The 72,089-nt window shown below is 33.6% G+C and overlaps 1 protein-coding gene and 1 long non-coding RNA gene across 3 annotated transcripts in view; one reads left to right on the forward strand and one right to left on the reverse strand.

The window, feature by feature from the left end:
* Window positions 1-7,197: 7,197 nt before the first annotated feature.
* On the reverse strand, window positions 7,198-53,291 carry LOC143048608 (receptor-type tyrosine-protein phosphatase epsilon-like). The gene is made up of 16 exons (XM_076222755.1): window positions 53,034-53,291; window positions 51,392-51,479; window positions 50,225-50,292; window positions 49,457-49,493; window positions 47,531-47,628; window positions 24,605-24,742; window positions 23,084-23,229; window positions 22,627-22,762; window positions 19,095-19,244; window positions 18,567-18,666; window positions 18,224-18,297; window positions 17,693-17,818; window positions 16,380-16,490; window positions 15,175-15,323; window positions 14,255-14,390; window positions 7,198-7,347 (listed from the first exon to the last, which is right to left on the reverse strand). Exons 1-16 carry the CDS (start codon window positions 53,289-53,291, stop codon window positions 7,276-7,278), a joined length of 1,887 nt encoding a protein of 628 aa, XP_076078870.1. The 3' UTR covers window positions 7,198-7,275.
* A 16,891-nt stretch (window positions 53,292-70,182) lies between these two features.
* Window positions 70,183-72,089, forward strand: part of LOC143084888 (uncharacterized) — a 10,367-nt gene continuing 8,460 nt past the window's right edge. The window contains exon 1 of one of the 2 annotated variants that reach the window (XR_012981200.1): window positions 70,183-70,506. This is a non-coding gene — a long non-coding RNA (uncharacterized LOC143084888). The remainder of the gene's footprint in view (window positions 70,507-72,089) is intronic. The other variant, XR_012981199.1, reaches the window with a different exon arrangement.

A 72,089-nucleotide genomic window follows, 5' to 3' on the forward strand; every position in this document is an offset into this window, starting at 1 on the left:
CGTGTTTACTTTTTATCAGTGCATCCATCTGGAAACATTTTATTATGCTCTGTTTCAATCCCGGGATTTCAACACTAGAAAGTATATCATTGTCCATGCATTTGCACTTATAAAATTGAGAATGGAAATGGGGAATGTGCCAAAGAGACAACAACCCGACCATAGAAAAAAAACAACAGCAGAAGGTCACCAACATGTCTTCAATGTAACGAGAAATTCCCACACCCGGAGGCGTCCTTCAGCTGGCCCCTAAACAAATATATACTAGTGCAATGATAATGAACGCCATACTAATTTCCAAATTGTACACTAGAAACTAAAATTAAAATAATACAAGACTAACAAAGGCCAGAGGCTCCTGACTTGGGACAGGCGCAAAAATGCGGCGGGGTTAAACATGTTTGTGACATCTCAACCCTCCCCCTATACCTCTAGCCAATGTAGAAAAGTAAACGCATAACAATGCGCACATTAAAATTCAGTCCAAGAGAAGTCCGAGTCTGATGTCAGAAGATGTAACCAAAGAAAATAAACAAAATGACAATAATACATTAATAACAACAGACTACTAACAGTTAACTGACATGCCAGCTCCAGACTTCAATTTAACTGACTGAAAGATTATGATTTCATCATATGAACATCAGGCACAATCCTTCCCGTTAGGGGTTTAGTATCATACCATCATAACATATATGAGAAGAACACAACTCGTGTCATGCCAACAACTGGTTTTTGAATAAATGTGTTTAGTTCCGATGCAAATACCCTATAAGTGAATCAATATTAACGCCAAAATATGCAATCTTTAATGACCTGACAACAGTATCGTAACTATATCCCTTCTTAATAAGTCTATTCAAAGGTTTTGTTAGTTTTTGAGGTGAATACTGACACCTTTGTGCTTTATAAAGAATATTTCCATAAACAATTGGATGTGAAATACCTGAACGTATAAGAAGTCTGCATGTTGAGCTATATTTACGAATGATGTCCTTATACCGATGATAAAATTTAGTAAATGTTTTGACTAGTTTGTGATATCGAAAACCCTGGTGTAATAATTTTTCAGTAATACATAAATTTCTCTCGTTAAGTAATCTAAAACATTGTTACATACACGAGCGAATCGTACAAGTTGAGAAATATAAACACCGTAAGATGGTGACAAGGGAACGTCACCATCTAAAAATGGATAATTAACGATAGGAAATGAAAAATCATCTCTTGTATCATACATTTTAGTACTCAGCTTTCTGTTAGTGATATAGATATCAAGATCAAGGAAAGGACAGTGGTCATTGTTAGTATTAGCTTTATTTCAAGTAAGTTCAGCAGGATAAATTTCTTTAATATACATACTTAAGTCGTCATTATTGAGAGCCAAAATATCATTCAAATATCTAAAAGTATTATTAAATTTGTTTATCAGATGTTGTTTCGATGGGTCTTTGCTTATTTTTGTCATAAATTGTAACTCATAGCAATACAAAAACAGGTCCGCAATAAGTGGTGCACAGTTAGTCCCCATTGGAATTCCGATAATCTGACGATATACGGAATTCCGATAATCTGACGATATACGGAATTCCCAAAGCAAACAAAAATGTTATCTAGTATTCAAGGGCATATATAGTATGAAAGCATGTCCAATTGACATAGTTTTTTTTTTTTGTTTATTGCTACTAAAAAATTACCTAAAACATATATATTCACATTCTGACTTTTTAAATGCCCATTTAATTAGGTGTATGATTTTTTTCTTAATGAGAATGTGAGGCAATGTGGTATACAGGGTACAAAAATCAAAACTATATATCTCTTATTTTAAATGTTTCGTTAATTATATTAATAGTTTCTTTCTTTAAATGTTTCGTTAATTATGTTACTAGTTTAAATCCATTCTTTAAAGATTATAAATAATTATATAAAGTTAAGACCTTAAAATACAGAAACTCTTAACTAATAAACGATTTAAATTAAGATGAAAAAGTAAATTGAACCAATTGCCTTTCTTTCGTTTTGAGTGTTCACTGGTTTCAATATCATCTTTTTAAAAAATCGAGTAACAACTTTATATTGACCAAGCACTTCTCATTGTCATTTTGATTATTGGTGCAACATTATATCACGTGCAATTTACTCATATATATCATAATAGTATGCCTTTAGCAAAAGTTGTGCCAAGGTTTCCTAATCCACTTAGATATAACGTCTTCGTACTAATAAACTCATCATAGATACCGAGATAAACATTTTGTAGGTCAGACGCGCGTTCGGTCACCAATTGACCCAACAATGATCCTCGAAATGTTTTTAGAAAAAGGTCAGTTTAATACGAAGTTGAAAAGTGTAAATGCAGAGAAAAATCATTATAACTTTGTAAATCTGAGAAATTGGACATGGTTACGTTTTAGTTACCGAATGGACTCTTAGATAAGCACTTAGTGTGTTTGCGATATTGCGTGTGCTTTATTCCGACCTGAATGGTCACTTAAGTACACTACGCGCGACGGTTTTCTTATTTGTACTGTTTAAAATTTTCACTTCAAATTCATTTTGTACCTTTTATTGCTAAAGGGAGAGAAGAACAGATACCACAGGGACATTTAAAATCATCAGTAGAAATTAAGTAACAACGCCATTGCAAAATAAAATAAAAGACAAAGATCACAAGAGGATTGGTGTTATACAAGACACAACACAGAAAACTACAGATTGAACAACACAAACCCAACCATAAATCAGTGTTAACCTCAGGTACAATGTGCTAAATTTGGATGCCGTTCAGTGACGATAAACCAATTGTAAAGACTACAAATGATGATGATGTACAAAGACAGTGATTTGCCTGCCAGTTAAAATAATGTATTTGAAACATGAAACGGACATATACTTCATTACTGTACGTTTAAACATTATTCCATTTAAATTAAAATCGTATAACCAGAAAGGTTCAATTATGATTTTAAAATTATCTTTTCTGCACAGGAATTAAGCATAATAGTAACCTGAGGATAAATGAAAACATTTTCAATACAGCAGTGATTTTAACAAATTATCTCCATCGAATAATTTTGATAATAATCATTATCTTGCCTATCTCACTCGGTGTTATATATTGAAACTTTGTTGATTATTGACCATTTGAATATGATTTTTACAATGAAAAAAATATGAACAGATAACCTAAATATGCCTGTAAAAGTGCAATAATATTCACTTTTTTTCTTAAATGTTTTAAAGTTTAAATCTCTAGTACAGCTGCTGAGAAGTTAACAACTTAAAAAAATAATAATCATGACTAATTGCGGATGATATGTTACAATATCAATCAGGAGATAACCCGAGCAACAATTCATACTTATAATCACAAAGAGGAAGAGAAGTATAGATCGGTTTCCTATGAGAACTTGTCAGACTGTTTTCCTTCCTTGTGGGAGTAACATACATACACTATGATTGCGATTAAACTGTCTTGTATTCGTTTGGCTAATATTTATCAAATTATTAAGTTATATTTTATTTTACCATCTGCATGCTATACGCTATCAAAAAACTTAAACAAATATTAAATTCTTTACAATTGACGTAGGAGGTATTGCTCCGATCATAATCATTTGCTGTTGGATGTGTCATGTATGTACTTTCGTTTTCAATTGTAATATCGACATATTGTTGCTGATAATTTCTACGAAAAAAGATGATAAATAAATTATGATTAAAAATGTACGAGTATTTTCACACGTTTGGTCATGTAAAGGTTATTTAATGACAACCATTTGAAGTTTTCAAAATAACAGCCGAGGGTGGGGGAGTTTTAAATCGGTAATTAGCTTTATTTCCGATTAAAAAAACAAATAGTATGTATTTTCAACTCGATGATCTGCAATTTTTAGACCAATCATACATACCCCTTAATTTGCATTTATTGGGCACGTATCTTATAATCAGATAAAGGAAGAAAGAAACCTTGAAGTTCGTTAAATCACACGAAATGAATTTCTAATAATTATATTATTCAGGAAGTTATTGAAGTAATCTGGGAACAATATATCTTTGTATATATTCAAAAAAAGGGAGAAGGTTTTGTACCATTAATACGTTTAATCCTGTTGCAAATGTTTGCACCTGTATTAAGTCAGGAATCTGATGTACAGTAGTTGTCGTTTGTTACAAAATGTATATATAAATGTAATTTATACGTGTTTCTTGTTTCTCGTTTTTTATATTGATTATACCGTTGGTTTTACCCTTTGAATGGTTTGACACTAGTAATTTTGGGACCCTTAATAGCTTATTGATCTGTGTGAGCCAAGGCTTCGTGTTGAAGGCCGTATATTGACCTATAATGGTTTACTTTTATAAATTGTTATTCTGAAGGAGAGTTGTCTCATTGGCACTCACACCACATCTTCCTATATCTATAGGTTTCTGAACTAATGTATAATAGAACAACAAAGAATATGGAGTATACATCCATGAAACAAATATCAGTTCATGCACAACAACTACAATAAAAAACACACAAATAGCAAATAAAAAACGCTTTTATTTCATATATACCGAGATAAATAATCTCTACACATTTAACAAAAATCAGTAATTACTGATTGCAAACCTTGGCTGCTTCATAACTCTGCATGGTGTTTTTTCGAAGAACTTTACCGATTGTGATTTTGATAGACAGTTCAAATGGAACACTAATTTGGATATAAAAGCGATGTTTTTGTTTTAATTTCTTCATTCGTTTCGATTTGTAAATAAGATGTTGTCAGCTAGATATGGATAACTCATGAATCGTGCGTGTTCGGTTATTTGCATGAAAGGCATCTCAACGTTAAAAGTAAACAAAGATACATCAATCGATTGACTAATTCTATCCACCAAATGATCATTCTTATACAGAATAGCACATAGTTTTAATCTATGGTATAAATGAATTCAAACAAACCTATAAAAATGCAATTGAACGATTTCGCTTTCTATTTTTATTTTGGTTTTATCTTTATATGACTATCGGCGGTTTTCGGATGTCAATTCGATAGGTATTTAGATGGCGTCAAGACTCATAAATACTCACGAAACGGAGTTACAAATTATCGAGATTATGCCCTGTAAATTGTTGATTTTAGACTATAATTTTGGTACATGTTTTACATAGTTTTAAATCCATAATGAAAATTTGAGTCAAATCGTAAACATGAATTTGACAGCTAGTGTGCCTTTAAAGTCATATGAAACTTCAATACACAAGTGCAAAGGGAAAACCAATGTATCAGTTGTATCAGTGAGGGACATCAAACGTAATCATCTCTCCATCATTGAATAAATTATAACTTATTGTACATATTAAAAATGTGCTTACCTCAATTTCCATTATTTTTGTTACAAAAGTGACAATCGGTAAGCGTCGGCTTAAAAAAAAGACAATTAATAATCTGCTATTTTTTTTTACATCAACACTGATCGAATGAAATATTTTTTTGACGATTATACGATACGGATGTGTAAAAAATGATAATTTTTTACTCAGAAGACAAAGTTTATGATATACGTATGCATTGGTTAAAGAATTTGTTCAACAATACTTTTCAACGGTCTCTCGTTTCATACGACTTTAAAGTGTATGTCTTTATAAAACCAACTTGTCAAACCAAAAATCATCAGCTATAAACATGATATGTATGTTGTATAAAATATATTCACACATCAAATTGTGTGTATACAGTTCTTTCACCAAGTTCATGAAATACATGTATACACAAAACATATATGAATAATATAAATAATTATAAAAAAAGAAGATGTGGTATGATTGCCAATGAAACAACTCTCCTCAAGAGACCAAAATGACACGGAAATTAACAACTATAGGTCACCATACGGCCTTCAATAGGAATCAAGCTTATAAGTTAGATCTATTGTTTTAGCATGTTAAGTAAAAACAAGAATGGGTCTACATTAATGTTTTAAGATAATGATTATTACTTGCAGAAATTTTCAATATTTTCTTGTATTTATGTTCATGGCACGGTGTTAAGTTGTTGAACATTCTTTCCATGGAAATGTTTTTTTTACATTCTGAGAAAATCTGAATTTTACAATTTGTAATTGCCAGTAAAGTGTTGGTTGCCGTTTTTTTTTCAAAAGTCAGATAAAATAATGTTTACAAAAAAAAGGACAGTAATCATTTTATCACATATTCCGAAAGAGTACCGTAGGAAATGCATGTAATGACAATTATTAAAAAATTTTTTTTTTTACAACAAACGGTATTTACATTATTAGTCATAGAAAGCTTGTGGTACTTTGCGAGGTGAATACATTTTTTCCGCAGTTGAATATGCTGACTTATTCAAGTCTTATTGATTTAAAAAAAAAACAACTTACAGTTCTATCTGTATATTGAATAACAGAAATTATACAATTTTATCTGAAGAAAGACTAGTCCAAATACAAAATGTAATTATGACGTCTGGCAAGGCTATTTTTTTCTGGAACACCTTTCTACGATGTAGGCCAGATGTCATAATTATTTGGACTAAAGAAAGACAAGAAATCATTTTTTTGACTATTTTTGTAGGATAAATGTGGAGAAATGAGAATTTGTCGGTTACCGCCTCAAAGAAATTTGTGCATTTTATCTCTAATGAAGTACTAGCGGTAAGCGTTGTCTAGTGCAATATACGAGCAGTGAATATACATGTATACCACATCAACAAAATACTGAACTATTGCAGTATAAGAAAAATGTATAGCATAACGTTAAAGATATAACTATGGATACTAAAAATAAATAAAACTCATATAATACAAAATCTGTTAACGAATATAACCGCACCATTGAGTCAATATGTCATTTAAGGTAATATGGGAATATATTTTCTTTCATTGTCGTCTCCGTTGTTCATAGCTTTGTTGAATGAGAAGTTATATAATTGTTTTCATTTCCAAATAACTTATTGTATGTACTCAAAAATGGACATTTTAAGGTATACTATTGTCTACGCCCGTCTGTAATGGGCACGTCATTGGACAGAGTTGATGTTCATTGTCTTATGTCTTTATGAAATATTCCCTTTTTTTATTATTTCGACAATGCATGTTTTTTGGAATAAAAAGCTCTGCTACTTCCTGATTAGTCCTAATAATTTGAAAATGTATCATATCTAACGACAGGCTACACATGTAACCTATCTAATATTCATATTATATTTACAACAATTATTTCAATAAAATTGTCACAGAAAAAGTTAAACGGCATATGCATCATTAAGTATTTGCATACATTGATTCTCCTTCCAGTTGTTCTTTGATACACTGGTAGCAATATTCGTACTGCTCCTGTAAACAAAAGAATCAAAAAATGAGTTGCAAATAACCAAATCGTTGCACCGACAGAAAAGATAACAGTATAGAAACTTTACAGACGAATTTATTATTTTACGTATATAAGGTTTGAAAAATATATATCTTCGTTTCTAAATCAATCTTATTTGTTTATACTAATATAGGTATAATTTTATAAGGATTTTTTTTTGTTTAGTATGCATCTAATCTGCAATGCACATTGTTGTCCACTTTGGTTGTGGATGTATTGTAATTAATGCTATTGACGTTACGCACGGAACTAGTGACACTCAAGAAAAAATAAAGTGTCATAAGCAACAATTGGTCACTGTATTGTCGTTGCTACTAGAAAACATATAAATTTTACATCAAAATAAAGCTGAATGTCTTGAATGACATTTTAATACAAGTGTATGTGAATAAACCGAACACGATTTTATAAATAACGTCATTTTGCTCGTGTCCCGTGTTACAAATAGATGCCGATATTTGGGCAAACGTCATAGCATTGTGACGTCAAAAAATTTGAACACAACCAGTACTAGAAGCGAAGCAATGGGCCCCTCAATGAGATATTAGAAAGTGTCACACAAGCAGGGAAATATTTTAGCCGAACTTACGGACTTGAATTTTATAAACAGAATACTGGTAAGTTAATCAGTATTAGTTTCATTATTTTGTACAAAGACTCGCCTTTTAAATCATTTATTTTTTTTCTTTGTTATTACACATCGGTTTACACAGGTCGGAATTTTTCTCATGTCCAAGAATTTGTCACAAGTACAGTTTTCACACATTTTTCGGCACTAATCCGTCGAATGAGATTAAATTAATTTGTTTTATTGAATATTTTTTTAATTCTATTTACTGCTTTCAAAAGTACAAACCTTTCTTCGAATTTTGAGCCTTGAAACATGACAATGCCCCCAGGTTTGCACAAATTACACACAAAACCGCATGTCCAATAAAATGTCACATACATGGAACTCCTTTTTTTTTTTTAAGTTACACGTAACATTACAGACGTTTTTTTTTTGTTGATAATTGTCAAAATGATTAATGTATGCATTTTATGGCCTTTCGAGGGCCCCTGATTTGAATAAATAAATTAGTCTATTAAGAAGCGAGAAACAATTCGCTCCTAATAATTTGAAGATTACATTATCTGTGAAAATCAATCGGATATTATTAAACTATTTACGGTTATCTGCAAGTGTTTGTATTTGTATTTATTTTTTGTCATCGTAAATCTGTCCTAATCGTATCTAAAAGAAATAATATAATAAAACTTTCATAATTATTTCAGTGAAAAAAAGGATGTCATCTAAGGAAGGACTTGAACGGTTCAAACCAGAAAAGCTTCAAAAGCGACGAGAACAAAGGCTTGAATCTTATTACAGAAATAGAAATCTAAAGGAAACTGAGTATGTTTTATCAGATGAGGCAGTACGCCAAAGACAACATAGAGAGAAACAAGAGAAAGAACAAATGAGACGGGTCAAAGAAACGGAGAGAAAACTGAAATATAGAAAGAGAAAACGTGATGAAAAATATCAATGATCAAAGGCAAAACGAGGATTTAAATATGCGAAATACTTTCGAGAATAGAACAGAAAAACATCGGGCATTGAAGAAACTCAAACTGGCCCTACCAAAGATCCCAGACAGGCGAGTGACAACCATGGTCGCATATTTGCAAAGTTCGAACTCGCAGACTGTGAGAAAACTGCAATCTTCTGAAGTGATTTCTTCTCCGGAGGAAATGGAAGAACACAAAACATCAAAAGCCTTGACGGAAGATTTAAAAACAGTTATTGACAACTGTAAGAGGAAAAGATCGGATGACTCTTTGAAAACGATATGAATGTTATTATTTCATCAGTAAGTGGTGAAAAAAATCAGTGACAATCAATGCAGAAAGAAACTGGGAAGGAAATTGGGATTACCGGTAAGAAGAGTTAGCCGTGGTCATGCAATTAGAACAAGAATACTTAAATCTGAAAAATCAAGCTGGACTTACACAAATAGAAAAACTAGATCAGATGCAATAACACCTGACACGAAGAAACGTATTGATGAGTTCTGGTGTAAGCCTGGTATTTCTCGTCCGACTGGTAACAAGAGAGATATCAAAAGGGTCCGCATTGGTCCGAAAACGTATTCAAGCCACATGACACACATACTAGAAAAAAACTCAGACCAATGTGTATTTGGACTTTATCGGAGAAAACCCCTCTATTAAAATAGCTCAAAGAATGTTCGAAAGGTGCAAACCCTACTTTATGCGACCCGTCCGACCTAAGGATAGACAAACATGTTTCTGCAAGTACCATGTAGAATTTAAAACTGTCTTTAAATCGTGTATGGAATTCCGAAAGAAACTTTTGATAGAAAATGAACCGAATGAATGCTATTCTACTCCTGTGTACGATTCAATATCTGATGTCGTTAAGGCAACATTATGCGAAAAAGTTGATGGTTCACACAATTTATAGTGCCTTAAAAGAAACTGTTCCGATTGTGGAGCTAAAATCTTGAATTTTCTGCCTTGTGAACGTGATGTATCTGACACTGCGGAATTTGTAAAGTGGTCAAAGTTTGAAAATGTAAGCGTTAATGTTAAAGGGAAAAAAACCATAAAGAAACTAATGCTCGTTAAAAAAGAAAGTCAAGTTGTTGAATTGTTTCAATATTTCAGAAAACTAATTGAAACTTTTCCAGTGCATCAGCACAGAGATACATGGCCAAATGAACAATTTCAAACTCTTGTTAGAAATCTCCAAGAAAAGCAATGTGTTTGTGTGCATGACTTTAGTGAAAATTACAGGTGTTCCGAGCTTACTGAGATTCAAAGTGCTTACTTTCAAAAAACCGACGTGTCGGTCCATGTTACTATTCTACATAGACTTGCATTGCTAGAATACGATGTAGTTGATAGTTAAGAAGACTTTCCTGAAATTATCACGGAACAATTTTTCGTTATAAGCCCAGACTTAGTTCATGATCAATACTTTGTTCACCAAGTCCGAGATTATATATCGGAATATTTACAGTCGATTTAATATTCAGTAGAAACAATGCACGAGTTTACTGACGGGTGTGCAGCCCAGTATAAGAGCAGACACTGTTTCGGAGATATAAGTCAAAGAAGCGACGACTTTTGATATCAACATTTCACAAGAAATTTCTTCGAAACTTCCCATGCAAAAGGTATTTATAATAATTTAGTTTATTATCCTCGAACTAACTACTATGATTGCCTTTAAATACAGTTGAATGTCAGTCCGTCTGTCAGTCTCTACGCTAGATATCTTGGACAAAGATATAATGATTTTTCTCACATTTTCGAGTACAATGGAATACATTTTATTTAGCTTTTGATTGAACATTTATGAGTTATTTGTGTAAAATGTAAATATTTTAAAAGCGGTCGGGTATTCACATTATCGGTAAACTGTTTTCTTTCAATCCGTCACATTATGGGTTAATGTTTGAAAACATTATTCTAGAAAGTTTTTTTTTGTTTACATGTTTTTTTATTTTATCGAATTTGAAATAAATGTATTTTGATAAAACATGTGCGTCGGACTAATCACACCTGACACAAAACAAAATGCGTTGTATCAAGCAACAGGGCTTTTATTTCTGTTCTTCATCTTGGCAGTCGCTGTAGGGTATTGAATGTATCTCTTATATTTCTCGTGACTTTCGGTATTGTTACTATTATAAAAATCATAAACCTTGAAAGCGGTAAAATGGTAAGGTCCAATGTCATGCAGTTGAGATTAAAAAACGTATGTATGCATTTCAGAACCACAAGACGCTGCTGGAGGAATTAGTAAGAGACAAGCCGACTGCGCCATTTCACGCGGATAGACTCATATAAGGACAGCAAAAGATCTCTATGAATACGCAAATTCATTTCTAACACAACCGAGGTCACATTGTAAGATGTAAGAAAAAGAATATTCCGATATGCGGAAACGATTCACCGTGACAACAGACTGTTTTTTTCAGCCAGTGCCTAGCATTCGATCTCTTCACCACATAAGAGCTAGTCGTGATTCTGCTGAAGGATTGATAAATATCAGTAAATTGTCTTGTTTCTGTGTAAACTGTTGTCATCACATGTATGACCAGTGTTCTAATTCGATAAAAACTGATGGTTATACTGAATGGGAAATGAAGCGAGAATACAGAGAACAAGAAAATGAAGAAAATGAACAAGTGTCTTTGCAATAATTAGTTTCGATTGGTCAATTAGTTGCGATATATACTGACGTCGATGAGGAGGAGTACTACATGCTGAAAGTAGATAAAAGCATTGAAACGTTACGCATTGACACAACGGATTCTTGGTAATCTTAGCTCTCTGCGGGAACACCTGTGTTTCGTGTTCTATATTACAACAAAACGAAGTTGCTTTTTCAATATCGTCTTGTGAACAGGGAAGCGGTTGTACCTGCTGCGTCAGTGGTCTATATTTGTTCGGAAGTAACCGCAAACAATGTCATTTGAATCACAGAAGAAACACATTTAAATGTTTTAGAATGTATTAATGAAATAAAATGCTAGAAATTTATTAATCAGTATTTATCTCTATAAAGAAACAGTAGTTATAGAAACCAATAATATATGAAAATATATAAATGTACATGTAGGGAATGCTTTAAAGAGGTAAAAACGAATGGGGGACAATTGGGACAAACATAAATTCATACGTTCGTTTAACAACAAGCGACATGGATAAAACGTCAGTCAAAAAGTGTATTTCGACGTTATTTTAATGTAACGTCAAGTATCACCAGTATCGTGCGTTATGTCTATTACAGTCAAACCTTTCCCTTTCACTTGGATATATATCATGCACATAACTCATGTATCTTGAAAACAAAATTTGAACAAATACTTTCTTGAGAGACCCTGATTACAAAAAAACAGATTATTTTATTAATGTAGTCTTCCATTATAATTAAGTTAAGCAATTTTTTTATTTTAACACTCTCTTATACACCAGCCGTAGGAAAATATGACCATTACTAAAATAATTGAACGCAGTTAGCATGCTGTGTTCTGTTTTATACTGCTATTTGTCTTTTGGTAATTATTTTGTCTTTGGCCATGGCACTGTCAGTTGTTTTCGACTTATGAGTTGATTATCCTTTTGACATCTTCTTTGTTTTACATTTTAATGCAGCTAGCGTAAATATCTTTATTTAGCAGAGGTATGGAGTATTTAGTTTTTATGTTTCGTTCCAGTTAAATTAAAGACCTCAAGTTTCGATCCTGGAAACAATTTCATTAAATCCTATTTCTAGTATCGGTGACTTGCTAATTGTAACTGTTATACGATTAACCACATCCTACTTTTGTCTTGTTAAGCATCATCCTACTTATATCTCTCATCTGTATAAGTGCAATTTTAATCTATCAAGGAGAAAATCTAGAGACCCTTCCCTATAAAGTACTTTTTCTAATACTAGACCTTAATTTTTTACCTATTGGCCACAAGTATCGATAGACTTATTTCCTGTAACTTTGATTTCAAGCTGTATTATTAATAATCATTTTGATTTTAGATCAATACATTCTTACACACATTACCCTCCATACAACGTTTGATTTGAACACACGGCGACAGGGACCACAATGGGAATCGTAGACGAACAATGCGATGACTATATTCTACCGCAAAATACATTGAAACTGGACGTTTTCCCGTAAAAGAGGGACGAAAGATACCAAAGGGACAGTCAAACTCATAAATCTAAAACAAACTGACAACGCAATGGCTAAAAATGAAAAAGACAAACAAACAACAGCACACACGACATAGAAAACTAAATAATAAACAACACGAACCCCACTAAAAACTAGTGGTGATCTCAGGTGCTCCGGAAGGGTACGCAGATCCTGCTCCATATGTGGCACCCGTCGTGTTGCTTATGTGTTATCAAATCCGGTAAATAGTCTAATTCGGTAGGTCACATTCATGAGATGGAAGGGGATTATAGTTAAGACGTAAGGAACATATCCGATATTATTTGTGAAACGGTTATTCCATAACGATCAACCAACTTGTGATGGTTTCCGTAAAATTTACGAAGAGATGATTTCAACTTCACCATTTGGAACTCTTGATTTAATAGCTTCCTTGTGAGCAGCAACCCTCTATAAAGAAAATCATGATAGGAAATGCAAGCACGGGAATATCGTAGCAATTGGGATATATATACACGATATGCAGGTGCTGCTGGAATGTTGCTACTTAGAAATGGAAAGTTCACAATTGGAAAGCTTAAATCATCTTTTTTGTTGTAAAGTTTTGTTTTCAACTGACCCTCATTGTCAATTTCTAGATGTAAGTCAAGATATGAGGCCGACTTAACTGTATCTGTAGTATCCTTTATCGCTAGCTCGATTGAATAGATGCGTTCCACATAGTCACCAAATTTTGAATTATGAAGTGAAAGAACATCATCTATATAGCAAAAAGTAGAGTTAAAGGATATTGCTAACTTGTTATCTTTCTTCCTAAGAAGTTCCTGCATGAAGTCAGCCTCATAATATCAAAGAAACAAGTCGGAAAGTAGAGGGGCACAGTTTGTTCCCATTGGAATGCCGACAGTCTGTTGAAAAACCCATCCTCCGAACGTAACAAATATGTTGTCAATCAAGAAATCAAGCATCTTGATAATATCAGTTTCAGAGATTTTTTTGTTCGAATCAGAGAGATCCTTTACAAAGTAGGATTTATCCCTCCCTAAGACAAGATACTTGTATCTACGTTGGCCATGTTCTACCGTGTGATTATGTTTTTAAACAACCTCATTTTTTGGGCAAACGGTTTTTGGATAAGTGCATCAAACATTGCATGATAATGTGGCGAGCATATACTTACACAGCTCTTCAAGAATTCTGGGCGTCTGGTTTGAATTTTTCTTACAACTTGGAAGACATCGACCTCTTCATCTATTTCCAATTTATCCAGAAGTAAATAAAGTGCTACAAACAACCCACTTTTGGTGCACCCGTCTCTAAAAATGTTACGGAAAATGTAAAACATAATTTAGTATTTAAACTGAATCAGTACAATATACTTTAAGAGTATAAACATGATAAACCAACGCTGGTTTTAAGAGTTATTTTTCTACCAATGTGAACAAATCTACGGTTCCGGTTATTTAGTTTGAGTATTATTCATAACTAGAGATTATCGACCTCTTTTCTACTAGCATGTCACATTTTGTGATATTTTCAATTTCATATTCATATTCCTCTTCAAAATGTGCAAGTGAATGTAATGAAAGTCATGTTATTGACTGATGAATATTAAGCCATATAGGCAATGGAATTATCGAAATCTGAAATTAATACAGAAATAAAAATATTAAATCGACAATAAACTGTAGCATGCCTTTTTATTTTCTAGCAGTGGTAAAATCTTTAATTGTAAACATACACTAAAGAATTTATACAAACGATTGCACTTTTTATAATTTACATCAATTTACAAGCACTTATCTTTTTATAAGCATGTATTGAATAAATGTTACCAATTCTTTGTTTTCTAGTTTATTAGAGATATTCGAAATGGTTCACAATTCCACATTATCATTAGTTTTTCATTTCTTCGACAATTTTATCGCTTCAAATATGACTTGCTTGTAAAAGAAATATTACAGCATCTACTCAAATGGTGTGTTTTCGTCCATACATGGAGTTCTTGTATTTGTCAAAAAAAAAATTGTGTATGTTACATGTACGTTCAATCTGATTTTTGCGAATTTGAGTATCTTTTGTAATCTTAAATTTGGGTACCTGCATACAACCGTGATAGGACATTTGAGGGATTTCCAACAACTAACTACACTTTTCAGAAGATCCACCATCAGCTTTGTGGAAGGAAGTGTGCCACCTTGCCAGTCACTTGCCGTAAATATATTTATAATTTCGTTACTTGGTTGCTTCTGGGAAAAAAGGGATACAGATTGTGATGGAAGAATTATTTATTATATATCTATTATCAAATACAGATAAATTGTATATGCAATACGGTCGACAACATCGTACGCATGTTGTATCACTTATCTGTGATGATATCAATTGCAGTCTCGATTATTTTGATATGAGCGTCACTGAGGAGTCTTTTGAAGACGAAACGCGCGTCTGGCGTACTAAATTATAATCCTTGTACCTTTGATTACTATTTACACCACTGGGTCAATTCCACTGCTGGTGGACGTTTCATCCCCCGAGGGTATCACCAGCCCAGTAGTTAACACTTCGGTGTTAACATGAATATCAATAATGTGGTCATTTTTATAAATTTCCTGTTTACAAAACATTGAATTTTTCGAATACTAAGGATTTTTTTATCCCAGGCATACAATACATAAGCTGTATTAGGCACAACTTTTTGGAATTTTGAATCCTCAATTCTCTTCAAGTTTGTACTTGTTTGGTTTTATAAATATTTTAATATGAGCGTCACTGATGAATCTTGTGTAGACGAAACGCGCGTCTGGCTTACTAAATTATAATCCTGGTACCTTTGATAACTATTTGAAAGGATTTATGACACCTTAAGCTTTTTATATGAATGAAGTTACGATATCGATATCATTCACTGTTGCGAAGATTTTTTGAAATGTCTTATTAGAATGTTTAGAAACATCATAAAGTGCTAATACAAAAAGGGGTGTTTTTTTTTTAATTCAGACAACAGCGAAATGATATCAAACTCAATATTTTTTGAACGGAAGTCCTTAATACCCTGTCATATGACAACACTCACTTACATATACATGTAATTATAAAACTGTGAAGATAGTTTGTGAAGAAATGGTGTACTTCCATGTCATTTTGAATCCATGTGTACAATGTTTTCATATCTCCATATTTTGATATCCAACAAAAATTTTGAAATAAAAGGACAGATTTGAGCTTATATTACAAAAAGTTATATACAACATTCCAAATTGAACCGTCGTTCAAGTTAAAACTACCGAATATATATCGTTTACCTTAGATTTCAAAACAATCTTCAGTTTATCCATATTATGTTCTTCTTCCTGCTGTATGCTAAAGTCATCAATAACTAGCGTTTCTGGTCTTTCTAACCACAGTTTTGCGTTCTAATATAAAGAAGAACATACAAATACAGTTCCAAGCAATGTCCAATATGAAAATGTTAGATGACATACAAACATAAAGTTCTGATGTTGAAAATTAAAACATTGACAGTGGGTTATCTTCTATCCTTGCCCAACGACACGTATCTCAAATGAAAATACGGAATGACGATACAATGACGTGGATAATAAGCACATTAGTCAATTAAGAATTAAAACAGTTTAAATCAGAGAAATACTATTTCTCGACTTCCGCGATAAAAACCGACACAAAGTCAAACACATAGATATCTTCTTTGCCCTTTTTTTGTATTGTAGTCCTGTCATACAATGTTGTCATTATAATGTTATACTTAACATTTTCATAAAAGCGGGAGGTTTGGCTAGGCACACAAACCAGGTTCAATCCACAATTTTTCCTTAAAATGTCCTGTACCAAGTTAAGAAAATGGCCATTGCTATATTATAGTTCGTTTCTGTATGTGTTGCATTTTAATGTTGTGTTTCTGTTGTGTCGTTCTTTTCCTTTTATATTTGATGTATTTCCCTTAGTTTTAGTTTGAAACCCGGATTTGTTTTTTTCTCAATTAATTTATGAATTTCGAACAGCGGTATACTACTGTTCCATTTATTCGGCACGGATAAAACAAAAAGTTGAAAGCGAAATCCTCGAAAGTCCAAGGTTGAAGTCAGGCAATCCGGACTAGTATACATCTACTGTTATATTAACTTGGGGTACGCATATGTTTGCTAATGGCAAGTAAAATTGGTTGATTCATTTTTGACGGTGGTTTTACTTTAGAATTAGAAATGACATTATAGAAAAGAAAAGTACAATATAATCATTGTAATTTATGATACAGGATTGGACATAAAATGCATACTACATCATTCTCAATTATTTAGTCGCATGGATGTACGGGGTGTCATACTTGTGATCATTGCATAAAATAATTTAGTGACAGAACCTCATAAATATATATTAAAAAGACATTTGATACCGGAAAAAATAAATTCTACACCACGAACACCTTAAGCCGAAATGTTTTAGAATTGGTTTGTTTTCACAATTATCACTTTGTTTATAAAGTCGTACTATCTCCTTAAATCTCAGACATTTATAAGCACCGTACAGCAAAGTAGATATTGAAATCATTCAAAAGAAGGTCTGACAAAACGTTCACTGAGATTTAAAACAAACTTACTGTGTTAACTTGGTCCAATAATACAACGATTCTGGAATTATGGTCGTATATCATAGTCCAGAAATCCACAACAGTGTCTTTCATTGGACATTGTGTTACAAAGAATCGGCTTTCCTCTCTATATCCCTGTAAATGAATAAAAAATATAACTATTCAAACGACCTTTTGTACGAAATTCATCATATATTTGTTTATATAACTATAGGATATGTATGCCCAATAATACAAACAAAACGAAACAAAACGTTGTATTACAAGTAAAGACAAAGCGAAGCGATACAATTACTGTTTTTCATTTTAGCAGTCATATATTTTAGGCGACATGCAGATAAGAATAAACACTCGGCATTAAAGTTGAAAAACATAACATTATATGTATTGTAAACAAATGTGGCATATACAAATGAAATTGTGAAAACGTATACACATAGTCTTTATAAGTTCAAAATTGATATCCATAGTATTTTAATTAATTGATTTTCTTTTATGTACGTTCATACTGATAAATAAAATGACAACAACAACACTTACAGGTATTATCACTGCGTTGATGTAATTAGTTCTTTTTTTTCCAAATGACATAAGGTATGGCCTAAAATTGTCGTCTGCAATAAAATGTAATTTGCTCAGAATGGAACGATCAGTTAATAGATAACCTTATAATTGCTAATGATCCAACAGTAATTAAATTTTATTTTCAGGAAGAAAAAATGAAAATGAGGCTAAAGATAAACGGTAAATCTTACCCAACTTATTTGAATGTACTATACCTATTTTATCTAAAACACAGAATAAATAATTTTCAATAAATTTCAAATATAAAATAGACATTGTTAAGGAAGATTTCTAAACACAACGAAAAATATGTACTTACGTGGAAGAATATTCTTTACCGAATTCTTTGATATGTTTTCGCTCAAGTTTGCAGCGGTATATTCAGACGCAGGATACGAAGGCCGCAGAGTTTGTAATGTCTAGTTCAAAATACAACGGCATTGCAAGAAACATTGAAATTAGTCATCAATAAAAAAAAAACAAGTTGTGTTGTCCTTTGTATGCAATGTGTTAACGTTAGCGGTTAGCTTAGCTAAAATAGATGGCTCAAATGCTATTTTTTTTTTATTTATGTGAATTTTATCAGACAAAATGTGTATTGGTTGATATTGAAGATACTTCATACTAATTAACTGGATGTGTAATCATTAGTCGTCGTTGTTTTCATGTTGTTTCCCAAATATGTTTGCATATTGATAGTAACAATGTGTTGTTTTGTGGTTTCATTTTATTGATGTTATTCAATGCCAGAGTTGACAGAATGTGTCACGTTCTACTGAACTTTTGGATTTATTATGCATCCTTGGTTGATGTGTGATGATGTTTAATGTCTGGTTAAACGTCTTACCTCAAACTGCTGTTTGAACGCTTTCTGGTTTGTTGGTAATGTTGTACTTTCCTGTACCTCCATATATCTGCAAAAACCATTCTTCGGAATATTTGTTTCTTGTACAGTAAACAGTTCTAGCAGTGCTTCAAATACTGTTTCATATTGTTCCTATAAAATGTTGAGTATGCGTGTTCAATGATTTATTAACAAATTGCCCCCTGATAATCCCTTCATCAAGGAAAAATCAATAAAAATCCTCAAAAGTATAAGCATCGACAGCCTATAATTAAATAAAACCTATATCAATTATCTTTAAGTTAATGCCAAGGTTTTTAGAACTTTAAGTCATGTCTACTTTTGTTACAAGTAGTGTATCAAAATGTGTATACCTTAACAAACAAAAAGATCAAGAAAAAAATATAACAATTTGCAACGTTTATTACAAAAAAATATCCATATACTTCAGCTGCCTACGTGTTGAACACGTGTTGAAAAAAGACATAACGTTGAATGGCTTGAAATAAATTTGAATAGTGCAGTAGGCCTTTCCCTAACACAGTACTCCACTATCTTGCGTTTTAAGTATAAAGATAAACTACATGTAGAATAAGGCATACTTTTGGGCCAACAGTAGCTTACCAAATTCAAAAGACAATTTAAATCAACACACATAATCTGAGAGAATCGCATTAACTCCAAAAGAAGCGAGACGAACGGTTGCGTTGACAGGGTAAGCGTCTCCTGTTGTGAATGCATCAACTGCCATACGAATCCGAACTTAAATTTAAGCTTAGACGACTTACGAGTATTTAGACCATACGCGTACGGTCTGGATCATATGCAAGAATATATCTCTAGTGAGTTGCGACACAAATATATATCGTACGTGTTAATAATTGCATTAAATGTATGTTTCATTATGATACGTTATTCTGATTGGCTACAAGGTAATCTGGCGTTATTCCCAATCAACTTCATTACACAATAAAATTCATCGTTCATGATAACACGAGGTAACTATACCGGCGTCACACATCAGCGTATAGCTTCGGCGTACGCAGGGCGTGGTTAAAAATAACGTACGCTGCCAAAACGCTAGTAATTTTGGATGCATTCAACCTGTCAATCATATCTGTATCGTGTGCACAACGATCTTTAAGCATGTATTGGGAGTACGAGAAGCGTACCTTAGCGTATATCGGGCGTTCGAGTAACGTAAGTTGGGTTATGCCTGGTGTGTGTTTAACGTAGATGGAATGCACGCTACGTATGAAAAAAACTCTTGAAACTGTTTGAGACGCGTCCCAGTCGTATATTGGACGTTCTATTATGGGGTGTTTGTAATACCGACGTCACACATCAGCGTAAAGCTCCGACGTACGCCGGGTGTGGTAAAAGATCATGCACGCTGTCAATATGCTAGTAATTTTGGATGCAATCAACCTGTCAATCATATCTGTATCGTGTGCACAACGAGCTTTAAGCGTGTATTGGGCGTACGAGAAGCGTACCTAACCGTATATCGGGCATTCAAGTAACGGATGTTGGCGTATGCCTGGCATGTGTCTAACGTAGATGGAATGCACGCTACGTATGAAAAAAAACTCTTTAACGTATTTTAGACGCGTCCCAGTTGTACCTTGGACGTTCTATTATGGGGTGTTTGTTACAAACACACCCGCATAGTCTTAAATAAAGTCGAACGATCTTGAAGCGTATACAACGTGCCCTAAACGTGTCTCAAACTTATCTGTAGCGTTTTCAACGCGCTTGTAGCGTATAGGTATACGCTAGACACACGCTTGAGCTGGATAAAAAATTTTATGCTGCATCAAAATTTCCTTTAGTTGTAGCGTTCACCAAGAGTATATCATTGTATTTCGACGTACTTCAAACTTATGAAACGCGCTTTTAAAGACTGCTAAGCGTTCCTCTGGCGTGCAACTATCGTATACCGACTTTGTCAATTTTCTCTGTACGTTTGGTGCTCGCCAATATGTGACGCCGGCATACCAACACACCCGCATACGTCTTAGATAAAGTCGAACGATCTTGAAGCGTATACAACATGCACTTAACGTGTAAAACTTATCTGTAGCGTTTTCAACGCGCTTGTATCGTTTGTATTACTTGCGTGTAGCGTTTGTATTACGTGCGCTTGAGACAAACGCTTGAGTTGGATAAAATGTTTATGCTGCATAAAAATTTCCTTGAGTTGTAGCGTTCACCAAGCGTATACCTTTGTATTTCGACTTACTTCAAACTTATGCAATGCGCGTTTAACGATTGCTTAGCGTTCCTCTGGCGTGCAACTAACGTACATGTATACCGACTTTGTCAATTTTCTCTGTACGTTTGGTGCACGCCGGTCTATACGCCAATGTGTGACGCTGACATAAATAAAGTGCACAGGTAAATGAAATAAAAACTTGATAAAAATCGTGTTTGCATGATCCTAGCTAAAAGCTGTAATTATAAGTATTGAAAGTTTCTTTTTATAACTTCATGGTGTTGATAAAGCGTTGACGTGCGCACATTTTTAGAATGAAGCGCGGAAACAAAATGTACCTACATTTGTAGGTCAACGATTTTACATCCAATGAAGTTACAAAAAGAAGCATTCAATTCTTAAATCAATTCGTGATAGAAACAAATAAAATCTTATGTCGTGTCGATTATTGTTGTTCTTCTGCAACACTCTGTTAGTTTAGACATATTTATTTATAGTGGATTGGGAAACAAGTTATTGCAACTTATATTAATCCCTTTCCACTTTGCAGTTGCTGCCTTGTAGCGGCATTAGCCTGCTCTTTTTTTAAATCTACAAAGGTGTCTATGACGTGCAAGACATATGGCTCTCTCTTAACATGGGTCATCAATTTATCGTCCCCTTCCGACGGACTATCATTGTTTCCTCAAGACCATACTCGCAAATGGTGACAAGGGAAAGCCGAAAACTAAGTTCCTGAAAATTTCACCCCAGAACGGGGATCGAACCAGGAACCTTTGTTTAAGTAGTCCGATGCACTAACAACTACATCACGGCTCTTTAGTATGCCTCTGTTGGAGCACACCCTTGATGATAAAGATCGTAAAGCGGGAACATGCGCGATCGTAGCGTTTCTCTTGATATGATAACGCCTTACGATGAAACAGAGGGTATGTTACTGCTGCAAAATGTGAAGTTGACAATTGGAAAGTTGTAATCAATCATCACATTTGTCTAAGTTCTATATTGATGTTGTTGCTGTCCATATGTGCGAATATCAATAGAACACTGTTCATCGTATTATTTAATTTGTCTGAAGATAAAAAAAAAATCTGTGTGTTCGTTCCTGAAAAACGTCTTCTTTCTTAACACGATTTAGACCAATATGAGCACCATTATCAAAGCTATGTTACCTTTTGGAAAATACACTCTGAGACTGATAGACAGCAACATTTGGGCGTTGCTTTCCTCTTAAAAAGAATTTTCTTTGGCTCGTACAGATTTTTTTCTTGATTTACAAATATGCACTCAAAATAGTTATCAGTACTAAAAGTTACCTACCGGTGTTTGAATCATGTTCATTCGATCTTTTCTCATCATCTGAACATATTCCATAACATTAACGAAGTTGACTTTCTTTCCATTCTCATACAATGCATCTATTGCAATAAATGTCCCTGTTCTTCCTACACCAGCGCTAAAAATGATATATAGAACGGCAAGATCAATATGACATTTTAAAAGCTTGCAAAATATGTGTTGCACTTTGTTTCTTTTACATTCAAATCAAAGAAATTATTATTTATTTCATGTTTCAAATGTAAAAATATCAAATTTTTGTAAGAAATAGAACTCGTCTTGACAAATAAGACTAAAATACAATACTACAATTAATACTATATACTAAGTCTAGAGGATTTTTGTTTTTTTAGTATTTAATGTTTCAGTATGGCATTATAATGCAAAAAGACCGGAATCGTACAAATCAAACCATGTTTGTCTTATATTTTATTCATACCTGCAGTGTACAACCATAGGTCCAAGCTGATCACAATCTTCGAGTTTGACTTTCCTGTAAAAATGTACCAATTGGATGCTGTCAGGAACACCGTGGTCTGGCCATTGAGTGAAATGAAAATGGTGAATGCTTCTTTCTGTTTGGCTCTAAATAAAGGTTAGTATTAGAAATAAATCAAAAATACAAAAATGCAGAAATGTTTACCTAACGTCTATGAAAAAAATACACCATGAACAGCAACAACATGAAAACAACTAAAATTAAAACGGGTTTGGTTTGGTTTGAGGGGGGGCTTCAATAAAGAGGATGAGAAAGAGGATGAGAAAGGAGCATAAACATGAACAGAACAACAGTCAAAGAATAATATTTGTTGCCCATCAGGTACACACTAAATAAAATATTTTTTTGAAGTATCAAGTGCTCGAGACCATGGAACCTGAACATTTGTTTTGAATTGAAACTGTCTTATTCGAAATCTTTTTTTCTTCATTGATTAAATATTTGTTATCAATTATTTACTGACTCCATTTTATACTTTGTACTTTGACGACTTTGACTTATTAGTAGATTTTATATTAATGATAATTTAAAAGGGTTACAGTTTCGCTCTAACAACTATCAATTACCCCCGAAAACGCAATATAGGTGAACATTGACATTGAAGCTCAAGAACTTCTAAAATAAATCATTTGATTTCAACAATGTAAACGTTTTACATTTTACAGATCTTCACTTGCTTATCATTTATGCTTTTAAATGATTCTACTTACTTTTAAAAGCTTTTAAAATTTTCATTGAATAACAAACGCCAAGAAAATGGTACATATCGTCATTTAATGACAATGTAAATGTACAGAGTCGACTGATAAATTCGACTATGTTGACTATGTCCCAGATTTTTTTGGCTGATGAAGCAAACTTACACATTATCTCTGTTTATTGATGTTTTAAAAAAAACACCCAGCGATTGTTACAATGTAACAAATATTATAAGATATCGACTGATGAATTTTGTTAATGGACTGATATGCAAATCTTACTATGCGGATAACTTTTCATTTTCTAGATTTAATTTAGACTTCATTAAAACGCAATACATGAATATTTGAAATAAAATAACCTATACATTTTATAAAAGTCGCAGGATGATTTTGACCATGTCAACGTATTCATGGATCTTGTGAAGCTGTTCATGCTTTTTTGAATCAATATAATATCATCTACTTTGATGATAGTCATAAACACAAAACATGGAAACACATCGTATTTAGGAGCGGTATTTTCTCGTTGTGTTGAAGACCCATTGGTTGCCTTCATTGTTTTTGCTCTTTGTTCGGGTGTTGTCTGTTTGACACATTCCCAATTTCCATTTCCAATTTTGATTTAACTGCATTTAATATGCTTTGAATTAATTCCCGTTAATCCCTATATTGATATATTATTTTTACATAAATGAATTTCTGATTATCGTTTTTTCTTTAACTTTCCCACATATTTTATTTATCTAAATTTATATATTACCGTATCTTTATTGTTGGATATAGTTATCAGTCTGTATACAAATAGAGTATTTTCTTTTTCTTTTGTCATTGTAAGTCGATAATTGTGTACTACCCTTGGGTCCTTAACTGCATCAGGCCAGTATTGTACACATTTTTCCTGAAGAAAATTCATTAAGATTTGATATACTAACATTGAATAACTACTCGGAAGAAAAAATGATTTCAAACATCGATCCTGAAACATCTTTTAGTAATTCAAACATGTATAAGTAGCCTGCCACGTCCTCTCTGTTTTTGTTACTATTTTCCGCATTGTATCGATCTGTTGAGTTACTACTTCCAAGGGGCGAATAAAACACACTCTAATATGTTTAACCCCGTCTCATTCTGTATTTGCATGTCCAAATTCAGCTTCCTATAATTCATTAATTGTCGTTTGTTGCTGTATATAATATTTGGTTTTCGTTCATTATTTTGTACATTAAACAGACTGTATTTTTTCTTCTAAATTGTGTTATATTTGTCATTCGGGGCTTGTTATAATTGCTGACTATTCAGAATGTGTTTTGTTCATTGTTGAAGACCTATAGTTGTTAATTTCTATTTCAATTATTTCATTTTGGAGAGCTATGTCATGATTGGTAATCATACCACATCTTCTTATGTTAAAAGTAACGTTCTAAATTTCTTTTTTCTCATATCTTTATCTGTTGTAAAATTTTAAATAAAAAGCAGGGCGTGTTTAATGTCTAGCAATGTCTTCAAAACAGTAATTATGATAATGTTTTTGTTCTATATCCAGTACAACTTCGAAGTGTTTTTTGCGTTATCTTTTAGGAAACAAATTAAAAAGAAAAAACTGTCAATATGTACGGTACATCGTTTGTAGACGTGGTTCAGAAGTGTTTCTCGTTTTTTTATATTGATTAGACCGTTGTTTTTTCCGTATGAATGTTTTTTTCACTTGTTAATTTTAGGGCCATTAAAGTCTGTTGTTCGGTGTGACCCACGGCTCCGTGTTGAAGACGGTACTTTGACTATAATAATAATAATGGTTTACTTTTATAAATTGTGACTTGGATGGAGAGTAGTCTCATTAGCACTCATACCACATCTTCTTATATCTACATTCATATCATCCGTCATTAAACCTATGTTCTAACTCTGTATATCACGACGCATTTTAAATTGGAACAATCACGGATTTTTATAATCCTGAGATGAGGATGGTAAATTGACATCCATTGGCAAATATTGCATGCATATATGGACGAAAATATGTAATATACATATTTATATTAGCTCTGCTCGTACTATAACTATATACCAAAGGGGATGGTTACATGTTTTATTGTGTTCCTGCCTGAACACAGTTTACTTTTTTCCCCAATTAGTCTTTGTCTTAAATCTAAAATAATGGGCGTCAAGTTGGTTACCTATTCCCTATTCCCTATTCGTTACCTATTCCCTATTCCCTATTCGTTGCCTATTCGTTACCTATTCCCTATTCCCTATTCGTTACCTATTCGTTACCTATTCCCTATTCCCTATTCGTTACCTATTCGTTACCTATTCCCTATTCCCTATTCGTTACCTATTCGTTACCTATTCCCTATTCCCTATTCGTTACCTATTCGTTACCTATTCCCTATTCCCTATTCGTTACCTATTCGTTACTTATTTGATTTTTAATATCCTTCCCCCTTTTTAATTATGGCATGGAATAGTTTAATATGGCTGCCGTTACCATGGAAACGGCACAATTGTGAAAAAAATGAGCTTTTGGTTTTTGGTGAACTGTTTGGATATGCTTCAACTCAGAATCATCATATTTTAAAACAATGTAGGTGCCCACTATATACAGGTGTTGGATGATTTTGGCGATCATTGGAACTACTATGTTGCCATGGAAACTACACCAAAATTTTCAAAATTCTCAAAATGCTCAAAACTTCATGAAACTTCACAGTAATGATGAGCAACATTGGAGTTGGAATTTCCAAAATAGGTCTTGTTACCATGGAAACAATGCAAAAAGGTCAAAAATTTCAAAAATAAGAATTTTCCGCAAACTGGATGAAACTTTACAGGAATGGTAACTGGCATAGGCAGAGTTGGATTTTGAAGTTAGAATTTTCAAAATGGCCGCCGTAACCATGGAAACAGCAAAAATATCAAAAATTCAAAATGTTCAAACTTAATGAAACTTTGCAAAAATATTACTAGACATCTGTAGATGCTCTCTTTGACTTTGGAATTGTCAAAATGGCTGTCGCTCACCTGGTAATAGGGGGAAGGGGTGCCTTCCGTTATTGCTAGCAATTACAAATCTAGTTGTTAATAGTCTTACATATGGTAATAGTTCTGAATTGGTTGAGGTAAAATGATCTTTTTATGACCTATTTATATGTGTTTGTGCTCAACCGATCCTTTTACTTCATGTTCGATACGCATTTGTTCCTTACTTGTTTTTTATACGTTCTACCTTTTAGGTAGCACTCCACAGTTAGAAAATAAAATTAAAAATGAGCCACAAAATGTTTTATCATCTCCTATTCCTGGATTTCTAATACATTAACCTAACTGTTTGTGTTGTACATGTGCATATGTATGTAATCAGTATATTCCATAGATTTGATTTTCAAAAGTTAAAAGAGTGAAAATAAATTCCTTTTATGTGTATCCATGGCAACATTCTGCATTTATTTACCATAAAATATTGCAAAAAGGGGGTGGACATGTCACATATCCCCCCAAAATTTGGATCAAACTAGAATTTCAATGCCTTTGAGTAATACCTTTTTAGAAACTGTTTTCATAAATCTTCCTAATGATCAAATAAAAAATGGGTGTCTTTCGCCTCATTTTTTCGTAAAATCCAATCACAAAGTTCGTGCGATAAAAAGTTGGAAAAAAACATTACAATAATTGCCGGACCAATGTATGGTAGGGACATGCAAATACGGACTGTCATACAGAAAACAGCCTATATTACATACATTACATACTCTTGATGTTCATATAAACCCAATACAAAGGCTATTTTAATACTCAGCTATCCAAAAATGAATTTTATTGCACACTAGCTCTCATATTTGAAAAATCCACAGGGGCCAAAATGCGAAACTACACACCTAACTGTGGAGTGCTACCTTAAGGTGAAATTTTTCCCCTCCTGCCTCAATTTTTATTATATTTTCTGTGTTCTACTAGCTGTTACGATGAAAATGGTACCTTAGTTTTTAGAATTGGTTCAGTAATAAAGATTTTATGAAGGTTAGCAGTTGATGTTGAAACGCAACAAAAAGTGATTTAAAAATAAATGCTGGATCATAGTGAAAAACTTCAAGTCTGTCTCATTTTTGGGTAAATTTCTAAAACTTTTCCCATTATCTTAATTTAAAATCATAAAATTACCTTAAAAGAGGACAAATTGTACAATTTTTAGGTATTTGAAAGCACTTATAGGTCAATTTTGCTGTAAATAGCATACCTAACCATGGTTTAGATGCTCTCAAGCAGGGTATAAATTTCTAGCAGTACTGGCATCATTAAATTTAATTAATGCCAAATTATAATATAAAATCCTGCTAAAAATGTTTATTTGACTTATTCGCATTCAAAAATATAAAGCGATACATTCTGAGGATATCATATAAAGCGCAATCTTTGGTTACAATGGCGAAGCTAATGGAGTACAAATTTAAGACCGCAACATGTCTAAGTGTCAAAATGTGTATATTTGGTTGCTAAGGACAGTAAACAATAAAATAAACATAAATTGCATTTCTAGCAGATTTTTTACCTTCAGAACTAAAACAAGAACATAAAAGACTAAAGATTTGTGGTCAATTTTATCTTAAAAAGTGCATTTCTGTGATTTCTGATGTGCCATAAGGTAGCACTCCACAGTTAGAAAATAAAATTAAAAATGAGCCACAAAATGTTTTATCATCTCCTATTCCTGGATTTCTAATACATTAACCTAACTGTTTGTGTTGTACATGTGCATATGTATGTAATCAGTATATTCCATAGATTTGATTTTCAAAAGTTAAAAGAGTGAAAATAAATTCCTTTTATGTGTATCCATGGCAACATTCTGCATTTATTTACCATAAAATATTGCAAAAAGGGGGGTGGACATGTCACATATCCCCCCAAAATTTGGATCAAACTAGAATTTCAATGCCTTTGAGTAATACCTTTTTAGAAACTGTTTTCATAAATCTTCCTAATGATCAAATAAAAAATGGGTGTCTTTCGCCTCATTTTTTCGTAAAATCCAATCACAAAGTTCGTGCGATAAAAAGTTGGAAAAAAACATTACAATAATTGCCGGACCAATGTATGGTAGGGACATGCAAATACGGACTGTCATACAGAAAACAGCCTATATTACATACATTACATACTCTTGATGTTCATATAAACCCAATACAAAGGCTATTTTAATACTCAGCTATCCAAAAATGAATTTTATTGCACACTAGCTCTCATATTTGAAAAATCCACAGGGGCCAAAATGCGAAACTACACACCTAACTGTGGAGTGCTACCTTAAGGTGAAATTTTTCCCCTCCTGCCTCAATTTTTATTATATTTTCTGTGTTCTACTAGCTGTTACGATGAAAATGGTACCTTAGTTTTTAGAATTGGTTCAGTAATAAAGATTTTATGAAGGTTAGCAGTTGATGTTGAAACGCAACAAAAAGTGATTTAAAAATAAATGCTGGATCATAGTGAAAAACTTCAAGTCTGTCTCATTTTTGGGTAAATTTCTAAAACTTTTCCCATTATCTTAATTTAAAATCATAAAATTACCTTAAAAGAGGACAAATTGTACAATTTTTAGGTATTTGAAAGCACTTATAGGTCAATTTTGCTGTAAATAGCATACCTAACCATGGTTTAGATGCTCTCAAGCAGGGTATAAATTTCTAGCAGTACTGGCATCATTAAATTTAATTAATGCCAAATTATAATATAAAATCCTGCTAAAAATGTTTATTTGACTTATTCGCATTCAAAAATATAAAGCGATACATTCTGAGGATATCATATAAAGCGCAATCTTTGGTTACAATGGCGAAGCTAATGGAGTACAAATTTAAGACCGCAACATGTCTAAGTGTCAAAATGTGTATATTTGGTTGCTAAGGACAGTAAACAATAAAATAAACATAAATTGCATTTCTAGCAGATTTTTTACCTTCAGAACTAAAACAAGAACATAAAAGACTAAAGATTTGTGGTCAATTTTATCTTAAAAAGTGCATTTCTGTGATTTCTGATGTGCCATAAGGTAGCACTCCACAGTTAGAAAATAAAATTAAAAATGAGCCACAAAATGTTTTATCATCTCCTATTCCTGGATTTCTAATACATTAACCTAACTGTTTGTGTTGTACATGTGCATATGTATGTAATCAGTATATTCCATAGATTTGATTTTCAAAAGTTAAAAGAGTGAAAATAAATTCCTTTTATGTGTATCCATGGCAACATTCTGCATTTATTTACCATAAAATATTGCAAAAAGGGGGGTGGACATGTCACATATCCCCCCAAAATTTGGATCAAACTAGAATTTCAATGCCTTTGAGTAATACCTTTTTAGAAACTGTTTTCATAAATCTTCCTAATGATCAAATAAAAAATGGGTGTCTTTCGCCTCATTTTTTCGTAAAATCCAATCACAAAGTTCGTGCGATAAAAAGTTGGAAAAAAACATTACAATAATTGCCGGACCAATGTATGGTAGGGACATGCAAATACGGACTGTCATACAGAAAACAGCCTATATTACATACATTACATACTCTTGATGTTCATATAAACCCAATACAAAGGCTATTTTAATACTCAGCTATCCAAAAATGAATTTTATTGCACACTAGCTCTCATATTTGAAAAATCCACAGGGGCCAAAATGCGAAACTACACACCTAACTGTGGAGTGCTACCTTAAGGTGAAATTTTTCCCCTCCTGCCTCAATTTTTATTATATTTTCTGTGTTCTACTAGCTGTTACGATGAAAATGGTACCTTAGTTTTTAGAATTGGTTCAGTAATAAAGATTTTATGAAGGTTAGCAGTTGATGTTGAAACGCAACAAAAAGTGATTTAAAAATAAATGCTGGATCATAGTGAAAAACTTCAAGTCTGTCTCATTTTTGGGTAAATTTCTAAAACTTTTCCCATTATCTTAATTTAAAATCATAAAATTACCTTAAAAGAGGACAAATTGTACAATTTTTAGGTATTTGAAAGCACTTATAGGTCAATTTTGCTGTAAATAGCATACCTAACCATGGTTTAGATGCTCTCAAGCAGGGTATAAATTTCTAGCAGTACTGGCATCATTAAATTTAATTAATGCCAAATTATAATATAAAATCCTGCTAAAAATGTTTATTTGACTTATTCGCATTCAAAAATATAAAGCGATACATTCTGAGGATATCATATAAAGCGCAATCTTTGGTTACAATGGCGAAGCTAATGGAGTACAAATTTAAGACCGCAACATGTCTAAGTGTCAAAATGTGTATATTTGGTTGCTAAGGACAGTAAACAATAAAATAAACATAAATTGCATTTCTAGCAGATTTTTTACCTTCAGAACTAAAACAAGAACATAAAAGACTAAAGATTTGTGGTCAATTTTATCTTAAAAAGTGCATTTCTGTGATTTCTGATGTGCCATAAGGTAGCACTCCACAGTTAGAAAATAAAATTAAAAATGAGCCACAAAATGTTTTATCATCTCCTATTCCTGGATTTCTAATACATTAACCTAACTGTTTGTGTTGTACATGTGCATATGTATGTAATCAGTATATTCCATAGATTTGATTTTCAAAAGTTAAAAGAGTGAAAATAAATTCCTTTTATGTGTATCCATGGCAACATTCTGCATTTATTTACCATAAAATATTGCAAAAAGGGGGGTGGACATGTCACATATCCCCCCAAAATTTGGATCAAACTAGAATTTCAATGCCTTTGAGTAATACCTTTTTAGAAACTGTTTTCATAAATCTTCCTAATGATCAAATAAAAAATGGGTGTCTTTCGCCTCATTTTTTCGTAAAATCCAATCACAAAGTTCGTGCGATAAAAAGTTGGAAAAAAACATTACAATAATTGCCGGACCAATGTATGGTAGGGACATGCAAATACGGACTGTCATACAGAAAACAGCCTATATTACATACATTACATACTCTTGATGTTCATATAAACCCAATACAAAGGCTATTTTAATACTCAGCTATCCAAAAATGAATTTTATTGCACACTAGCTCTCATATTTGAAAAATCCACAGGGGCCAAAATGCGAAACTACACACCTAACTGTGGAGTGCTACCTTAACTGCTTTATGTCCGTATGTTTGAAGATGGATCTTGGTTCGACGGGATGAAATCACCGTGTTAGCGCTTGCGTAAAAACGAAGATGTGGTATGATTACCAATGAGACAACACTCCACATTAGACCAAAATGACAGAAATTATCAACTATAGTTCACTGTACGGCCTTCAACAATGAGCATAGCCCAAACCGTGTAGTCACCTATAAAAGGCCCAGACATGACAACCTCATACAATTCAAACAACAAAACTGACGGCCGTATTTCATATACAAAAAAATAAACGGAAATATGTAACACAAAAACAAACGATAACTACTTAATTTCAGGCTCTTGTCTAGGGACAGGCACATACTTACATAATGTGGTAGAGTTAAACATGTAAGCAGGGTGTACATCGTTTCGGAGCATGCTATTACCTTGTTTAATTCGTTCCATCACTCGCTTATAATTCGCTTATAATACGTGTATCTTACGTTGCACCTTTTAAAACATGATTTTCAATTGTTTTGTTGTCTCTGGTGGAAGATTTGGGCTCTTAGAGGTAATATAACTCTATAAGTGCATTTGTATCCGTTCCAGCGGTCGGATAATACCCTGTTAAATATTCGTTACTAATTCGCTTTTAAAAAGTTTGTTGTACGTTGCCCCTTTTAGAAAAGGATTTCCAATTGTGTTCATATCTCTGGTGGTAATAATGTGTTCTTATAGATGAAATACCCCTATAAGCGCATATGTACTCGTTCCAGCGATCGGTTAATACCCTGTTACCTATTCGTTACCTATTCGTTACCTATTCACTTATAGTACGTTTGTTGTACGTTGCACCTTTTAGAAAAGGATTTTCAATTAAATTCATATCTCTGATGGTAACAATGTGTTCTTAGAGATGAAATGACCCCATTAGAGCGCATGTACCCGTTCCAGCGCTCGGTAAATAACCTGTTACCTATTCGTTACTTATTCGCTTTTAATGCGCGGGGTATACGGTGCACCTTGAAATAAATCGTTTTTTAATTGTGTTCAGGTCTCTGGTGGTAAGAATGTGTTCTTAGAGATGAAATTACCCTATTAGCGCGCATGTACCCGTTCCAGCGCTCGGTTAATACCCTGTTACCTATTCGTTACCTATTCGTTACCTATTCGCTTATAATACATTTTTTTTATACGTTTCACCTGTTAGAAAAGGATTTTCAATTATGTCCAGCTCTCAGACGGTAACAATGTGTTCTTAGAGATGAAATGACCCCATTAGAGCGCATGTACCCGTTCCAGCGCTCGGTAAATAACCTGTTACCTATTTGTTACCTATTCGTTACCTATTCGCTTTTAATGCGCGGGGTATACGGTGCACCTTGAAATAAATCGTTTTTTAATTGTGTTCAGGTCTCTGGTGGTAAGAATGTGTTCTTAGAGATGAAATGACCCTATTAGCGCGCATGTACCCGTTCCAGCGCTCGGTTAATACCCTGTTATCCATTCGTTACCTATTCGTTACCTATTCGCTTATAATACATTTTTTTATACGTTTCACCTGTTAGAAAAGGATTTTCAATTATGTCCATGTCTCAGGTGGTAACAATGTGTTCTTAGAGATGAAATTACCCTATTAGCGCTCATGTACCCGTTCCAGTGCTCGGTAAATAATCTTGTTACCTATTCGTTACCTATTCGCTTTTAATGCGCGGGGTATACACTGCAACTTGAAATAAATCGTGTTTTAATTGTGTTCATGTCTCAGGTGGTAACAATGTGTTCTTAGAGATGAAATGACCCCATTAGAGCGCATGTACCCGTTCCAGCGCTCGGTAAATAACCTGTTACCTATTCGTTACCTATTCGCTTTTAATGCGCGGGGTATACGGTGCACCTTGAAATAAATCGTTTTTTAATTGTGTTCAGGTCTCTGGTGGTAAGAATGTGTTCTTAGAGATGAAATTACCCTATTAGCGCGCATGTACCCGTTCCAGCGCTCGGTTAATACCCTGTTACCTATTCGTTACCTATTCGTTACCTATTCGCATATAATACATTTTTATACGTTTCAACTGTTAGAAAAGGATTTTCAATTATGTCCATGTCTCAGGTGGTAACAATGTGTTCTTAGAGATGAAATTACCCCATTAGAGCGCATGTACCCGTTCCAGCGCTCGGTAAATAACCTGTTACCTATTTGTTACCTATTCGTTACCTATTCGCTTTTAATGCGCGGGGTATACGCTGCAACTTGAAATGAATCGTGTTTTAATTGTGTTCATGTCTGGTGGTAACAATGTGTTCTTAGAGATGAAATGACCCCATTAGAGCGAATGTACCCGTTCCAGCGCTCGGTAAATAACCTGTTACCTATTCGTTACTTATTCGCTTTTAATGCGCGGGGTATACGGTGCACCTTGAAATAAATCGTTTTTTAATTGTGTTCAGGTCTCTGGTGGTAAGAATGTGTTCTTAGAGATGAAATTACCCTATCAGCGCGCATGTACCCGTTCCAGCGCTCGGTTAATACCCTGTTACCTATTCGTTACCTATTCGTTACCTATTCGCATACAATACATTTTTTATACGTTTCAACTGTTAGAAAAGGATTTTCAATTATGTCCATGTCTCAGGTGGAAACAATGTGTTCTTAGAGATGAAATTACCCTATTAGCGCTCATGTACCCGTTCCACCAGAGACATGAACACAATTAAAAAACGATTTATTTCAAGGTGCAACGTATACCTCGTGCATTCAAAGCAAATAAGGAACGAATAAGAAGCAGGGTATTAACTGAGCGCTGGAACGAGTACAAATGCGTTAATAGGGGTATTTCATCTAAAAGAACACATTATTACCACCAGAGATATGAACTGAATTAAAAATCCTTTTCTAAAAGATGCAACGTACAACAAACGTAATATAAGTGAATAGGTAACGAATAGGTAACAGGGTATTTATCGAGCGCTGGAACGGGTACATGCACGCTAATAGGGTCATTTCATCTCTAAGAACACATTGTTACCACCAGAGACATGGAGACAATTAAAAATCCTTTTCTAAAAGGTGCAACATACAACAAAAGTATTATAAGTGAATAGGTAACGAATAGGTAACGAATAGGTAACAGGATATTCACCGAGCGCTGGAACGGGTACATGCGCGCTAATAGGGTAATTTCATCTCTAAGAACACATTGTTACCACAAGAGACATGGAGACAATTAAAAATCCTTTTCTAAAAGGTGCAACATACAACAATCGTATTATAAGTGAATAGGTAACGAATAGGTAATAGGGTATTAAACGAGCGCTGGAACGGGTTCATGCGCTCTAATAGGGTCATTTCATCTCTAAGAACACATTGTTACCACCAGAGACATGAACACAATTAAAAAACGATTTATTTCAAGGTGCAACGTATACCTCGTGCATTAAAAGCAAATAAGGAACGAATAAGAAGCAGGGTATTAACTGAGCGCTGGAACGAGTACATACGCGCTAATAGGGGTATTTCATCTAAAAGAACACATTATTACCACCAGAGATATGAACTGAATTAAAAATCCTTTTCTAAAAGGTGCAACGTACAACAAACGTATTATAAGTGAATAGGTAACGAATAGGTAACATTGTATTTATCGAGCGCTGGAACGGGTACATGCGCGCTAATAGGGTCATTTCATCTCTAAGAACACATTGTTACCACCAGAGACACGGACACCATTGAAAATCCTTTTCTGAAAGGTGCAACGTACAACAAACGTATTATAAGTGAATAGGTAACGAATAGGTAACAGGGTATTTACCGAGCGCTGGAACGGTTACATGCGCGCTAATAGGGTAATTTCATCTCTAAGAACACATTGTTACCACAAAAGACATGGAGACAATTAAAAATCCTTTTCTAAAAGGTGCAACATACAACAAACGTATTATAAGTGAATAGGTAACGAATAGGTAACAGAGTATTAAACGAGCGCTGGAACAGGTTCATGCGCTCTAATAGGGTCATTTCATCTCTAAGAACACATTGTTACCACCAGAGACCTGAACACAATTAAAAAAACGATTTATTTCAAGGTGCAACGTATACCTCGTGCATTAAAAGCAAATAAGGAACGAATAAGTAGCAGGGTATTAACTGAGCGCTGGAACGAGTACATACGTGCTAATAGGGGTATTTCATCTAAAAGAACACATTATTACCACCAGAGATATGAACTGAATTAAAAATCCTTTTCTAAAAGGTGCAACGTACAACAAACGTATTATAAGTGAATAGGTAACGAATAGGTAACAGGGTATTTATCGAGCGCTGGAACGGGTACATGCGCTTATAGGGTCATTTCATCTCTAAGAACACATTGTTACCACCAGAGACACGGACACCATTGAAAATCCTTTTTTGAAAGGTGCAACGTACAACAAACGTATTATAAGTGAATAGGTAACGAATAGGTAACGAATAGGTAACAGGGTATTAACCGAGCGCTGGAACGGGTACATGCGCGCTAATAGGGTAATTTCATCTCTAAGAACACATTGTTACCACAAAAGACATGGAGACAATTAAAAATCCTTTTCTAAAAGGTGCAACATACAACAAACGTATTATAAGTGAATAGGTAACGAATAGGTAACAGGGCATTAAGCGAGCGCTGGAACGGGTTCATGCGCTCTAATAGGGTCATTTCATCTCTAAGAACACATTGTTACCACCAGAGACATGAACACAATTAAAAAAACGATTTATTTCAAGGTGCAACGTATACCTCGTGCATTAAAAGCAAATAAGGAACGAATAAGTAGCAGGGTATTAACTGAGCGCTGGAACGAGTACATACGCGCTAATAGTGGTATTTCATCTAAAACAACACATTATTACCACCAGAGATACGAACTGAATTAAAAATCCTTTTCTAAAAGGTGCAACGTACAACAAACGTATTATAAGTGAATAGGTAACGAATAGGTAACAGGGTATTTATCGAGCGCTGGAACGGGTACATACGCGCTAATAGGATCATTTCATCTCTAAGAACACATTGTTACCACCAGAGACACGGACACCATTGAAAATCCTTTTTCTGAAAGGTGCAACGTACAACAAACGTATTATAAGTGAATAGGTAACGAATAGGTAACAGGGTATAAAGCGAGCGCTGGAACGGGTACATGCGTGCTAATAGAGTCATTTCATCTCTAAGAACACATTGTTACCACCAGAGACATGGGCACAATTGAAAAACGATTTATTTCAAGGTGCAGCGTATAACCCGCGCATTAAAAGCGAATAGGGAACGAATCAGTAACAGGGTATTATCCGAGCGCTGGAACGAGTGCATACGCGCTAATAGGGGTATTTCATCTAAAAGAACACATTATTACCACCAGAGATATGAACTGAATTAAAAATCCTTTTCTAACAGGTGCAACGTATAAAAAAATGTATTATAAGCGAATAGGTAACGAATAGGTAACAGGGTATTAACCGAGCGCTGGAACAGGTACATGAGCGCTTATAGGGTAATTTCATCTCTAAGAACACATTGTTACCACCTGAGACATGGACATAATTGAAAATCCTTTTCTAACAGGTGAAACGTATAAAAAAAATGTATTATAAGCGAATAGGTAACGAATAGGTAACAGGGTATTAACCGAGCGCTGGAACGGGTACATGCGCGCTAATAGGGTCATTTCATCTCTAAGAACACATTCTTACCACCAGAGACCTGAACACAATTAAAAAACGATTTATTTCAAGGTGCACCGTATACCCCGCGCATTAAAAGCGAATAAGTAGCGAATAGGTAACAGGTTATTTACCGAGCGCTGGAACGGGTACATGCGCTCTAATGGGGTCATTTCATCTCTAAGAACACATTGTTACCACCAGACATGAACACAATTAAAACACGATTTATTTCAAGTTGCAGCGTATACCTCGCACATTAAAAGCGAATAGGTAACGAATAGGTAACAGGTTATTTACCGAGCGCTGGAACGGGTACATTCGCTCTAATGGGGTCATTTCATCTCTAAGAACACATTGTTACCACCAGACATGAACACAATTAAAACACGATTCATTTCAAGTTGCAGCGTATACCCCGCGCATTGAAAGCGAATAGGTAACGAATAGGTAACAAATAAGTAACAGATTATTTACCGAGCGCTGGAACGGGTACATGCGCTCTAATGGGGTAATTTCATCTCTATGAACACATTGTTACCACCTGAGACATGGACATAATTGAAAATCCTTTTCTAACAGTTGAAACGTATAAAAAATGTATTATATGCGAATAGGTAACGAATAGGTAACAGGGTATTAACCGAGCGCTGGAACGGGTACATGCGCGCTAATAGGGTCATTTCATCTCGAAGAACACATTCTTACCACCAGAGACCTGAACACAATTAAAAAACGATTTATTTCAAGATGCACCGTATACCCCGCGCATTAAAAGCGAATAGGTAACGAATAGGTAACAGGTTATTTACCGAGCGCTGGAACGGGTACATGAGCGCTAATAGGATAATTTCATCTCTAAGAACACATTGTTACCACCTGACACATGAACACAATTAAAACACGATTTATTTCAAGTTGCAGCATATACCCCGCGCATTAAAAGCGAATAGGTAACGAATAGGTAACGAATGGGTAACAGGGTATTAACCGAGCGCTGGAACGGGTACATGCGCGCTAATAGGGTCATTTCATCTCTAAGAACACATTCTTACCACCAGAGACCTGAACACAATTAAAAAACGATTTATTTCAAGGTGCACCGTATACCCCGCTCATTGAAAGCGAATAGGTAACGAATAGGTAACAGGTTATTTACCGAGCGCTGGAACGGGTACATGCGCTCTAATGGGGTCATTTCATCTCTAAGAACACATTGTTACCACCAGACATGAACACAATTAAAACACGATTTATTTCAAGTTGCAGCGTATACCCCGCGCATTAAAAGCGAATAGGTAACGAATAGGTAACAGGTTATTTACCGAGCGCTGGAACGGGTACATGCGCTCTAATGGGGTCATTTCATCTCTAAGAACACATTGTTACCACCAGACATGAACACAATTAAAACACGATTTATTTCAAGTTGCAGCGTATACCCCGCGCATTAAAAGCGAATAGGTAACGAATAGGTAACAGGTTATTTACCGAACGCTGGAACGGGTATATGCGCTCTAATGGGGTCATTTCATCTCTAAGAACACATTGTTACCGTCTGAGACCTGGACATAATTGAAAATCCTTTTCTAACAGGTGAAACGTATAAAAAAATGTATTATAAGCGAATAGGTAACGAATAGGTAACGAATAGGTAAAAGGGTATTAACCAAGCGCTGGAACGGGTACATGCGCTCTAATGGGGTCATTTCATCTCTAAGAACACATTGTTACCACCTGAGACATGAACACAATTAAAACACGATTTATTTCAAGTTGCAGTGTATACCCCGCGCATTAAAAGCGAATAGGTAACGAATAGGTAACAAGATTATTTACCGAGCACTGGAACGGGTACATGAGCGCTAATAGGGTAATTTCATCTCTAAGAACACATTGTTACCACCTGAGACATGGACATAATTGAAAATCCTTTTCTAACAGGTGAAACGTATAAAAAAATGTATTATAAGCGAATAGGTAACGAATAGGTAACGAATGGATAACAGGGTATTAACCGAGCACTGGAACGGGTACATGAGCGCTAATAGGGTAATTTCATCTCTAAGAACACATTGTTACCACCTGAGACATGAACACAATGAAAACACGATTTATTTCAAGTTGCAGCGTATACCCCGCGCATTAAAAGCGAATAGGTAACGAATAGGTAACGAATGGGTAACAGGGTATTAACCGAGCGCTGGAACGGGTACATGCGCGCTAATAGGGTCATTTCATCTCTAAGAACACATTCTTACCACCAGAGACCTGAACACAATTAAAAAACGATTTATTTCAAGGTGCACCGTATACCCCGCTCATTAAAAGCGAATAGGTAACGAATAGGTAACGAATGGATAACAGGGTATTAACCGAGCGCTGGAACGGGTACATGCGCGCTAATAGGGTCATATCATCTCTAAGAACACATTCTTACCACCAGAGACCTGAACACAATTAAAAAACGATTTATTTCAAGGTGCACCGTATACCCCGCATTAAAAGCGAATAGGTAACGAATAGGTAACAGGTTATTTACCGAGCGCTGGAACGGGTACATGCGCTCTAATGGGGTCATTTCATCTCTAAGAACACATTGTTACCGTCTGAGACCTGGACATAATTGAAAATCCTTTTCTAACAGGTGAAACGTATAAAAAAATGTATTATAAGCGAATAGGTAACGAATAGGTAACGAATAGGTAACAGGGTATTAACCGAGCGCTGGAACGGGTACATGCGCGCTGATAGGGTAATTTCATCTCTAAGAACACATTCTTACCACCAGAGACCTGAACACAATTAAAAAACGATTTATTTCAAGGTGCACCGTATACCCCGCGCATTAAAAGCGAATAAGTAACGAATAGGTAACAGGTTATTTACCGAGCGCTGGAACGGGTACATTCGCTCTAATGGGGTCATTTCATCTCTAAGAACACATTGTTACCACCAGACATGAACACAATTAAAACACGATTCATTTCAAGTTGCAGCGTATACCCCGCGCATTAAAAGCGAATAGGTAACGAATAGGTAACAAATAGGTAACAGGTTATTTACCGAGCGCTGGAACGGGTACATGCGCTCTAATGGGGTAATTTCATCTCTAAGAACACATTGTTACCACCTGAGACATGGACATAATTGAAAATCCTTTTCTAACAGTTGAAACGTATAAAAAATGTATTATATGCAAATAGGTAACGAATAGGTAACAGGGTATTAACCGAGCGCTGCAACGGGTACATGCGCGCTAATAGGGTCATTTCATCTCGAAGAACACATTCTTACCACCAGAGACCTGAACACAATTAAAAAACGATTTATTTCAAGGTGCACCGTATACCCCGCGCATTAAAAGCGAATAGGTAACGAATAGGTAACAGGTTATTTACCGAGCGCTGGAACGGGTACATGCGCTCTAATGGGGTCATTTCATCTCTAAGAACACATTGTTACCACCTGAGACATGAACACAATTAAAACACGATTTATTTCAAGTTGTAGCGTATACCCTGCGCATTAAAAGCGAAAAGGTAACGAATAGGTAACAAGATTATTTACCGAGCACTGGAACGGGTACATGAGCGCTAATAGGGTAATTTCATCTCTAAGAACACATTGTTACCACCTGAGACATGAACACAATTAAAACACGATTTATTTCAAGTTGCAGCGTATACCCCGCGCATTAAAAGCGAATAGGTAACGAATAGGTAACGAATGGGTAACAGGGTATTAACCGAGCGCTGGAACGGGTACATGCGCGCTAATAGGGTCATTTCATCTCTAAGAACACATTCTTACCACCAGAGACCTGAACACAATTAAAAAACGATTTATTTCAAGGTGCACCGTATACCCCGCTCATTAAAAGCGAATAGGTAACGAATAGGTAACAAGTTATTTACCGAGCGCTGGAACGGGTACATGCGCTCTAATGGGGTCATTTCATCTCTAAGAACACATTGTTACCACCAGACATGAACACAATTAAAACACGATTTATTTCAAGTTGCAGCGTATACCCCGCGCATTAAAAGCGAATAGGTAACGAATAGGTAACAGGTTATTTACCGAGCGCTGGAACGGGTACATGCGCTCTAATGGGGTCATTTCATCTCTAAGAACACATTGTTACCACCAGACATGAACACAATTAAAACACGATTTATTTCAAGTTGCAGCGTATACCCCGCGCATTAAAAGCGAATAGGTAACGAATAGGTAACAGGTTATTTACCGAACGCTAGAACGGGTACATGCGCTCTAATGGGGTCATTTCATCTCTAAGAACACATTGTTACCGTCTGAGACCTGGACATAATTGAAAATCCTTTTCTAACAGGTGAAACGTATAAAAAAATGTATTATAAGCGAATAGGTAACGAATAGGTAACGAATAGGTAACAGGGTATTAACCGAGCGCTGGAACGGGTACATGCACTCTAATGGGGTCATTTCATCTCTAAAAACACATTGTTACCACCTGAGACATGAACACAATTAAAAAACGATTTATTTCAAGTTGCAGTGTATACCCCGCGCATTAAAAGCGAATAGGTAACGAATAGGTAACAAGATTATTTACCGAGCACTGGAACGGGTACATGAGCGCTAATAGGGTAATTTCATCTCTAAGAACACATTGTTACCACCTGAGACATGGACATAATTGAAAATCCTTTTCTAACAGGTGAAACGTATAAAAAAATGTATTATAAGCGAATAGGTAACGAATAGGTAACGAATGGATAACAGGGTATTAACCGAGCGCTGGAACGGGTACATGCGCGCTAATAGGGTCATATCATCTCTAAGAACACATTCTTACCACCAGAGACCTGAACATAATTAAAAAACGATTTATTTCAAGGTGCACCGTATACCCCGCATTAAAAGCGAATAGGTAACGAATAGGTAACAGGTTATTTACCGAGCGCTGGAACGGGTACATGCGCTCTAATGGGGTCATTTCATCTCTAAGAACACATTGTTACCGTCTGAGACCTGGACATAATTGAAAATCCTTTTCTAACAGGTGAAACGTATAAAAAAATGTATTATAAGCGAATAGGTAACGAATAGGTAACGAATAGGTAACAGGGTATTAACCGAGCGCTGGAACGGGTACATGCGCGCTGATAGGGTAATTTCATCTCTAAGAACACATTCTTACCACCAGAGACCTGAACACAATTAAAAAACGATTTATTTCAAGGTGCACCGTATACCCCGCGCATTAAAAGCGAATAAGTAACGAATAGGTAACAGGTTATTTACCGAGCGCTGGAACGGGTACATTCGCTCTAATGGGGTCATTTCATCTCTAAGAACACATTGTTACCACCAGACATGAACACAATTAAAACACGATTCATTTCAAGTTGCAGCGTATACCCCGCGCATTAAAAGCGAATAGGTAACGAATAGGTAACAAATAGGTAACAGGTTATTTACCGAGCGCTGGAACGGGTACATGCGCTCTAATGGGGTAATTTCATCTCTAAGAACACATTGTTACCACCTGAGACATGGACATAATTGAAAATCCTTTTCTAACAGTTGAAACGTATAAAAAATGTATTATATGCGAATAGGTAACGAATAGGTAACAGGGTATTAACCGAGCGCTGGAACGGGTACATGCGCGCTAATAGGGTCATTTCATCTCGAAGAACACATTCTTACCACCAGAGACCTGAACACAATTAAAAAACGATTTATTTCAAGGTGCACCGTATACCCCGCGCATTAAAAGCGAATAGGTAACAGGTTATTTACCGAGCGCTGGAACGGGTACATGCGCTCTAATGGGGTCATTTCATCTCTAAGAACACATTGTTACCACCTGAGACATGAACACAATTAAAACACGATTTATTTCAAGTTGCAGCGTATACCCTGCGCATTAAAAGCGAATAGGTAACGAATAGGTAACAAGATTATTTACCGAGCACTGGAACGGGTACATGAGCGCTAATAGGGTAATTTCATCTCTAAGAACACATTGTTACCACCTGAGACATGAACACAATTAAAACACGATTTATTTCAAGTTGCAGCGTATACCCCGCGCATTAAAAGCGAATAGGTAACGAATAGGTAACGAATGGGTAACAGGGTATTAACCGAGCGCTGGAACGGGTACATGCGCGCTAATAGGGTCATTTCATCTCTAAGAACACATTCTTACCACCAGAGACCTGAACACAATTAAAAAACGATTTATTTCAAGGTGCACCGTATACCCCGCTCATTAAAAGCGAATAGGTAACGAATAGGTAACAGGTTATTTACCGAGCGCTGGAACGGGTACATGCGCTCTAATGGGGTCATTTCATCTCTAAGAACACATTGTTACCACCAGACATGAACACAATTAAAACACGATTTATTTCAAGTTGCAGCGTATACCCCGCGCATTAAAAGCGAATAGGTAACGAATAGGTAACAGGTTATTTACCGAACGCTGGAACGGGTACATGCGCTCTAATGGGGTCATTTCATCTCTAAGAACACATTGTTACCGTCTGAGACCTGGACATAATTGAAAATCCTTTTCTAACAGGTGAAACGTATAAAAAAATGTATTATAAGCGAATAGGTAACGAATAGGTAATGAATAGGTAACAGGGTATTAACCGAGCGCTGGAACGGGTACATGCGCTCTAATGGGGTCATTTCATCTCTAAGAACACATTGTTACCACCTGAGACATGAACACAATTAAAACACGATTTATTTCAAGTTGCAGTGTATACCCCGCGCATTAAAAGCGAATAGGTAACGAATAGGTAACAAGATTATTTACCGAGCACTAGGGGGGTACATGACCGCTAATAGGGTAATTTCATCTCTAAGAACACATTGTTACCACCTGAGACATGGACATAATTGAAAATCCTTTTCTAACAGGTGAAACGTATAAAAAAATGTATTATAAGCGAATAGGTAACGAATAGGTAACGAATGGATAACAGGGTATTAACCGAGCGCTGGAACGGGTACATGCGCGCTAATAGGGTCATTTCATCTCTAAGAACACATTCTTACCACCAGAGACCTGAACACAATTAAAAAACGATTTATTTCAAGGTGCACCGTATACCCCGCGCATTAAAAGCGAATAGGTAACGAATAGGTAACAGGTTATTTACCGAGCGCTGGAACGGGTACATGCGCTCTAATGGGGTCATTTCATCTCTAAGAACACATTGTTACCGTCTGAGACCTGGACATAATTGAAAATCCTTTTCTAACAGGTGAAACGTATAAAAAAAATGTATTATAAGCGAATAGGTAACGAATAGGTAACGAATAGGTAACAGGGTATTAACCGAGCGCTGGAACGGGTACATGCGCGCTAATAGGGTAATTTCATCTCTAAGAACACATTCTTACCACCAGAGACCTGAACACAATTAAAAAACGATTTATTTCAAGGTGCACCGTATACCCCGCGCATTAAAAGCGAATAAGTAACGAATAGGTAACAGGTTATTTACCGAGCGCTGGAACGGGTACATGCGCTCTAATGGGGTCATTTCATCTCTAAGAACACATTGTTACCATCAGAGATATGAATTTAATTGAAAATCCTTTTCTAAAAGGTGCAACGTACAACAAACGTACTATAAGTGAATAGGTAACGAATAGGTAACGAATAGGTAACAGGGTATTAACCGATCGCTGGAACGAGTACATATGCGCTTATAGGGGTATTTCATCTATAAGAACACATTATTACCACCAGAGATATGAACACAATTGGAAATCCTTTTCTAAAAGGGGCAACGTACAACAAACTTTTTAAAAGCGAATTAGTAACGAATATTTAACAGGGTATTATCCGACCGCTGGAACGGATACAAATGCACTTATAGAGTTATATTACCTCTAAGAGCCCAAATCTTCCACCAGAGACAACAAAACAATTGAAAATCATGTTTTATAAGGTGCAACGTAAGATACACGTATTATAAGCGAATTATAAGCGAGTGATGGAACGAATTAAACAAGGTAATAGCATGCTCCGAAACGATGTACACCCTGCTTACATGTTTAACTCTACCACATTATGTAAGTATGTGCCTGTCCCTAGACAAGAGCCTGAAATTAAGTAGTTATCGTTTGTTTTTGTGTTACATATTTCCGTTTATTTTTTTGTATATGAAATACGGCCGTCAGTTTTGTTGTTTGAATTGTATGAGGTTGTCATGTCTGGGCCTTTTATAGGTGACTACACGGTTTGGGCTATGCTCATTGTTGAAGGCCGTACAGTGAACTATAGTTGATAATTTCTGTGTCATTTTGGTCTAATGTGGAGTGTTGTCTCATTGGTAATCATACCACATCTTCGTTTTTACGCAAGCGCTAACACGGTGATTTCATCCCGTCGAACCAAGATCCATCTTCAAACATACGGACATAAAGCAGTTAAAAGGTAGAACGTATAAAAAACAAGTAAGGAACAAATGCGTATCGAACATGAAGTAAAAGGATCGGTTGAGCACAAACACATATAAATAGGTCATAAAAAGATCATTTTACCTCAACCAATTCAGAACTATTACCATATGTAAGACTATTAACAACTAGATTTGTAATTGCTAGCAATAACGGAAGGCACCCCTTCCCCCTATTACCAGGTGAGCGACAGCCATTTTGACAATTCCAAAGTCAAAGAGAGCATCTACAGATGTCTAGTAACATTTTTGCAAAGTTTCATTAAGTTTGAACATTTTGAATTTTTGATATTTTTGCTGTTTCCATGGTTACGGCGGCCATTTTGAAAATTCTAACTTCAAAATCCAACTCTGCCTATGCCAGTTACCATTCCTGTAAAGTTTCATCCAGTTTGCGGAAAATTCTTATTTTTGAAATTTTTGACCTTTTTGCATTGTTTCCATGGTAACAAGACCTATTTTGGAAATTCCAACTCCAATGTTGCTCATCATTACTGTTAAGTTTCATGAAGTTTTGAGCATTTTGAGAATTTTGAAAATTTTGGTGTAGTTTCCATGGCAACATAGTAGTTCCAATGATCGCCAAAATCATTCAACACCTGTATATAGTGGGCACCTACATTGTTTTAAAATATGATAATTCTGAGTTGAAGCATATCCAAACAGTTCACCAAAAACCAAAAGCTCATTTTTTTCACAATTGTTCCGTTTCCATGGTAACGGCAGCCATATTAAACTATTCCATGCCATAATTAAAAAGGGGGAAGGATATTAAAAATCAAATAAGTAACGAATAGGTAACGAATAGGGAATAGGGAATAGGTAACGAATAGGTAACGAATAGGGAATAGGGAATAGGTAACGAATAGGCAACGAATAGGGAATAGGGAATAGGTAACGAATAGGTAACGAATAGGGAATAGGGAATAGGTAACGAATAGGTAACGAATAGGGAATAGGGAATAGGTAAAGAATAGGCAACGAATAGGGAATAGGGAATAGGTAACGAATAGGGAATAGGGAATAGGTAACCAACTTGACGCCCATTCTAAAATATCACAAGCATGGTGTAGAGACCTCCCACAACCTTCCATATCAATTTTCAAAATCTTTAAAGGTATCCATAGTGCCACGATATAACCATGGCAATATGACCCGAAGAGCAATGTATGGTTGACCAGAATTTTACAACACATACCACATCCAACATCTAGTATTAGAATCATCTTTACCATTTGATTCTTATTGAATGTTGTCGAATTGACAAACAAACCACATCGAGTTTTTTTAACAATATTGTTTTCCCCTCTTAAGCCGAATTTTTGATTTGGTGGTTATGTAAATGCTTAATAATTTTTATATAATATATATATATAATATTTAACTGATTTATTATATTCAATGTGATAATGCAATTAGATACCCTGTTTCCCTCTTTCAGCTGTGTAACCATTACAATTTTGCCAACATTTTCCTGCCATATCATATGCCAAAAATCTCGAACGGTATTTTTCTTGGGACCTTGAATCAGAAAAAGAAATACAGAAATAAGAAAAAAAACTATTGGTATTAATACATTTTTGCCAAATACCATCATCAAATTGGTATAAAAGTTGAGTTGGAATCTTTCAACCTGAAAAGGTTTGCACAATTTCAATACCTGTAACATAACTGTTGTAACTTAGAGAGACATACCAAATTTACACTTCGATCCCGTTGATCATACATGTATGACATAAGGTCTGAACTATAATCGGGATAGGAACTCTTTGCCGTGTGGAGCATATGAAATCTCGAAAAATATTTTCTGTCCTCTAAAATTTCTTTCGTATCTTTGTGTATTACATATTCATATATTTTTAAACTACATTTTAATGAAAATTAAATCGTCATAACTATTCAAAAACAATATAAAATATTTGAAACAAGAATTTTGGTTTTTGCAAGTAAAGTATTTCTACAATTAATACACGATGTATAAGACAGCAACCAATCAATACATAGTAATGAAAACAAGACATCTTGAGGTCATCAAAATCATTAAACAAAGCTTATGGTCCAAGCAATACAAAAAGCCTTGTGTAAAGCCTTCAAACTATCAGATGCAATTATTTAAAAAAAAGTATAACTTTAAAATGAAAAGGACGCATGTTTATGAATTGTCCGTATGATTTATAGGTTTGACTTATTAGACGTTAAGATAGGTTAAGCCTCGGTCACACCTTACCGGATAGCTCGAACGGACGCCTAACGGATAACTTTTTTTCAATCCGTTCATGTCCGTTAGACGTCCGTTCTTATCCGTTAGACGTCCATCCATATCCGTTGCATGTCCGTTAAGCGTACGTTTTATTCGTCGGGGTCCGTTCTGTCCGGTTGAAAATTTTGAGCATGTTCAAAACTTTGAACAGACGTCCAACGGATAAAATGTCCGTTGAACGTCCGTTAGGCGTCCGTTTTGTACGGTACTCGTCCGTTTCGTTTCCGTTTTGTATCCGTTACGTGTCCGTTATACATCCGTTGGAGGTCTGGAAGATAAATTCACCAACGGACTTCTACCGGACGTTTAACGGATAAAACGGATGTTGAACGGACGAGAAACGGACTTCTACCGGACGTAAATTGGATAAAACGGACGATGAACGGATCTGAAACGGATAAATGCCAATTGAAAATTTCGCGTCAGAAATGCCAATTATTGGTATGTCAGATTTCTTAAGGTTCATGAATTCTTATTATTCGTAATCGATCTTAGAGTATAGGCACGTCTTCACAATCAAGCAGTTCTTATTCAGGCTAGACACTCCCTTTGGCGAAATTTGGAAGAATAAACCAAAACCAGTTACACAGAAACATTTTGAATATATATGCGATTTACATGTATTATTATTGTCGCCTTTGGTTTTTTCGTATGTCTTGTTCATCCGTTTTATCCGGTACGCTTCCGTTAGGTGTCCGTTTTATGCGGTACTCGTCCGTTGGATGTACGTTCGACATCCGTTCTGTCCGATACGTGTCCGTTTCTCGTACGTTGCATATCCGGTGTGTGTCCGTTAGGCATCTGTTACACGTCCGTTTTATTCGGTCAGTACATCAACGGACTCCCAACGGATAACAATTTTGTCAACGGACAACTTTTATTCTCATCCATTAGGCGTCCGTTCGTGCTATCCGGTAAGGTGTGACCGAGGCTTAACCTATCTTAACGTCTAATTCAACCCTATAAATCATACGGACAATTCATAAACATGCGTCTTTTCATTTTAGTAATATTACCTTTAAATTTTTGAGTAGCATGCCAGTTTCAAATAAATTATACCTTTTTTTTTTAGATTTAGCATTTACCTACCTTGGGCTGCTATGTAAGCCTTTTCTTTGTCATAGTTCTGAAATTAACATGCTTCTTAGTATCTAAATAGCTTTAAAAATATCCATGGTAATATATTATAAAGATATTAATATTTCCAAAAAATTCACATTATAAATAAAAACATACGTGTATGACAGATAATTCTGTGATATTTTTTACAAAAAGATTTAAAAACAGGCTATTATTTGATCTTGGAATGATTTTTAATTACGGAATTTGCTTAATTTCGTGATATTGAATTTTTTAATAAATTCCATGTTTGTTCTGTATTATAATGTTCTGTGCTGCGCACAACACTTTCTATTACAAAGAAAATAGTTTATTTTCAATAGAATGTACTGTGCACTATCTAACCAAAATACATTGTATAGAAAGTGTTATTAACCGCCCAAAAGACTATGATACCAAATAAACATGGAATTTATTAAAAAATTTTAAACACAAGAAATTATGCAAATTCCATAATCAAAAATAATTCAAATAATATCCTGTTTAAATGACAAAATAATAAAATACAATAAACAACTCTTCAAAGACACAATGCTTTTAAAATCATAAATATTTTATTAAGCTAAACCAAATCAGAATTAAAAAAAGGAATAAAAAAGAATAAAGAAAATGCTTTTGTGTCAAATCTATGTTTTCTTAATTAAGTTTAATTTATTTTATATATTTATATATGATGTAAGTATAAGGCATAACTCAATTCCCACTTTAAATTTAAAATATTATAATTTCATAACCTACATCAATGTAATTAGCATTAATATAATCCGTCTTTTTGTTTCCCTTCAGTACAATACGTGAATGATCATCTAAAAGAAAGAAATAAAAATATTTAAACCAGATCTTGCATAGTTTAAGAAAGTATATAACATACTAAACTGGTAACGTAAATTGATAATTTTGTATCAATTTCATTTGTGCCAATAACGATTAAATGATTTGTTATGAACTTCCGCATTCACAGTGGTTTGGAGTTTCTTATTTTTGTAAAATAAATTGTGAAATAACATTTGTGAATATTGCAAGACATAACAGATTGAAGTTGGGCTAAAATGAACACGGCAAAACATATTTAAAATTAAAGATTTTCAAGATTTGACCGCCGTACATTTTTTTAGAGACCTGGGGCCAGTTTCACGAAGCTGTCTTAAGACTAAGACATGTCTTAGGATGGTCTTAGGACATATCTTAGTCCTAAGTGGGTTTCACAAAGTGGTCCTAACTTAGGACATCTCTTAAAGTTGGTCATAAACTTAGGACTATACGAGAGGTGTCTTATGATGGTCTTAGGATAGTCATACGTTTATTTATATAATTTACACTTATTTTCTATATTAATTTTGCAAATTATTTATCTATTATCTAATAACATCTCCCTTTACTGCTTCTAAGTAAAAGTTTATAGGTTGTCGAATTATCAACAATGATTCATCAATAAAAAACATTCGATATATTTATAGGAATAATGCACGATTTTATCCTTTTACCTTATTCATTTACTGTAACAGATACAGTGACAAAATGAATTCAACTCACTTTTTCTTTATCATCACATTATAATTTTTTCCCCTTAAATTACATTTACATGAATATTTCAATAAATCCATGTTAATATTTGAAAATTTAAAGAACTTGCGACAGGTTTAGGATATCTTAGCTAAGATCATACTAAGACAGCTTCGAGACGAGGTCTGAGATATGTCCTAGGATAGTCATAAGAGGATCATAAGACATGTCCTAAGACATATCCTAGGACAGGTCTTAGGATAGCTTCGTGAAACTGGCCCCTGTTTCAAAGTATATAAATTAGATTAAATATTATCTGACTACAGACAGAATGTTTGAATATTTCGTGAAGTGTTAATTTCAAAATTGCCAGATCTTTTTTTTGGATTTATTCCAACATACATGGCCATGTTGTTAGGAAACGGTTTTTGACTTTATTTTCTTCTTTTGAGCCTTCAACGTGTGGGTGGACAAGACCTTTAGGTAAAATCTAAAAAAATAAAAACATGTTCAGTGCTCTTAACTAGTTCATTAACTACAGTTACTATCAAAGAGCTTACCATAAACTATTGTAATAAAATATATGAACATAGTGGAATAAACCATTTTTGGAGCGTAAAAAAATCTTTTGATGTTTTAGATAAATTACGTGCTTTTGATGGTCCTTTTGATTCTGTTGACATTTTTTTTAATTTTCTACTCTTTACGCTACATTTCCACATTACCTTATTAAACAAAAGTTTTCCTATTTAATTAAATAATCGTTTGGTAAAGCTGAATGCAAAGATATTTGCTGCAACTCATTTAAAGCCTTCTTCTCTAATGAGAAAGGTTTATATTTCACAGCTCGTTTGCTATGTCCATGTCTGTTGTGACGTTTTTGATTTTAACGAACGCAATCTATGTATTACTGGTAAATTATTAAACCAGGGATATCGTTACCATAAATTACTTAAAACCTTTACTAAATTTTTCCATAGATATAAAGATTTGGTTTTGAAGTTTGGTTGTACCTGTAGAAAACTTAATTCAAACGGGAAAGCACATCCTCATTTTTACGGAAATGCTGTTAACCGTGCCCAGAAATTTAGAAATCATCCATGTAAACTTGTCGCTCCTTTAAATAAACTTATTCTAAAAGGTTACCTACTCAACACTGTAATAAGATCATTTAATATTGTTTTTATTGGTATAAATATTGATTTTGTTATCAGTAAATTAAAAGCTAAACGAAATATTACTAGTGTGTTACATATTTGTTTTTCATTCATTTTTTTTATATATAAATAATTTTAAGGCCGTTAGTGTTCTCGTTTGAATTGTTTTACATTGTTTTATCGGGGCCTTTTATAGCTGACTATGCGGTATGAGCTTTGCTCATTGTTGAAGGCCGTACGGTGACCTATAGTTGTTAATGTTTGTGTAATTTTGGTCTCTTGTTGACAGTTGTCTCATTGGCAATCATACCACATCTTTTTTTTTATATGTTATACATGTAGTGACAAATGTTTTAATTTTGAATGTTATAAAGGCTATTGGGAAGACAATTTATAAAAGACTACTTGGACGTCGTACTCATGGGTTGAGAAAAAGCTGAAATTTCAAGATAATTTACAAGTGAATTGGAAAATACTACAGCATAAAAATCATTTCAATGCAAACGTTAGTTAAATCAACATACAATTTAAATCTAAACCCGTACGTGCTCTGTAAGGGTAAACAATTCCTGATTTGCTACGTGTAGTTACACGCGCCTTACACGTATAACTGAATAGACAGACGATTTTGTTTGTCATAAATCCAATTATAATACTCTACCTTGAATTGAAAACATAACCCTGCATGTAAGATAAGTATTTCGCGAGAGATATCAGAACCTCGGACTTCTTATTTAGGATTAATAAAGTGCAGGCGTAATTGCACTTCAATGTAAATTATCCGTGCACAACAATTGAGCAACAATTGCATTTGCTTGAAGTAAAACATGTGAATATAAAAAGAATATTTTTGATTTCAATTACAAGACAGATTGTGAATGTCTAACCTCGTATTCGCCTTTGTAACCTCTTTCTACCCGTTTTCCTTTAATAACTTTCTTCAAGTTTTGAATGTTTATCTTGTAGACAGAAAGATCAGTAGGTAATATTTGTAACACGCTATCATTCCTTCCAGATGGTAGTTCAGTTTCCTCTAGATCTGTGTCTTGAAGGTGAACAGTTACCTCCCTTGTATCCGATGTAATGGCTGCATTTACATATTCGTGTTCATTACTGGTTTCGCTTTTCCTATCTATAAATAACATTCTAACAATTTCATGACTCAAATTTAGCAAACTTTATCAGTAGGTACACATGGTTTCCCTCTAACATGGAATTACTGTTGATTACTTTATAACAATTTACTAAAAAGCATTTGGATAAAATGTTCATGAGGCACCCAAGTATACTAAACATGCAAATAAACTTGTGAAAAACATAATTCAAACAAGTTTTTTGTATAGATTAGACCGTTGGTTTTCTCGCTTGAACGGTTTTACACTAGTAATTTTTGGGGCCCTTTATAGCATGGCTTTCCGTGTGAGCCTAGGCTCCATTTGAAGACCGTACCTTGAACTTTAATGATTTACTTTTATAATTGTGACTTGGATAGAGAGTACTGCAATACTGCTTGTTGTTGAGAATACAATGGAACTATTTGAAATCTATTACAGCCGATTACATTGAGTGTGTAGGTAAAGGCAATATCGTTGGTTAGCTTGCTTGCTAACTGAACCGTGAAGTCATTATCAGGCTAGGTAAACTATCCTCTTTAAGAGTAGACTAGTCCGGCAGATAACTAATCTATAGGACTAGGCTACTTCGAAAGGAAGGTAGTATACCTTTCGTAATAATGACTTCATACCACATATAACAAAATCACTGCGATTGCAAGGGTGTAATTGCTAGTTCAAAAAGGCAAGATATGACTTTATATATATATATCTAAGTCATCGGTTGGTTAATAAACTGGATACACGGTACCACAGAACACTGGCTATATAATTACAAACCAAATATAAAGTCATTTCAAAACACAAACATGACAAAACGAGAGGAAAACATAACGGACAATTCCATTCCGATTTTGTAATAAAAGTTTAAGTTAACGTCAGATACGGATGAACTGTTGAACTGTTCGGGAAAACTGAAAATCGTTCACAAGCTAAGGAACACCACATACTTATGAAACGAAATATAAGAATGAAATTTAGCATATAAATTGAATGCAGCTACAGAATACTACTCACTTTTTGATTTGGTTTATGATATATCAAAGATGTAATAAATATATGATATTGTTACTGAAACTCACTAAAGGTAGTTTTTTGACTTGATTTTGAATTGTCTGAGTATTTATCTTTCGTTGATTTTGATTTGCGCCTGAAAATTAAAAAAAAAACCAACACATTACAACATAGTTACGCACAACTATTTCTTTCCTAAAAAGTTTGATATTAAGGTAGGTGTCTCACTTTTGAAAGTTATTCATATATTTCAATTGTTAAGTAAATAGATTTGTGAAACTTTTCATCATCATACATGCACTTTTGTATCTAAGCATATTTAAAAATAAACCTCACTATTTAAGTCATCTTATAGTTTATGTTAATTGAGTTCTAACAGTCATCATAAGATATTTAGTATCACGTTGTATACTTACACATCTACTTTTGTTTTAATAGGATTAAAATGAAACCTCTTGTTCTCAGTCCTGTTTGAAAGACGATGTTTTTCGCTGAATTCATTAGGACACAAATTGTGGATTTTATAGACAATATAATTAACGTTGGAAAACTGTTGTAACAATATTTTCGGTCAATATTTTAATGTTAAAAAGACAAAGTCAACACAGTGAATTTGAAGAGATATACCAATTTTCACTACAAACTGATAAACTTACGGCCTAGCCACAATCAGATGTGCATTTTGTGTTTCACATGAAGTCAAAAATGAGTATCACCTCTGGGAAAAACTCTTTTGATATTTTGGTTCAAAAATGGTTTAAATTATGAAAAAATGCCATTGTTAGGCTAACACTGGAAGCATTTATATAATTTCATGCAGTTTTTGAAGGAAATATTTAATATTTTTATTAAATAAATGGTGTTTAAAAACTGTATAATTTTCTTTAATGGTTGCCTTCAAGACATGGTCACCAGTGACAGATTTTTGGTCAATGACAAAGACAACAAAATATGTTTAGAACTATTGAATATCAAACATTTTAATTGAAAAAAAAATAACAAGAACATGTTTGACTCACAGTTATTTCAAACAACAGTAGCTTTCTTTGATCATTAATCTTATCTGATAAAACTGCATCTAAAATTATCTATAAATAACAAAACTTCTAAAAAAACCTTTCTTTTGGTGTATAGAACATTAAAATAACTTGATGCATATTCTTACAATAAACAATCAAACTTATCAATACAATTTATATGTTTTGTCTACGGACAAGACATTGTATTCATATTTAATGAAATGCATTATTAAAACCTAATTTTGATATAGCTGAAAGTGTTATCTTGAAAGAAAAAACATACATTTTATCAGGTTTATCTATCAAATGATGCTTAACTTCGAGGAAAATGGAAACAAATACATTTTGATAATGTCTACGGACAAGACATTTTATTGATATTCAATTAAATGCTTTCAAAGATGATTGTTAAAGTTAAGATTAAAAGTTACTAATTAAGTTTTAAGCAGTGTTTTTTAATTTTGGAAAATATAAAAATGTACCCATAATTCTTTACATATCTCAAAAATTTATTGATTAAGCCAAAATGAAGACACATTCTTTTAACTGAAATCCATATATCTGACTGTTTAAAACAATCAAACTATTATTAAAACTCAATTTTGACATAGTTGAATGTGTTCTCTTGAAAAAATAACATACATTTTACCTATCAAATTAGGCTGAACTCGAGGAAATTGGATACGAATATATTGTGGTAATGTCTACGGACAAGACAATTTCAGTTAAAAAAAAAATCTGTTAGAATTAATTGTGACTATATTTATGTTGAAAATACTGAGTTTTAATTTGAATAGATAACTTTCATCACTTATAAATAAGATTTAAGTTCCATAGCAGACAAATAATTGAATTTAATACTTGTTATGAAAAAGTGTCTTGTCCGTAGACACTTCCTCATCTGCTGTTAATACTGAAATGCAAAAGATAAAGTTAGAGAGAGAGAAATACTTTTTCTTCATTTGATTTAGTTAATCTTTTAAGGTATGCAGCAACTGGAATAAACAATATTGAAGTAAAATAAGGTATGCTTTTTATGACTGATAATCTGACACTTTTTAAAATCCACTCCTGTAAAGTAATTTTACAAAAAATGAGAACACTTAAATAACCATTTATTTATTTAAAATAAGATAATTCTAAGTTTAAACAACACATAGGACTAATTAAGACCCATAAAGCCAAGCAATATTGATAAAAAGACATGTCTACGGACAAGACATGTGTCTACGGACAAGACATTCTGACATATTTTTGAATTTTTTCCTCTATTAATAGATGGTAGAAAAAAATGTTAGTAGTGTTTTCATATCTACAAAAGAACAGGAACTTAGCAATGCAACATTAATGTAATTATGCTTCCAGTTTACTAGGGAATGCATGTCTACGGACAAGACATTTTTTCACTTTATTTGTATATCCAACTTTGATGGCATATTTCTCCAGCTAGGGTACTTCAATTTTGATAAATGAGGTAGTTTTTGATAATGTATATACTAGAAGAGAAAACAAAACACATAATAGCATAAATTTGATTTATTTTTCTCTTTTATCATTACACTGAGCAAGCTAAAAACAAAAGTACAAAATTGCATAACAAGCACATAGTATTCAACTTTTTATCATAACTTTGTAACCACTGAAGATTTTTTGTTGCAACAAACAGTAAAAGAAAGATGAATAAATTGTCTATAGAAATGAACCAATAATGTAGTTCAAATTAAGTTCACTTATTAACTATCAATTGATAAAAACAGCGAAATTTTAAATGAAACAACATAACGTGAAATTTTGCCCATTTTCAGCATGTATTTTAGTGGTTTTTTTTCAAAACGGTAACACCTATACATGATATTTGATATTCATTGTGAAGCCCTACATTCTCTTCTTCAGTTCAAAGATGTATTACTTATGTACAGTTTATCTTCTTGTCTTTACAAGCCTATAACATAGACCCAATATGAAATGCACATCTGATCTTGGCTAGGCCGTTAGTCAATTGCCATTGATGTTTAGCAAACCTGTCACGTGCAAGATTTGAACTCAAAATCTTAGTGTTGACAGGCTAGTGAAACAGCAGTTTGACCACTTACATCACTCGGCCATCGAGGCTCTTAAAGTGTGAATACAAATGTTAAACTTAATAACTTTATTGATAATTGACCCGGAGGTAAATCAAATGGTGTCGAATAAATGTTATTGCACCTCAAATGAATTCCAAATAATACTTCATGTTTCAAGTATAAAACCTAAAACAAACGTTGCCGAGCTGATACAGAACCAAAAGTATAATTAAAATCGGACAAAATATCAGAGATATGTATCAGGGAAATACATTCCTTATTGTCAAATGATGTTCTTAAACTTATTATTAATAATTCTTTTTTCAAGATGATACTTTCTATTAATAATGAACTTACTTGTAAATAACAAATACTGCTAAGATTATCAAAATAACTACAATGATAGTACCAATGATTCCACCCATCGCTGCTCCGTTAGATTTTTCTTGCTTATCAGATCCCACTGAAACTCATTCCAAGATTTTACAATTATGATAAGTAGCTTCATGCTATATTTTATATTTATCTTTTAATCCTAATTACTAATCTCATGATACTATACACATTTTAGGATTAAAAAGGTCTTGTACAAATATAAAAAGTTAAAAGCATATTACTGTTATCGTTTTGTCATTTATTTAATCATGAACATATCTTCATTTAAATAACTGTGTTAATGTACGTGGTATCAGTTTTTGGTCTAAAGGTCTAGATTTATAGGCTTACAAATTATACAAATTATACAAATTATACAAATTATACATAAAAAATCTTCCTACCTTGTGTACAATCGAATCCTTTCCATCCGCCAGTACATCCACCACTGCAGTCTCCATTTGTATGATCACATGGTGGCGTTAAACAGTTCATTGAACAGTTTAAAAGGCACTCGCGTCCATAAAAACCAGAACTACACGCTATAAAATCAATGTATCATTCAAATAAGTATATTTCAGTCAAAACAATTTGACATACTGTTTTATTTGTTTTTCTGATGTATATACATATTAATGGTATCTTCTATGCAACAGTTCATTGGGTGATCTAGGGGAACAGAAAAAAATCAATTGGGTATGAATATACATGTACCTCCTGGTATATAGCGACATCGTTTGAGTGACAGATACATGTTGAAATGTTTCTTTTATTAAAAGGATTCTTACTTTTGCCATATTAACGAACATGATTAAAATATGGTTAATGTATTGATAACAATATCATTGTTCTTTTAACTAAGATCTAACTGAAAGATTGTCTCCCTTTTTGTTACATTAGTTTGACTAATTATCGGTACCCTTAACATCTCTACGATGTAGACTCTCAATATGTAAATTGATTGCAAAATATGAAAGTTTATAAAAAGTAATATATTTGATATTCGATACCCTCTTCACATTTTTCACCAATCCATCCATTTGAACAGCCAGATACACAGCGTCCGGTTTCAAGGTCACACGGTCCATTACATTTTGCTGGACATGCCTTTTCACAAAGTGTTCCATACTTTGAAGACGGACAACCTTTCAATAAAACACTCCGATATACAATGGTTTTATATGACATAATCATTTTGGTAGTTTTTAGAAGTTGTCGATTTTTCCCCCTCAAGGTTTGCAAAATAAGACATAACGTTTTTATGATGACAAATGAAAGTACAAAAAACATAATTACCTCAAAATTAAAATTAATAAGTCCAAGTTAAAATACTCGAAAAATAATGCAAAGTGGTTTGATTTTTTATTAAAATCCCCGCAGTATCTTACTTCTTCTATTAGTTATCAAATTTATTGAGAAGAAGGGAAATATGAATACAAAAACCCCAAATTTTCTTATGTATAGCATCACACTTCGAAAGTCTTAGAGTGATTATCATTAAGTGTAACCGGTGTCTTAAAAATTAATGTTATTTAATCGTAGTCTATATACTGTCCTATTTCCCTGACTTTCATGTACTACTGAAGTTTTTACACGTTATGAACCTCTAGCATATACTTTTGTTTTATCATCTCCAAGTATTATGGCTAGTAATCGATTATAACGGAATTTATGCTAGTAAATACTAAATTTTTATATGGGAACATCTTTTTGGCCAATATTTATCGGTATGTATCTTCAATCTTATCCATTTTAAACATTTTAGGTTTTTATATAATTCTTTTCGATTCCAATACTCACCAACGATCCCAATTTCACAAATTTCCAGTTCCACTAATGCACGTTGTATAGATGGTATATAAGTTAAGTATCTGAAAGTGGAACTAATGTTGATATTCTTTGGCAAATTTGCTCCTCGAAATAAAATAGTTCCCTTTTCCGGGTCACCACTTGAATTTGAAGCGTAAATTTTATATCCAATGTCTTTAAACGTACTGTTCACTGAAAACATGATATATACTTTTAACATGGACAAGATTGATATTGACACATGGCTTTTTAAAAAAATAAAATAAACATTGTATTAAATATTCTTTCTTCGTGTGGAAATTTCTTATCAGAATCAATAAGAAATAATACTAGTGATTTTTTACATTGAAAAAACTTATATATTATTTCTGATTATTTAAGACCTTAGTCTTATACAACTGCCTAAAATTATTCGTTTTATTACAAATTAATGTAATGCTGTAATGACAGATAGTAGTTTAGCGGTAATTTTGAAATAACGAGTTCGAGATAGGGAAGTTGAACTTAAATGAACATTTTGTTTCCAATTGAATCAAAATACATTAAATTATAAACACAACTCACACTATTATATAAGTAATTAAAGTTCCCGACATGAAAAATGCAAATCAAACGAGAGAACCACGAACATTTACTTTGTATCAGGTTGTTTCAAATATTTTTTTTAATAATTTTTCAGCTTCTCTGCTCATTAAGCTGAATATTTTTGTAAAAACCAAATGTTTAAGGAATAAAAAAAATACATGTCACTATGCTACAATGTAATTGAAAGCAAATCATTAAATAAACTCCAATGTCTCTGGTAGACAAATAAAAATATATTCATAATATAAGATAATTTAAACATATAACAAATTATTTCAATTAAGAAATAATTCCTTCATGTCATGCTCTTTGCTCATTTTAACATGGATAGGCATTATAATTGTCGATATTTTACACATAACGTTAGCGAGGTGTAAAATATGGTCAAATATAATGCCTCCCATGTTAAAATGAGCATAGAGCATGACATGAATGAATTATTTCGATTCTAATATGACAAACACAGTATTTCTATAGGTCGAAGCGTACCAAAAAACATAAAAAAATGTTTGGCTGTTTTAACACTAATAGCAGGATAACTATTATGTTGTTTGCAATAAAATATTATATAATTAGCTGAAATGTAAACTTCATAAGGATAAAAAAAAAAGAAAGAAGCAAATGTTGAACAAATATACTCTTAATAGAACAGAAAAAAGTTAATCGCATCCAAACCCAGACTTAAACCAAATACTCTTATCGTACGTTGTTTAAATTAGAGACGATATAATTGGTTCAACACTGTCACGTGGTGAATCTCATGGGTCCGTTGTAGTTCAGTAATATTCATCGGGGCATCATAGCGTTAGGTCTTCTATTATAATTGTTATTGTATTTCATTGTTTAACTTAAACATTGTATACAAAAAATGGCACAAAAAAGTCCACTCTTTCATTATATGGTTCGCTACTGCCACTCCATCTACGGATTTGTCCCCCTATGGATTAGAAGCGCACCAAAATGATTTATAATGTTTGGCTATAAAAAAAATTGTTAATGCATCAATCTCACCAAGGAAGTCTAATTGCCATATTGCAGTACTCTTTCAGGAGAGAAACAGGTGTTTCTTAACGGAAACAAGAACATATGTGATAATCCTTAATAAAGATATCAAGAATAGATCCATTTTACTATAAACACTTTAAAAATTCTAATATAACATTATATTAGAGTATAAATTAAAGAAAATTGGCCATCATAAATAAAGGCAAAGAAAAAGAAAGATTAATATGTTTAAAGACTAAGACGAACCAGTTGTGCTTTTCTATTTTAAAGTTTTTATTGCCATTTGGAGAATGTAGAATTTATGACAAACCAGTTATGGTTTTTGCTAAATTTGTTCTTCACGTTTGAACACTCGGAGAATTTAAAAGTTGGTAGAATGTGAAGGATTTATTTTAAATGTTAATGACTATATGTTACAGCTGACCTTAGATGATTTTCCGGGTGTTTATTGTATTTGGTGTCTGTCTCAATGACATATATGCCACAGAAGGACTGAATATAACAATTCAGACTAAATTATAAAACTTTCAAAATTGAAAGATTTTCGTATTGACAAGCGTGATTTTGCATTACCTGTATATTTTCATTTCACATGCAAGAAATAAGGGATGTCACTTTCACCAATTTCACTTTTCATGCTTAATCAATAGAAACTGTGTACTGTGTGGTTGACTGTTATAGTCCATTAATTCATTTTAATTTGTAATCGTGATTTTTCTTTTTCTACACACGAATAATAGTCCAATCAATCTAGCATAAATTTGACCATAACCTTAAAGTAATTGCAACAGAAGATTTTAAAGTTTTAATCTTTAGCATTATATCACAAATATGCTCAGAAAAAAGTCCCATCTATACTATTAAACGAGAAGACCTCATTTTGTGTGTCGCTTCTCTTCCTTCCACAATAAATTAATCATCATGCCTCTGTGTTCTTTAGGTAAGATGCATAGTCGCATTTGTCATCCATTCTTATGATTATTCAGATTGAGTTATTTTGGGAGAAAAACGACAAAATAGGTGTCCGGATATTGTTTCCGTTATCAGACTGACTTTTAGTCATAGATAAGACTTCCGGTTGTAAACATGCACAAGAACAACCAATCGTATGATAGATAACTAAAATGAAAAATAAATAAACCAAGCATGGTTTTTAGATCACAAGAACCACAACTGTTATACCTCCTTAGGGACAATTATATTTTCGCGTTTACCCACCTGTAAACTACGATTATACTACTATAATATACAGTGACTCTCTGAATTCTGTCTTCTTTTTTCTGAAATTTTTACTATCTAAAGGGTCATACCAGTTGCATATATATTGATAAGTAAAACATGTGGAAACAAGAATGTGTCCATAGTGAATGGATGCCAAATCGGCACTATAATTTACTATGTTTAGTGGACCGTGAAATGGGGTAAAATCTCTAATTTGGCATTAACATTAGAAAGATCATTTCATAGGGAACATATTTACTAAGTTTCGAGTTGGTTGGACTTCAACTTCCATCAAAAACGATCAAAAACTACCTCGACAAAAACTTTAACCTGAAGCAGGACAGGCGGACGGACGAACGAACGAACGGACGAGCAGACTAGAAAACATAATTCCCATAAATGGGGCGTAAAAATTTATTGTTGAAACTGAAAGTAGTGATTTGGCCAAAATGAAAGTAAGATAGAGATTAGAGGGAGGCAGGACTTATTTGGACGGGTGTTTTTAAGCTCGGAATTTCGGGATTGATCTTTACGGGATGCGGGAATATTTTTTTTTATTTCGGGATATGAATTTCGTTAAAATACGCACCTCGGGATTTCATGTTTTTAAGCACGGGATTTCGGGATCAGGGCCCCTCAGACCACCCCTCAAATGAGCCTTAGTCATTTATGCGAGATTCAAATCCTACCTTGGGCATGTTAATAGGGCTCTCAAAAGGAAAAGCAATGATGGATTGTCCTAGAAGCACATATTAGAATAACAATGGTCTATAAGCAGTTTCATTTATTTCATGTTTGAAGCGATGCAAATTTTTAATTTAATTTGACTTTTGCTAAAAAATGCATTGTAGCAAAGGGGAAGAATAGTTGTGGTATACGGCCAGAAACACGAGTAATAATCACTACAAACCATTAAAGTCTGAAATGGCCTATATCTGTACTCGACTGTACTGATTTTTACTCGACCAGTCTGAATTGGTCTGACTTTTACTTGACATTACTCGACCCCAGTCTGAACCATACTTGACTGGACTGAATCGTACTTGACCCTTATCTTTGCCGTTGAAAATAGTCTGAACTATTAATCGACCAGTCTGAAACAGTCTTAACCCATTCTCGACATGTACTTGACCTATTTTTCCAGTCTAAACCATACTTAACCAAAGGTCTGAACAATACTCGACCAGTCTGAACCATACTAGACCAAAAAACTGTTAAAATAAATTTCTTTTTAACTTATATATATATATATAACAACAGCCAACAAAATTTATAAAAAAATTAACCTTATAAAAGAAATATATCTCTGATTATATTTAGGATAAAAAAAAATATATTATATAGCTTATATAAAAAAGGGATAAAATTAAATAAATAAATAAAAGTGTTTGTCTGATTAGTGGTGAAATATAAAGTATAACCTCTGCTTGGGGGAAAACTCACATATCACACATGGCCAGAGGTATTAAATTCTAAATAACATTGATTCAAAATTGCAACATCCTGTTTAAATTAAATAACAAGGCCTTTTGAATATACATGTTTGTACTAGATAAGTAATACAGGAATTTAAGAAAATAGGGTTTTCTTTTTACCTGTAAAACACACATGTACTGAGGTAATAAGAACATATTAAAGTGCTTTATGTATGCCATGTTAATTTGACAAAAAAAAAATACTTAAATTAATTGAAATATTTTTTTACTGTTACTTTGGAATACATTTCCTTTTTTAAAAAGGTTATCAAGGATTGCTATGGAAATTCTATTATCATGATTATATTAAATTCTTGGTTTAATAAAACAAAACAATTAAGCTCTCATTTTTTTTAAATTTATTAAGTTGTTTTATATACTATTTTATCTTAATAAAAACATTCACTGCATTATTACCTGAACTCAACTGACACCATATATCTATACTAGGCTTAAGTTAATGGTGAAAATAGTCCAGTTACCATAAAATACTTCCGAAATATTTAAAAAATTTTGAATAATATTGAAAATATACATATACATATACATCATTATGTATGTGTTGATTAATATTGAGTTGAAGTTATATTATGATTGATTATTGTGAAATTTTAATTTCAATACTGTATTGAATACAATTTTAATTTCAAGTTGCTGTTCAAATTTCATTTTTATTAAAAGAATTCCTAAATTGATAAAATTCAGTTGATATATACAAAGAATAGGTCTAGGTTGGTTAAGACTTGGTTGAGTATGGTTCAGACTAGGTCGAGTATGGTTCAGACTAGGTCGAGTACGGTTCAGACTAGGTCGAGTACGGTTCAGACTCGTATAAAATGGTTAAGTACACATTCAGACTGTTAAGTATGGTTCAGACTACAGTCGAGTACTATCAAGTAAATTTCAGACGAATTCAGACTGGTCGAGTAAAAATCAGTACAGTCGAGTACAGATGTAGGCCATTTCAGACTTTTAATGGTTTGTAGTGAATTGAATTTAACAGAAAGGAAACACATAACGGACTTTGAAAAAAAAAGAGAGGGCTTTTGATACCTTATATGAAATTCTCCAGTCATAATATCTTTTACAAAAATTCATCCTACAACAGTTTCCAAGCTGTATATGCCCGCGATTTCGCGGGTGTGTTCTAGTAATATATAACTTGAGGAAAACTAAAAAAATCACGATTTTAAATTCCTATGGATATTTGAATTGAAAAGGGAGTTAACTCTGCAAAAAAGGCAGAAATATAAATAAAAATTGATAAAAATTATAACTTTACCGCTTCTATTTAATAGAATGTATTGTTTCTTGAAATTGTAGCCGTCTTAAGAGTATAACAAACAACTCTAACGGTGTTTTCATATCTTTTATCAAGCTACAATATAGATTAAGTAATTCATTAGTTGAACACTTATTGAGTTTTTCAATATTTCAAGGTAAATAATCTCAAATGTAATAAAAAATAATTAAGCATATATTATTCTTTTTGTGGTTTAAAGTTTCTTTAAACAGGGTAGATGCTGCACAAATATAATGTACAGATATACCAAATTGTCACATTATTTTTTCAAAATAGTCACAAAGCCATAAAATTTGCAATTTCTTTAATGAAAAATGCACACAATTTGTTTTTTTAAATATACCCATAACACTTCGGTTTTGTACATTTCATGAGCAGAAGACTATATAATATAGTTAAATACGAACGTATAACCTCATCAAAGTATCATACTTAACATAAATTTTAAGAAAATCAACCAAAAACTGACCCAAAAAAATACTGATTTTTTTGCAGAGTTATCTCCCCTTCCAATGTTAATTTCCATAGGAAAATTAAAAATGCTGATTTCGAGTTTTCCTCAAGTTAGATTTTATGGGACTTTTTTCTGTGTATATTTAGGTTTTAATGCTATAGATTAGAACTAAAACATTTTCTGTTGCAATTAGTTTATGGTTAAAAATTAGTTTGACTGGACTATAAATATGAAGTATTGCGTGTTCTCATCATGATTGCTTCTCTTTGATCACATCAAACTAGTAAGTTAATGGATGCTTATCAATGATTTTAATATAGTCATCAATTAATTGTATTGATGGTCTTTGTAACGCCAGAATTATCATTGTCCAACGTGTTTGAGCATGCTACACAGCAAAAAGTGCCACGCATATTTCACGCATGGTAAAGAAAACGTGTGTAAAACGTATGTTTTTTGTGCGTTTAACGCATGTTTTTTACAACATGTGTATAACAGGCGTGCAAAAACATATATTAAATATGCGTTACAAAACGCATGAAATATTTCACATGTGTAAAACATGTGTAAATACAAACTCATGTAAAATACATGTTTTACATGCGTTTTACATGAATTTCAAAATTATATTTTTTTTATGACTGATTTTTTATCTTTGGCTTATTTTCTTTTAGTTTTGTAGTGGAAATTAACAATTTATAAATGAAAGACATTTATCCTTGGTTGGGAAACCCCTTTGAAAAATGGGCTTTTGGCTGGATCCGCCACTGAAGAATGTAATAACTTGAAAGTTTGAAAAATAAATGAAAATTACAAAAACATTTAATATTTTAATTTCAAAGCATTTTGTTAAGCTTGAATAGACAAAATTTACACATGGTTAAAATGAAATGCTGTAAAGTATGTAGATGAATTAATGTGTTAACTGACTAAATATACATTGTGATATTTGATATGCTGTCATTTATTGTCTTTTCCTTCACTTCTCATCATTGATGTCCTCCAATAGAAGCATGAGAGTATTATCTGACACAAGTTTGGTAAATTCTATATTTTGATTCAGTTTATATCAAAGTTCTATTCGTCACAGTCCTGTTGCCACAAATGACTGGAACTGCTCCCTAGCAGAGTTACTTCTCCTTTTTAATTTGCCTAAGACATTTCCGTGTGACAATTTCTTCTGTAAACATAAAAAAGATGATTAAGTAAAAAGACATTTGTGATGTTTATATAAGAGATGTTGAATTTCACAAGAACTGAATGTAATTGAAAGTTAAAAGTTCACGAAAGGCAAATATATACTGAACATTCTTATGAAAAAAATGCGCAAAATCAACAAGTTATTATACTTGAAATAAGTAACAAATGCAGTTTTCTAAAGCAGCTTAACTCCTGCAAAAAAAGCTAATCTGCAACATTTATTGAACTCATCCATGACTTTGGCTTGCCAAACTAACCTTTGAATTTGATAAAAAAATTATAAAAACAAACATGAAGTTGAACAATAGGATTGAGATTGACAATGCAATTTTCATTATACTTTCCATTTTAAAGGGGAACTATTAATTCCTGTAAAAATAGTTTCTTAGCACTTAATTTTTAAACTAGAAAAACTCAAACACCTTCCTTTTTAACAGAATTTGAATGCATAATTGACCAAAGCTGATTATTTAACTGGTCTTAGCAAAGGTGGATTTAGAGTGGGGCCAGGTAAAAATTTGGTTGATTATATAGGGAATCACTGAAGCATGACCGGAGCGGGCGCCCTCTTAGGCAGTCAGTGGCCTCCTACTTATGAACAAATGATGAAAATTTCTAAAATCCTATAACTCACATAGGCTTGTGAGTGCTCACAATGCTATTTTGTACAAACTACTATTATTTAACTTCACCAAAACATTGTATGGGAAAGAGAATGTGCAAACATGAAAAAAACTGGATAAAATGAAAACTTGTTGCATTTACTTTATCCCTGCAATGTGTTGTTTTGCAAGACAAAATTTTAAAAAGATGAAAAAGTACTAACCTAACTAGATATGCAAATGCAGTGAAAAATTTACGGCTAGCATATAGACATAATAAAGGACAGATTTTTTCTGTAAAATTTCTGTTGCATATATTCATACCTTCTTCAGATGAAGGATAATTTATAGCATGGCACATTTGGTATTAACTTTCAGTAAGCAAAATATTTATCACTTGATATCTCTTCAGATTTATTGTTTGTTGGGATGCTGTCCCACTAAAATATACTTTACACATTCTGTTATTCAAAAACAGATTAACTATTAAACAAAAGTTTAAGTATTGCAGAATAAAACTTCTTACCTGAAGAGTCCATTTTTTCTCCAGTGTCGATTACAAGTACATTTCCTTTTCTTTTCTTTGGTCACGTTTTTTAAACAGTGTCTTCTGTCCCAAAAGTTTTTTGTTATTGCATGTATTGACTTGCTTGGAAACTTTAATAAAAAATACATCAGTTATAGATAATTAAACATGTTAAATAAAAATTGTAAAACGAATTTCTCTGATAATTATTACATCTATACATATATATATATATGCGTACGGGAAAACATGGTTTATATATAATGTTTGAGTTTTTATTAGCTTTTAATGAGCTTTCCATAACTGAAAGTACTATTAAGTTTTGATTGTTTGTCTTCATGTTAGAATTTTTAGCTTTGTACCAATTCAATGAATCAAAACAATTTCTAACCGATTTCACCACTTTGTTCCTCTTTTGTGCTGTTACACAACAGTCACAACATTCTATTTATGCCTGTTCCAAGTCCGGATGAAATTTAGTTGTTGTTTGATGCAGTCTGCCATATTTGATTTATTTTGGGAAATCATTTTACATTTTGTCATGTCAAGCCTTGATGGCCTGTTATACATTTTTTGTAGCTGACAGTATGAGTTTGTTCATTGTTAAAGGTATTAAGGTGTCCTATATAGATGTTTAAATCCAGTTCATATAAACATTAGTAGATAGTAATCTCATAGCCAATCATACTACATTGATCTCCTTATTTTCAATATTATTATTCAAAATTATATTATTTTTAACACATGTATAATTAGTCACAAGGAATATAACTCAAGTTACAATCTAATGTAGCTTGGTTAATAAAGCTGCCAGTGTAGTGTGCATTCCAACACAAAAATGTATATATCTTAATTCATTTAACACTGTGTCTGAATTCTAGTCATTTTGCCATGTTTGGAAACCTGGTCAAATGGGCACCTAAGCCACCTTTGATAGTTAATATGGCATAACAAGTCAAATCCGCCCCTTGTTAATTCAGGTAACGCAGTAGTTAAGTCCATACCCAAAATTAATATTATGTTTTGCAAGTGAACTGTTGAAACTCCCATAACGGTGGCGGATCCAGAACTTTTCCTAAGGGGGGGCCCGCTGACTGACCTAAGGGGGGCCCGCTCCAGTCATGCTTCAATGATTCCCTATATAATCAACCAAATTATTCCCACGAAAGGGGGGGGCCTGGGCCCCCCTGGAACCGCCTATGCATAATTGTTTTATAAACTATCTAATATAATTCAACTGATCCTTAAACCTCCTTTGAAAAAGGAACCATATTTTCACAGGTAGAATCTAGGTGCTCTATTTATATACAGTGCTGTTTCTCCATCTACCATTGGACATTTAACCAAATTTACATGATCTTGTGTGCTCTCTGTATAAACAATCAATGGAGCCAAAATAGATCTGTTCCTACTGGAACCTATATTTATTATTATAATGAACTTTTATTTCATGACAACTGCACAAAACTAGCAAACATAGTATTTATTGTTTTCAAGTATACAGTTAAAAGCATATGCGGATCCAGGGGGGGGGGGGGCTGGGGGCCTGCCCCCCCTTTTGTGGGAAAAATTTGGTTGATTATATAGGGAATCATTGGAGCATGACTGGAGCAGGCCCCCCGTTAGGTCAGTCAGCCCCCTCCCCCTAGAAAAAGTTATGGATCCGCCACTGAAAAGATCAGGAAAATCAGGAAAAGGCAGATTATCAAAAAAAAATCAATGATAAAATTTAATTGTTTTCTCTTCTTTTTATCCTCATCTGTATATACTGCAGTAAGGAAGAGAACCAATAAATTACTTTCAAATTAAAGATGAAAACCGTTTTTAATATCAGGTGACAGTTAAAAAATCAATTGCAGAAATGTCGTGAAAAAAGGTGCCGATTTGACTTTAATAAGGTGACGAATTACCAGGTGCCCGTGTGTTTTGTGTCCAGTAAAATTATTTAGAAATTACATAGTTTTTTCATGTTAATTAATTCACCGTATCGATATACTTACACTGAGGGAGTCTTTGCAAAATTGTTCATTCTGTTAGGCAGTCTTAAATCTACGGAGCTCAATTTTTTCAAAATTTTTAGTTAGATTCTGTTGGCCTGTAGATATGATTTTTACAGGCCCCAGAGCAATTTTACTAGCCTGGGCTGCCTGGGCTGCCACTCAGCGTGAAGACTGGTTAGGTACATAGTGGCAAGTGATAGTCATACCGTATTTTATTTATAAGTTGTACAAAAATAGCCGCGGGAAATACCATAACACTGGCATGGAGACTCAGAGGAAATTACGGAATCCACATTCATATATTTTTTTTAAGGTCCAATCGGTTACATACAATTATTAATCATGTTTACTTGTTTTTATTACTTATAAATCTACGCATGGATTTCAATCATTTAATGCCGTTTAAATGGAATTTTTAATGCTTCGCCTTTGGTTTAATATTAGCCCGTACGGTTCACCCGGAAACGAGCGTTCAGACAGACGACACTGATATTGACATCATGATTCGTGAAGCAAAACGCAAATTTTATGGAAGATATGAGATGCAACTAGGACAATGTAGGATATCTTCAATCTAGGACACTAAAGACAAGATGGGTAAGAATTCAACTTTAATATTTTATTCGATTAACATTTCACGAAGGATTTTTAAATGCTATTTCCAAAACTGATTTATTTATCCACAGGACTCAGGAGTTTGAAATCCTATCAATAACGGGGTAAACATATACCAAACTTGAATATCACAGTAGAGCTTCACTCGAATCAATCTTCTGTGATTTATCCAGTTTGAGTAAATTATAAAGACATGCACGAACTTAAGTTTATAAGACCGTAAAGTAGAACCAGATGACCATTTATGCTTACACTTCCGGAGCACCCGAGATCACCCCTTGTTTTTGGTGGGGTTCGTGTTGTTTATTCTTTAGTTTCCTATGTTGTGTCGTGGGAACTATTGTTTGTCCTTTTCATTTTTAGCCATGGCGTTGTCAGTTTATTTTCGATTTATGACTATGAGTTTGACTGTCCCTCTGGTATCTTTCGTCCCTCTTTTATCTGTTTATAACCACTGAAATGTATATATGTCTCTTTGATAACTATACATTTTTTGGTAGCGAGTGAAACCGGAGTGAAGTTAACACTGGCTTCGTAATATTCCTGTTGTCTTCCCAAGTTCTGAGATAAACTATCAAAGCACGTAAACAATAAGATGTTTATTTAAAAGACATATATATATGGTTGAATATAAGTTATATACAATACCATAAATATACAGTGGGCTGCCGCTAGTCTACTTGTTAATGTTATTGTAACAGTCCCTAAAGTGGGAGCCATAGGATGAGCGTCCTCTCAATTCAAATCCTATTAGTAAACTTTCCTGAACCCAATGAGTGACATCATACTTATAGTTCCTAGCTAGGGACAAAGAGTCCAATAGGGTTTGGAAGTCTGGCAAGATCAAAGTCCTGACAAGAATAATAACATGGCAGGTGGCGGTCTCGGGAGAAAGAGTTACGGAACTATAACTGTATAAGTAATACATTTGTACTAAGTCTAGTAACAATACATAACACCAGACTAGAGGCCTGTGAAAACAAGTGACCTGGCATAAAATGAATATCCTGGTCTGGTTTCTCAATCTGGGGTGACTGGTAAGAACACATTCATAAATCATGGGCTTTAATTAAGGAATCTTATTTAAGAATGTCATATCAAATTAAAATTTTCAGAGAATTGGATTATGAAATTACAGAACCAGGTGCTCTGCAGGGAGCAGCTTTCTACGACCCGCTGAGGGCGAACCATCAATGGTTGGGGCTAGTATCATGAGTATTGACACAACATTCAAGCTTGATACAGCTCTGAATTTGGATTCTGATCAAATTTTTGACATACATGTACATGTACATGTAATATGAGTTTCTGACACTAAGCAAATGTCAAGATCTTACAAATCTATTGCGCAATATTGTGCAGTTAAAAATTTCTTCTTTAAACTTTTAAAAATTTGGAATTCAAGAAATTCAATGACATTTTGTCATTTTTTTATTAAATCGCTATTGGTAGTAAAAGCTCGTCTGGCCTACTAAACACAGTCGGAAACCAGGTTGAAATAGAACAAAAGAATTGAAGCTCTTTGTTAGAGAAGGCGATAAATGCTTACTGTAATGTTTACTATA

Source organism: Mytilus galloprovincialis, chromosome 1, assembly GCF_965363235.1.
Source record: "Mytilus galloprovincialis chromosome 1, xbMytGall1.hap1.1, whole genome shotgun sequence".
In the NCBI taxonomy this organism is placed as follows: domain Eukaryota; kingdom Metazoa; phylum Mollusca; class Bivalvia; order Mytilida; family Mytilidae; genus Mytilus; species Mytilus galloprovincialis.

Excerpts from the sequence above, each read along its gene's own strand:
- LOC143048608 (XM_076222755.1), bottom strand. The coding sequence starts at position 53,291 with ATGTTATTTATAGATAGGAAAAGCGAAACCAGTAATGAACACGAATAT. Across the intron at positions 51,480-53,033 it reads GTTACAAAGGCGAATACGAG|ATTTTACCTAAAGGTCTTGT; the intron begins GTTAGACATTCA and ends TTATTTTTTTAG. Across the intron at positions 15,324-16,379 it reads AGATTGTTTTGAAATCTAAG|AAGCAACCAAGTAACGAAAT; the intron begins GTAAACGATATA and ends CTTTTTTCCCAG.